Source organism: Pleurodeles waltl, chromosome 2_1, assembly GCF_031143425.1.
Source record: "Pleurodeles waltl isolate 20211129_DDA chromosome 2_1, aPleWal1.hap1.20221129, whole genome shotgun sequence".
Taxonomy (NCBI): Eukaryota; Metazoa; Chordata; class Amphibia; order Caudata; family Salamandridae; genus Pleurodeles; species Pleurodeles waltl.
The window spans coordinates 815,976,533-816,048,621 of record NC_090438.1 but is presented as its reverse complement, the minus strand read 5'-3'; positions in this window follow the sequence as shown (position 1 = coordinate 816,048,621).

Below are 72,089 nucleotides of genomic sequence, written 5' to 3'. Positions count from 1 at the left end.
TATTCCAGGGGTATATTATATTTATGGACTTAACGCCTATTATCATCTTCCAAAGGGATGGTATGGGAGATGTTATTTGGGAATAGTATTTCCAAAGATTTATCAATTGGACGACTTAAAGAATTTTCCAAAGCTGTCTGAATCACATCATGTTCAGAAAAGGGAGACAGCTTCTGGTGTGGTAGGAGATATATTTGGAGCAATGATTCCTTCAGTAGGAGTCATATTGAATTCAATTAAAATACGAAAGTTGTCTACTATTGTTGATAACATGTTGACAAAGTTCTCAGGAGCTATAATCCTGATGGATGCCGAACTTGCTGCAGAAAGAGCTATGACTCTTCAAAATTGGCTTGCTTTAGACATTCTTTTAGCAAAGGATGGCGGCGTTTGCAAAATGCTTAGCGCACGTCACTGTTGTTCTTATTTTCCAGACAACAGTGGGCAAATTAGAAAAATGCTTACAAATTTAACTAACGAGAGTACAGATTTGAAAGAATTGAAATAACCAGGAGTATGGGAGAAGGTTGGAAAAGGATTTGCTTCTGTGGGAAATTGGCTCAGCAACATTTGGAACGGACTATTACTGAAAATAGTAAAAGAAATATTAATAACATTAATTTGTTTATTAGGTATTTGGGGAATATGGAAAGCTATTAAAATATTGAAAACAAGAAACAAAAGGAGAAGAGAAAGAACAAAATAAAATGGTAGAAATATACAGAGAAAAATCAAAGGGAACCAAAAGGAAGAGGGAATTGGCTGAAGTGCCAAATGACTAAAACAGAATTTTAATGGAATAAAATTTGTGGGAAGATTTGATGTGATGACATAATTAGTCATCAGAGGAGGGATTGATGACGCAGAAAAAGAAGGACTAACAAATATTCATATATCATGTAACCAAAATCGTATAAGGTAGTGTGATTTTAGCAAAGGAAAATAATGTACGTGGGAAATTGTGCCCATGGGGTAGTTCGCCATTATTATAAACGGGCTTAATTAATCATGAAGAATTGACAATGTATTAGTCCTTCATAATTGCACTGTATTCTATGATATTCTTGTCGAAACTGTTATATGCTTAGCTTAAATTTAGCAGAGGCTTTGGCCTAGTTGCCTGGTCTCAAATTTTAACTGCGTGGTTTTCACTTGTATTAACAAAGACATACTATTTTATTTTAAGGCTGTATTTTTCCAGTAGAGATGACTAATACACTTATCTCAAGGTTTCGTGCTAGGCTGGTTTCATCCCTTTTAAGCAAGGTCAGTTTCTGCAGGTGCGGACAATAAAAGCACTGATACCAAAATAATTGGCAAACTTTGTTGCAACTTGTGTTCCAAGGCTCCAAGGACACCTTATGCATAAATGAGTACTAGGAGAAAGACACTATTCATTGGTCAAATTGAAACTACCCTATGAACCCTCCAATGGAAGACCCTGAAGAATTTGGAATGTTTCTTACTTAAACCCACCGGACAAAGAGAAGTCAGCCATTTTTCTTTGATGCCATTTTGAAGCCTGATTCAAGAAGCCACCTTAGACGACATCTTGATGCCCTTTTCTCTATTCCAGAGAAAGAGACTTTGAGAATTCTCACCCTAGAGACTTTAACTTTAATTTTGCCCCGTCCTGCCCATGCAGTAACTTCTGCCCCATTCTCCTTGTTGCTGTAAGGAAACTTGCCCTTAACTTTGCCCCCCCTTGAAATCTGCCCCATGCTGGTCGAACCAGTACCTGAAGGACGAAGACTTTTCTTGAATGCTGATTGTATTTGGTAAATATGAAAGGATAATTGTATTATGCATTGTGTTTTCCTTCCTAGGTACTAACTGCTATTTAATAGGGCCCAAGCTAGAAGTTTTTTAAATTTGTGTTGACTAAATTTGTTTTGCATGAAGCCCCACATGCCAATGCTAATTAGAGGTTAGTTGAGATATTCACTTGATGCACCATGCTGAATTGAAATCTTGTTATGCTGACCGATGTATGAAATTAGTCAAATTCAATTGCTTATATTAGTGATTTGCATTGCCATAACCGAGTGCATTATAATCCAGATTTTGCGTAGATGGCGTTTCTTCCACCGCTATGGACAGCTAGTAATGTTCGTATACATATATCATTTGATTTTGAGACTCACTTATATCATGCTAGCTTTGTTAATATAGTGAGGAACCAGAGAAAATGTCACTGATTCTCTCTCAGCGGTGGAGGGACACCCTAAATCCTCAGGGTATATAGTCATACATTACACAAACCAGACGGAGTCACCAACTGTAGGAGAAAAGAGAAGTTTATTACATGGATTATAACTCGAGCTAATACAGAGTCCCAGGACAGTCAAGTGACTATCCTACGGAGGCTGCCCCTTCACTCTGGGGCACCCAACCTTATATACACACAAAACTGCTTAGTCAGAGGACAACTTCACCCCTAGCGTATTCAAGGTCCTCTGCGGCCCTCAGAATATTTCAGGGATACACGTGTGGTGGGAGAAGGTACAGATGCAGCTGGCAGGAGGTGGCAATGACCTGTACGAACCTGTTCTGGCAGTTACTGATTAAGCACAAAACTTCTCTGAACTACGGTTAGAACAAGTAAATTACAGCGATAAGCAGATTGCAGCCCAAGGCTGCGAGCACAAGGTCAATCATCAAAGTTCAGGAGGTTTGTCGAGCACATGGCAACATAATAAAGATAAACAGATGCCTAGCAGCTATGGTGTATGATTAAGTTTATGTACATTTCCTCAATAGGGAAATAAACTCATTAACTTTTAATAAACTGGTGTGGTTATTCATGACTGAAAGGTCATGGTGTGTCAAAATACTGATTGTTATTGATTTCTAATGTGTCGCTTGATCTATTGATTAAGTATTGGGTATTGATTACAATGGTTATTGATTATTGATTTGAGTGATCCGACTATTCTTGGATGAGGAGAGCTCAACTCGGCTAAAAGGTTCACCAACCTCCAGCGTGTCCAAGTACAAGTAATTTATAAAGACTGGACGCGCTATCATGTCTGAACCACGTCCATCATTCAATCACCTATGACAGCAATCGGTTTTCCACTGACTCATTTTCCTTTTTCCATTAGACTCATTTTCCTGTTACTTTGTTCATTTTCATATCTCATTGTTCACTGTGTATCACTCTCTTCTGTATGTATGTAAAGGATGTAAATAAATACATCCTTTAGATTATCGTGTTTCAATTATTAGGATAAACTACAGATTGAGTTCTTTCCTGGGTTACAAGCTTTTGGCCCTACCAGTTCCCTTGTATTGGCTCTTGAATCCGATCTCACTGAGTTGTTCCTGGAGCTGTGTATATTGTCACAAGATGTGTTCTCCCTAAGAAGGGAAATTGTACCCTGATATGCCACTGATCATTTTCTCTTGCTAATATGTCCACACATAATCATGTGTAATGCTTTCTCATCAGCAAAAAAATCTTTCCTCCGCCATCATTCCTAACCATGCTCATTCAGCATCTGCATGGTTCACTGTCGAAATACTTGCCATTTTAACTCTTTAATTTTCATTGCAAGACCATTCAATCTTAAGTCTACTGTTGCCTTTGCAAGTTCTTTCAGTTTCATAAACGGATAACTGCAATGTTTCCTTCATATTTATCACATTGCAGTAATGTTCATCTAAGGATGTAAACACAGTGTTTGTTCGTAAGACGTTTTAATAGCCCAGTGTAAAGGACTGCAGTATGTGTTTAATTTTTTGGCACATCATTACCCATTTAGGCCCAGACTTGCAAACACAGTGCATCAGCTTTACATGGACTTTACTATCCAAAGCAAATTGTGAGTTGCACTGGGTAGTGTCAGAAATTGGTTTTCTGGTTGGTAGAGGTATGCACCCTATGCTAGTAGGAACCACAATCCTAGTCAGGGTAAGTCACAAACACACCCTAAATTAACCTGTGCTCACCCACTGTAGCTGGGCACAGAGCAGTCAGGCTTAATTTAAGATGCAATGTGTTAAGGGCCATATTTATACTTTTTGACGCAAAACTGCGCTAACGCAGTTTTGCGCCCAAAAAATTAGCGCCGGCTAACGCCATTCTGAAGCGCCATGCGGGCGCCGTATTTATTGAATGGCGTTAGCCGGCGTTAGCCGACCGGCGCTGCCTGGTGTGCGTGAAAAAAAACGACGTACACCAGGCAGCGCCGGCGTAGGGAAAAATGGCGTTTGGGCGTCCCAAAATGGGGCAAGTCAGGCTGAGGCAAAAAAATCGTCTTAACCCGATTTGCGCCATTTTTTTTTGGCGCTCAGACGTCATTAGCATGACTCCTGTCTTAGCAAAGACAGGAGTCATGCCCCCTTGCCCAATGGCCATGCCCAGGGGACTTATGTCCCCTGGGCATGGTCATTGGGCATAGTGGCATGTAGGGGGGCACAAATCAGGCCCCCCATGCCACAAAAAAAATTAAACAAAATACTTACCACAACTTACCTTTTCTTCCCTGGGATGGGTCCCTCCATCCTTGGGTGTCCTCCTGGGGTGGGCAAGGGTGGCAGGGGGTGTCCCTGGGGGCAGGGGAGGGCACCTCTGGGCTCATTCTGAGCCCACAGGTCCCTTAACGCCTGCCCTGACCCAGGCGTTAAAAAGAGGCGCAAATGCGGTTTTTTTTGCCCCGCCCACTCCCGGGCTTCATTTTTGCCCGGGAGTATAAATACCACGCACATGCCTGGGAGTCATTTTTTAAGACGGGAACGCCTACCTTGCATCTCATTAACGCAAGGAAGGTGTTCACGCCAAAAAATGACGCTAACTCCATGAACTTTGGCGCTAGACGCGTCTAACGCCAAAGTATAAATATGGAGTTAGTTTTGCGTCGAATTTGCGTTGAAAAAAACGACGCAAATTCGGCGCAAACGGAGTATAAATATGCCCCTAAGTGTTTGTGCAACACGTCAAACAGTAAAACTGCGAAAACACCACACAAAAAGATACCACATATGGTAAAATAGAGCATAAATTAATTAATAAAACAAGACCAAAGTGATAAAAATCCAATAGGTAGAAGTTAAGATATGATTTTGTAAAGAATACACCTATTTGTAGTGCTTAAAAGCATAAAGCACCAACTGGGGCTATCTGGTCGTGGTCTGAAAAGTCAGGCCACCCTAAAAGTTTCACCTTTCACCTTCACTTTTTTTGCTGAATTTGTTTTTGTTGGCCTTAGGACGCTGTGCACTTTACCACTGCTAACCAGTGCTTGTGCTCACTCCCCTAAACATAGTTACACTGATTTACACCTGATTGGCATATTTAATTTACTTATAAGTCCCTTGTACAGTGGTATACCATATACCCAGAGCCTGAAAATTAAATGCTACTTGTGTACCTGCAGCACTTATTGTGCCACCCACTTAAGTAGCTCCTTGAAACATGTCAGAGGTCTGCCATTGCAGCCTGAATTAAGTTATAAGCCGCCAATTCAACTTGCCGATATAACCCTATTGCCAAGCCTTAAACTCCTATTCTCTCTTACTAGCCCTGGCACACAATCAGGCTGCCAGCACCACACAACCTCCTTTGCGCCTTAGTGCAAAAGTGTCTTCGTAAAATCTAGCATAGGTTTTCTACCGGAAGGGGACGACAATGGCACTAGTATACCATGCACAATCTGCCTGTGACTTATGTCATTGCAACTGCAATTATGTGGCCACTGTTTAGGGACTGCGCATACGATGATATGTTTGCAGTGCTGTTCAATTAAGAAGAATGTTTTCATCATAATTTAATTCTAAATGTAAAGTTGACATGAACTTAGTTTCAGAATGATAATTGTCTAGGTACTTATAATTTATTATTTTGATTTTTTGATTTTCTTTTAGGTTTAGCTTTTGTATCAATAGTATCAGTTTTAAAACACCATAAAATCTTGCTTAATAGTGTTTTAAGTGCCCGTACGGTTCATGATTCCAGGCCCTTACGACTGTAGGTAGAGGCCCAACCTGCAGTGAATTACCAGCCGACTCTGTTGAGCTACTTGATGTGAATCCAAGATTATCTTTTACAGTGCATAATTTGAGCCAGTGGCTGGAGGTGTGACCCACTGTCACTCATTTTTGAGAACCATCACTTATGGTTCCTCAACAGACTTTGATTCAGAGTAAGAGACAGAAACACACAATAGAGGGAAAGAAAGAGTAGGGACAAGACAGTAAAACAGTGACAAAGGGAGAAACGAGGGATGGAAAAGGACCTGTAAGAATGAGATAAAAAGACAGGGAGTGTCCAAGGGTGGATCAAAGACGCATGAGGTGGAGTAAGACTATGCAGATTTGGTATTCGGCACCCCAAACTTCCAAATAGCTGGCCACAGAGTTCTAAACAAAAAATAGGGCCTCAGCAATTATTCATTTACAAATAAAACACTGATCATTTGTTCATTTATAATGTCAAGTACTTGGTTTAAAAAAGTGTGGTGACTTTTTTCATATGTCACATACTATGCCTGACAATGAAGACAATGCAACTTGCTTAGAGGGCATTATAAAAAGGACATAGAGAGGGAGCTTGGAAGTCATTTTGATTCAATTGGAAAGAGCCAATTAAGAGCTTGTTTTCTCCCTTGTGGGAGGGAGGGTGCGGGAGATCATGCTTCCGTTCTTACAATGGAAATGAATATCAGCCACATGCATCTTATCCAGCCTGTGCTTCAGCCCTGTCACTTTGTTCAGATTGCTCCAGACAGGTCATCTCATGGGCATTGAATCTGAAATGCATACAAGCTGATTTAATACAGAAAAGTCCTAGGCTCTGACCTTGACCTAATCATCTTGCTTAAAAGCGCTGCAACTTCTAATATACGCTGTTACCAGGATACCTCACACAAATGGGTGAAGGTTCTGGGTTAATAAGGGTCCGATTCACTTAAAAAGAGTACGTTAATTACTTCATTTGAGCCAGTGGTTTCCAGTGGAGACCACCAGTACTCATTTATGGGGACAGTAGCTTATTTTTCCTCATCAGACATTGACCCAGAGCAAGAGAGTGAAAAACAAGGGGAAAGATGGAGGAAGCAAAAGACGAAAAATGTCAGAACTGAAGAAAGCAGGAAACTGCAAGAACATGATAAAAATGCAGGGAGTGTTTGGTAGTGGAGTAAAGAGGCATCAGGTGGAATTAGGACTACAAAGACTTCTCTGAAATGCAGGTTTCCAAGCAGAGCTTTGGGCACCAGCACCTATTCTCTTTCAAATTAAGAACTGAGTAATTCTATGAATATGTAGGCATAATACTACCATTCACATTGATATATTCATTGTTTTTATTCACTATAGCCTCATATATTTCAAGGGAAATTAGTACTCCAGCAGTTTTTTTATTTTAATTCTTCACTTGGAAAATAGGCATAGAAATCCCTTTGTAAAGGGTAATTTCTCTCGTAGATGGCAGGGAGTGACAATGATGTCTGCAGGCTGGAGCACCCAAAATATGAGCACAATGATGTGTGAAACTCTGTACCTAGCTGTCATCAGCCTTTCTGAAGTATTGCTCAGCAAGAGACAAAAGGGAGAAGCCATGTGTACAAGCTTCCCTCTCTTTAACAACAAAATCTGCGTACTTACCCTAATTACCACACCATTTCCCAAATGGCAGTTCTTATGAAGGACTATACCGCAATCCGCTGCTGAAAAGGACACCATAGAATTTTTAAAGGCAGCCCTGCCTCCAGGTTTCCATACTTGAGTATCCAAGGTTACACGTTTCAGCCCAGGAATGCAGACAAACTGTCTAGGGAGGCTGTACCACAACCACCATCTTGTGCCATGTAAAACCAAGGGCAGTCTAAAATAGATCCTATCAGCCTCAGCAAATTCCATTCATATCCACATGGGGTCCTGCTACAATGTACCCTTTACCCAACATGCGCTCAGCTTGCACGCAGGATGACTGCACAAAGGTCTGAGTGTCACATACAAGTACAATGTTACATGATATGAGCCAGTAGAACCACGCTCCTTCTTCTTAATCAGAGGAAAGGGGTGGTTCAGAGCTAGTATAGTTAAAATGGCACATTTCCACCACTGCTTAATGTCAACAACTCAAGGCATTGACTGTAGTCTAATGTCAAGTACAGAATGTGTGTATGCGCTTCTCTGGGTCTCACGATGAGTCTCTGGACCTCCGAGTCAAAGAACAGGACCAGGCGTCAGTGCACACATAGGATTACTGGGTGAGCTTAACCAAAAAAAGTCAGAACACCCTATATCACATGCAGTAGGGTCACTCAGGGCATGGATACACACCTGATCACCATGCAGGGGATAATTCCATCCCAACAAGTTATGTTAAATTTCTGAAGCTAGTATCTCAGAGCTACATGTTGCTCATACTAAAAAAGAGGGAAGGCTAATGATGGATCAGTCTAGTTTAAGTAGCCTCCTGCCTTTGAGAAGACTGGGTTCAATAACCACTGGCATTGTAAGAGCTCCAACAACTGGCTGTGGCAACTGAAAATGATTTACATCTAATTTTCCCATTTCTGGTGTTAGGGATGCATAACCGTGTAAGCACCACTGAGCAGAGGAACCTCGTGAATGCAGAAACAAAGAAATCCAGTGAATTCAAAACGATGGCTTTATATGCAAAAGTGCCCTTAAAATGTACATACTGTAGATGTTCAACAAGCAAAGACGTGGTATGATCTCATCTTGATAAACTTACAAACAGGTACACTGCTGAATTTTGGACAGGTTCCAACCAACGTCATGCCTTCTCTGGAGCTGCCAAGGAGATGGAAATGCTCTAATCCAGTTACGACTTGACCAGCACATTAATGCCTGATGTATAGAGGCATGGCTCAGTGAAACACAGCCCTCCCTTCGGTGTCTTTGGCAGTAATAAGCACACATTGGAAACCTTATCTTGCAATTCCAATTGCTATCACAATATTGTTCCTTTCGAACTTGCTTTTTTACGAGCTCTATGATTTAAACAACTCTGACTGTTTTCATAGGTGATTATGCCTTTAGTTTTTGTGTGTTACTTTCTTGTTCTTATGCTTATTATCACTCAATGTTTACTGACATACTGCTGACATAACCATTGTTTAAAACCACTCTGTGGCACCAACAATCATGGCCACATTTATTCTATTTCCTCTTGTAATGCCTTCAGGAGACAAATGGTGTATAATTCGGTGTTCAGGCAATCGTTATTCAGGCAAAATCGTTGTTTAGACAGTAGTTGTTCAGTACTTCGTTGTAGAGACTTTTTTGTTGTTTAGCAGTAGTGCTTCAGGCAAGAAGTTGTTTAGGACCTAGTTGTTCCATCACACATTCATCCAGTCCACCAGAAAAGATGCATGAGGACCTGAGAGCTTGCCTTCCCTCTGGTGAGACATCCTCAGCAGTAGGCAAGAGGTGGCTTGGTCCAGGAGAGAGGAAACAGAATGACTGGGACATGATCAGGAATGTGCGTGTTAGCTCTAATTTGACCCCCGGTGCACCAGAGATGTAGATGACTGTCACCCTGTTGCCGCTTTCCTCCTTTGATATTTCATATAATCAAGTGCTATGCCTAATTAAGTTCCATAACACATATGGCAATTTCATGCAAAAGCCCAGGGGCAAAGGGGTTGTATTTGTCAGCCGACGTCCCTTTTTTTTATGCAATAATATATTTTCCTAAATGTACTTGCTAGCAAAGGCTTGGTGTTGGGGCAAAGCTCAGTTGTAACTCTTGATAAACTTATCTAGCCATTCAGGGACCACTGAATATGAAAGATACAATATGAAAGAGTGACATAACTTAAAGTCGACCCATTTACCGAAGTCAATTAATTGGGAGTCAGTCCACATGGAAGACGTTAGGGAAATCTAGAAACACAGTTAAGAGCCACCAAATTGACTTGGTTGCAGGTTATGTTGAGGCCTTTACTCTCTCCCCTACGTAAAATGTACTTTCAATATCATTTTCATTCCGAAATTCAGAAACCTAGAGCTGGAGTCGCAACTAATGCAAATGGCAAACCTCAGATGTTGATGGCTAATTATGTAGTCTAATAACTGCGATACCCAAGCCCAATATGGCTATTTTTTGTATTAAAAAAAAGGTATTTACAAAAGGAAATTGAACAGCGGCGTAGCAAGGGCGTCATCTGCCCTAGTGCAAGTATGTGTAATCTACCTATCTTCTAGCTGATTTGATAGTGAAGGGCATTTGTGACTGGGGTTCAGAGGGCCTCTCACACTCATCGGCCTCGGCGCCATTGCCTCACAATAAAAATGATAGTTAAGTCCCTGAACTGAACTGAATTGTTGAGAGTTTGAGCTCTCGGGAGGATTGCTTATCTCTCTAATCAGAATTTATGCAGGGGCAATTCGGAAATTAATTCATGAGTATGTGTCATAATATTTCTGTAGTGCTACTTCACATATTTATAAATGTAATTCGGGCTCTTGAATTTAAGGTATTTTATTTTTACCATTTTCGTATGTATTTATCCATATTTATTTTTTGGACATTTATTGATATGTATCCACATTTATTTTGTTTTGAAAATAAATGGAGTTGTAAAACGGTACATTTACACATTCATTTAACTGATGAGCATACACTCCTACTTTGATGCCTGTCGCATTTTAGCAAATTAAGCAAACAAATAAAACACTATACCCACAGGTAAACATTACTATTATAATTAATATACACGTTAACATATGCTTATAGTTAAGGAAATCTCATCTTGTTTTTAACTCCCCATGCTGCCGATCTGTCCAGCTGTTAGCCTGGAATTCATGAAAAATAACATGGCGAGTCACTCATAAGGAGCACGATTTTCAGTGTTTTTCCACCTTTATAAAATAATTACAGACAGGAAACATATTGTTTCTGCCTGTATTTATCTGTAAAAATCAGTGAAAATTGAAAACTGGGTTCACAAGGGTGCGCACGAATGTGTCGACTGACGCCTCGTGTGTTGTGTTTTCCATCATGATTACCTAGAACTCCACACATGTAGTTCTACCTATTAAGTGTAATTGTGGAAGTAAGAAGGAAAAGTGACTGGAAAATATTTATTTACTACAAAGTGGGAGAAAGAAAGGGAAAATAGAAGGCATATAGGGAGAGATGTGGAAATACAAATAGTAAAACACATCTATAAACGGATAGGTCAGTAGCAATTCAGTAAAGTTTCATACACATCTGCACGTATAGTATGAAGAAACCAATCACATCACACAGGACCCTTCATAGGATCTGCAAGATAATAACACTAAAATCAACGAAGGCATAAACTAACACTACTTTCACAATGGAAAAGAAGACTTATAAACATGAAAATGTAACAACTGACCATATGAACCCATATAACAGTAAACCTATCAGATGTAGACACCTATGGATGGAGTAAAATGATAAAAAAGGAAATTAATGATAAACACACACACATATGTGCGCAAACTGACATGCACACAAACACACAACACAAGACATACACAGCAAATACCCACTTCAGACAGAGTGGGCTACAGATAGTGACAAAATCCGTTACCTTTCAACACACTTGTCACTGCAAAAGGTGGGGAATCATCAATTATGACTCAACCACACACATCGCAAGGTGAAATCAACCAAGGACACACAGCCTGGCCACATACTGAAGTAAGCCACACCACACCAGTTTTACTCATTGTTGGTGAATGTGTTAGTCCTCCTGCCCTCATTTTGAGGAACCATTTCCTGGGGAGGAGACAGATGATACATAAGCAAAGGAGCACCGTCTTTGGTATGTCTCACAAGATGGTACTGAGAATAAGCTGTTTCCATCCAGATGTGATCCTATACATGGTTGTAGACTGGGAGCAATAACCCACTCTGCCTACCGCCTGTTCCTGTGCCATCACTGCCTTTGTCAAAATAGTGCCTGCACTCCGTTTCTTACCACTGGCTCTTTCTAGAGAACCAGCAGGGATATGGTTGGCATCTCACATGCAAGTCAGCCTTGTTTCTGGCACTAAGTGCTGTGAAGCATCACCTAGCTAGTGCACCATTATGTCTCCATCTCACAGTCTCTGATGGACAGGCAAAGGATGGCACTGCAATTCTATGCTATTGTCCACTTCCCTTGGGTGTTCGCTGTAATCAATACTATCCATGTGGTACTTTGGCCACCATGCCACAGTGAATAGTGTTTCCGCAACGGACACCGCTAGCACTCCATCAGTCAGGAGCTCGACTGCACTGCCAGCACCTCCTTACCTCATGCGCACTTTGCCTCCCCTGAGTGCAAATTTGATAGTAACATTTTCCATCAGTTGGCTAGTGCTTGCCAGCTGGCTACTGGGGGTTTTAATAAAATGCATCTAATAGGCAAACCTATCTCTCAATAGGACTGCATGTGTTCCTCAAAAATGGCATCACAATGGTAACCACTTATAGCTTTACCTTATCCCAATACACCGATGATAGTAAGATTGGTTAAACATTCTCATGTTTCCTACTGTAACTCAAATATCACATGTATTTGTTGCAGATACTCCTGCATGCAGCCTTTCTTTCCATTTTCTCTTTCAATTCCGAGGTTCAGCCAAGTAGCCTCAAAAGGAATACAGTAGGGCACACATGCACTAGGAGCATGCAAGGGTGTATCAGTACTCTCAGAAGTAGTGTGCTAGATTACAGTAGCCTGTTGCATGCAGCAAAACACTGCCACTTAATGAAACATACACTGCAGCGCCATCCTGATCTTTAAATGGTCCTCACTGACCAGACATGATGATTCACATGCATATGACGGATTGGTGGTCTCATGTTTCAGTTAAGTTCTAGTTGTTTGCTGCCTGACAGTGGTTGGACAGTGTTGAGTAAATGATGAAAGGTGGACTATGCCACTATCCACACAGACCATCCTGAAACATCACTGCTATAACAGCCAAACTTGCTTTTATAAAATTACTATGCTTCTGCACACATTACTCATTTATTCAGGCACATTTCTATGTTTTCATCCATCCATCTATTTGACAATTTCGATTCTGTCCATATGACACTCACGCATACTTGCAATCTTTTCTCAAATTATGACACCCCACATCTTGAGTGCATAGAAAAAGACCTAGAACATGCATACTTCTACTCCCACATGCCATAGTTTACATTGTTCACACTTACATTTTTCTCAGTGTGCTATTTCACTAGAAAGTGATGTGTGATACCACTAGGGTGCAACTATTAACCCCAGGCATGATGCCCCCATCAAACTCTCTCTTTTTACTAGGGGCGTGCATAACTTGCATAAGTTCCTCTAGCATAATTATGCATAATTACTATAAAATTAAGTGTAACTAGTCTTAATTCAGGAAGCCTAATTCAGCATTCAGAGCTATTTTCTTAGTGCAAAATGCAACCTTGTGTCGGAAATGAGCCACGGGATGCATTTTGTTCTAACAAAATAGTGCTAAATTCAATAGGGCATGAATAGCAGCAGCCAGAAGATGGTTGTAGTCTCTAAGATTGTAGTTCCTGTTTTCCTGAGGTAGGATTTTTGCCCCAAATTGCTCTTAATTACTCAAGCAGATGTAATAGTGTAAGTTAAGTAGTTTTGCACAACACGACTAATGCAAAATTACACTGATTACTCCAGCGTAGTTAAAATTACTCCCAGACCTACTTTTACCAATTATTCTCCCCATCTACTAAGTAGTGGGGGTGATTTCCTTACCAACTGCAACAAACAGGAAATTCCAAAGCTGCCAGCTTTGCTCCATCTGTCTACCTAAACAGCATCCATCTCCATTCCGCTGCTGAATTCGTCCAGAAAGAACCCAAAATTGCTGATTAGTATTGTGAGAAGTGCCCCAACTCTTCCAATTTTGCCAAACAGGCTACAATCGTTGGGGACTGGGTCATGAAAATTTCTATCAGTACTAAGCGGAGCCTGACACCCACATGAGCAACACTGCATGCCTGACAATTTGTGAGGAAATAGGCCAGGTGGTGCACAACAGTCAAAGGAACTACCTGAAAAGCCAAGCAGTGTGTGCCAGTGCTGGATGGTCTCATGGCAGTGCCCAATCATGTCCCAGGACATTCTGAGAAGGTATCCCTAGCCCCTCATTCAGCATTTGGGGATCACACCACTGTAGAGTAGGACCCTGACAAAGGCCTAGCCAGAACTCCATGTTCAAGTGGATGCGCATTAGCAGCAGAGCGGCGAGTAATCATTTTGTAACTTAAATGTAATGTCTATGTAGATGTCATATAATCCTTGTGTTGTGCAAGTACATGCGAAGTTGGCCATGTAGTTATCAAGCTCAGATTTGATATTTCATGGGGAACAAATATTTTATATACTTTGTTGTCACAATTAGTGTGCTTTGTAGGTCTCCATATATGTGTGTAAACAGGTTATAGGCTTAGAGAGGACCGATGTAAAACAAGTGTATTCTGTTCTTTTATCTATCAATGCCATCTATTCTTGCCAAGAATATCCTGCCATGTACAAGCCTTTTTTATGAATGCATAACATTTAGGCACATCTATATTTCCCGTACATGATGTATAAAATAGCTGTTTCATGATATTGCAAGATGTAATCACACATACCTAAGGTACCTTTTTACTTTTTGTGTTCCCAGACTTAGAGGGACTTTGTGTGCAACTATGAAGGTATTTGTGACAGGCATGGCATGAGTAAGTTGAACCATTTCCTCCCAAATCTACATCTGTGCCCTACATGGCAATTGTCAGTGTAGTTAAATATGAGTAGTTGGTGAAGTAGAATTATGAAAAAGCAGCTTATTTCTTCAGTCTTGTGGACCTACCACTAATGCCCACAATTCACAGTGGCCCAGGGTAATTTCCCTTACTGCAATTTCCATTTCTGGGGGTCCCGATAATTTTAGAGATTGAGAAAAAACAGGAAATAGACGTTTTGGGGGATTACCATGAGGCAGTCTGACTTATCGTGCTGATTCCTGCATGTTTTGATACGGTAATCCACATGGCGGCTTCCCCTGCTTTCAACAGGTGAAGTCTCTGGGTGGAATACCACTCACCAGGGGTGTTTCAGGTAAAAGTCTAATTTTGATGAACCCAGTAAATGAAGTTACCAGGCCCATCAGAATTATTCTGCCATTCGTAATGAAGGGCTAAATGGTGTGTGTCATACATCCTGCTGTACATAGTACAATAAATTAGTCAGGGTTACCTAAAAAGACTTGTTCAGAGTTCCATGTAGTCAAATTAAAATGTTGATCAGTGATTGATGTGATCCTTTCTCATTCTCCTTCTTCCTTTGCAGTGGGCAGCCAAGAAGCAAGCAGGGGCATTAAGACCTATAGAAAAGAGAAAAAGGACCTTAGTTGCTGGGAAGGTACAACAACATCCCACCACTGAGGAGAGGAGGAAGACAATGAGTGTAGCAGCAGCTGGTGGGAGAGTGTGCCCCTCCAGAGGCAGACATGTTGCCTCACAATAGCCTCCATATGGACGCTTTGGGCCCCCAGGAGGTAGTCAATATGGACAATTCTTGCAAGTAGGACACTCTCAAAAACAACCATCCTGTCCAGGATGACATCATGTGTCCTAAGAGGCTAGCTCCTCAACCCTCCTCGACCAACAAAGAATTCCCCCATCCTCAGGGAAAGCAACAGCCAAGGGTGTGATTTACCCCAGTCCCCCTCGAAACCTCATGGGTGGTCCCCCCTCGATCCCTAATATATACGTGTTTGGAGGAAACCCACAAGCCAACAACAGCCTGGAGACTGATTACTAAGTCATCAAACAGGTTCTTGTTGTGGAGTTTGCGATGATGGAGCAGGATTTCAAGGACTTATATAATGATGTCCTGGTTAATAACCACAGTGCAACAAACTACTTCTTGTCCTCCTGGACTACTACCCTCTTCACACAATTCCTTCCCACCCGTCCTCATTGTCAGACTCAGTTCATGGACATCAATCCACAAAAATGGCAGGGGTAGTGGATGTGACATCATCCAAAAAGTCAGCAGCTAATTAATGTCCTCTCAGGAAGTGACATCACATGACCTTTTGACCCTGATAATGTAAGAATAAGTGTTGACATATTACCTTTTAAATTATGGCATTAAGGTTATGAAACACCAAACACAACAAAATACCACCAGTAAATGAAGAAGAAAACATTAAATGCAAGATTAATAAAATAATGCAAAAGGTTTCGAAAGCAGTTACAAATCTACTTTTGGATCACACATATATATTAATTAATGTACTGCTATGCTATACTATGAGTGCAGTCATTGTAAGCCAGGAGCGCTGCCATGTTATGTCAGGTTTGCAGCAGTCATCTAAGCAGATGCTTTCAGCATAGACACATCACCACATGCAAATTCACAGGCCCACATACCAAAACACAGCTCAGTATACCCAGGCTCAGCCAAACCTAAACACATCACCCAGTGCACAGACAATGGGCCTGATTTCAAGTTTGGCAGCGGGTTTACTCCATCACAAACATGACAGATATCCCATCTGCAGAGTTGTAATATGGCAGACGGAAAATCCATCTGTTTGTTATGGAGTTACCCCCGCTGACAAATTATAAATCAGGACCATAGTATTCAGTTCTTCCACACAGCCTTAAATGAAATGCTCAACCATTATTTCGAGGATCCAACAGACACCAAGGTCCAGATTTACAAAAAAACAAGCAACACAGCACAGCAACTGAACCTACTGCACTGTACTGCATGAAAGAGAGGAAGTAGGACAGCCCCATATGTGCTAAGTTATGGTGCTGTTTTCCTCTCTCCCTGTGATGACACACTTTAAGCTGCCATGTGCCAATAGCACCCTTGCTTAGTGGTGCAAGGGTGTGTGCATTACGTAAGAAATAGTTTTGTATTGGGTGGGACCCCCATTATAAAACTATTCTTTGACTCTTTTCCTGCTTTGTTTGTCTGCTGTGCAATGCAGCACATGTGCAAAATAGGAAAAAAGAGGAGGCATAACATTTTGACACAAGTCCCTCTCTATAAATGTTTGTAGATGGGAATTTGCATCAAAACCCATGGTTTTTTTGCATGAGAATGTCCATGCACAACTTGACGTAAAGTGATGCAAAGCAGCACACAGAACAACTTTGTGTTACTTTGGTAAACTACCTGTCACAAATCCTAATCCTCCATCAAATGGCAAACCCCAGCATAACACTGTGATGGGCTTGCTTTACAAAAGTAGCACAAACCTTTCCCCAAGTGTAAGTAAATCTGGGGCCAAATATGTATCTCCTGGCCAGCAACAGAATTGAGCTGACCATAAGATGGCTCACCATAAGTCAATGAAATGCAGGTTTAACCTGTGAGCCACCCCTAGGTTTTGGTTTTCTTATTTCCTCACCTGCAGGAGAAGTCCTGAAAAGGCATATGGAGAGTTCAGCAGATGCAGTTTGCACTCCTGAAATTAAATGGAGCCTTTGTAATAAGTTTACAGGTAAGCAACATTTTAATTCATTTGACAGTGAATTGCGTGCGCTTCAAAATGTTATCTATTCACAAAATAAAAACATTCTAAAGTGGGAAACAAATTCTAAACAATTTAAACTTCCCAGTTCTGCTGGAACAACAGAAAGTAAACAGAGCTCATGCAGCCCCCTTTTTAGGTCAAGCTTAAGCGCTTGACCTTAAGTATATGTTGGTATACATCTGTGGCTTAAAGCCACCCCCCTGCTTCCTATTTGCTTAGTTTCTTTGAAAAATCCTTCATTGCTAGTGGTCAGTCCTGCTTCTTTGTCCCTCCTTTTCTCGTTCATCCATAGGAGGGAGCAGTGACCAGCTACTATATCAATACGCTTTGGTTGTTTCAGCTGTTCCGAAGGGAACTATTTTTTTCTTCACGTCAATGTTCGCCTATGTTCAGCTTAGGTGCCATAGCTGCTTGATTCATTGTTTTCTGAAAGGCGCCATGTGAAGGCTCTTCTTCGCACAGCTGCTCCCCCTGCCTTTGGAATGCCAGTATGATTCAAATAAATCATGGCGCGCATTTGATTTTAACAGCACCTCGGCCTCTCCTTTCTCTTCTGTTTCTCTCCTTCGTGGCTCATGGCAACCATGGCGCTTTGAATCAGCTCGCACTCCCTGCTGTCCCCTTTCATTTGAATGGTCAATAAAAGAGAAGAGTACCAGCCCTTCTCTCCAGCAAACAGGAATGCTCGAATAGTGAGCACCTTCATGTCCCGGAAATGATGCAGTACTTTTAACGGGAGAGTACCAGAACGTCCCTGCAGCAAATAGGTACTCTCCGATAATGAGTACCTGCACGTCTCAGCAATGGTTCAGTACTTCTAACAGTCGAGTATCTGCCCTTTTCTGCAGGAAAGAGGTACTCTTGGATACTGAGCACTTGCACGTCTGGGAATTATGCAGTACTTTTCATAGGAGAGTACTACCACGTTCCTACAACAAATGGGCACTCTTGGATAATAAGTACCTGCCCATTTACAATTTTTTTCCAAGCTCTGTATGTATTACATTCATCACTCTATAACCACACAAGAGGAAATCAGAGTGCTACGCAGCCTTTGTCAGGCGCATTAAGTGCTTTGCAAATGCTGCAATATAATAAAGCGTTCACACGATCTGGACAACCTTCAGTGTCTAATCTGACAAAAGTGGGCGTCCTGCAGATATCTCTGGTCTGTGTGTGTGTGTGTGTGTGTGTGCAAATGGGTCTATGCCAAACGGTTTGGGAGTTTCTGGCTTTCTTCTTTCCTTTCTCTCGCTGCTTCTCTCTCTTTCCCCCGCTCTCGGGGTGTCCCTCCTGTCCCCGCCCACCCTCCTGTCCCTGGTGACAGATTAGCCCCGGGCTGTCCGCGTCTGGAACGATTTGCCCTCTGCGCTTCTGTGTCTCTCCTTTGCACTCATGCTCATGGCGGCTATAGCGCTTTGAATCGGCTCGCACTGCCTGCTGTCTCCTTCCATTTACAGGGTCAATACAATGAGTGCGCTTTATGTTGTAGTTTGCAAAAGTCAGTAACAGTGAGTGGGCAATCCCTTTGCACCTTCTTTTGCCAGAGTGTGAAACTTAAGTGTGCACCAAGACCCGTTTAATCCACCATTATTCTCACACGAGCAACAAAAAAGGGGCAAAACGGATTTGCTCCGTTTACTTTTTCTGGTGAACCTTATTCCCAAATTCCCCTGCTTCCGAATTAATAAGAATATCCCATATTTCAGACATAGGGAGAGGCCAGCACCGGGAAGCTGAGCGTTTTGTAATCATAATGCACACCGTCAGAGTTATACGATCGACCGTCACTTCCGGTACAGGGCCCAACATCTGGTGTTTAATTTGTGTGGTGTTTGTGCAAACTCTCGCAAAGTTATCTTACATCAGCCAGGCCATGCTCCATTTCTGGGCATCAGTGTCTCCCCTGTTTACTTTCATCATTTGCGCCGCTGTCTTCCCCATACCTTTCGGCCCACTAACCCGTCCTTCTTATTCCCTTCATCTTAAAGGCAAAGATACAATAATTGTTTTATTACAAATCATTTATAATTGGTCGAAAGCTTGCCCTGTGTGCCTTATAATTTGCCGTCCACGTTAAGCGTGTTCCCATGGGCTTGTTAAGCAGAGGTGGCTGGTAAAACACAGAGGTACAGGCAGAGGCTGTTGCCCGCCTGCCAGACCGTGCCTACCAAATACGGTGAGGTTGGTTACTACCCAGCGCTTGCTGCTGCAGGCAGTAGGAGCCAGAAGTTCTCAGTCACCACCTTTGGGTCCTGATAAGGAGAAGTTCTGCAAATTTCGCCAGAAGTAGGTGACCTTGTTCTATTCTGTTATTGTCCTTTCCATACTCATATCTCGATAAGGTGATGACTTTAGTGCATCTTAGCAAAGGAATAAAAGGTGCACGTCTTTAATGCCTACAGCACCCATCTATTTCTTCCTCCTTACTGATAATGTAATGTATATTACTGTTGTGTATACCCTTGAATAGCATATTATTAACTTGTTCACGATTGTACTCAGCTGGCTGAGGTCTCCTGTCTTGACCCAAAGGCTTGATGATATTAGATTGCCTGAAGTGTAGGTTTGTTCATATTTGCATTATATGTTTTGTGGAATGTTACATTTGAAGAAACAATAATTTGCAGGCAGGGTTGACCAATTTATGTGCCAAGAAAAGTCCAGTTAGGAATTTACAACGCCAATAGCTCTAACTCAAACAAATACAAGACCCACCGCATTGCAAATGTTTGTTCCTTCTGTTCTTGCCACTGCCTTTGTGATCTCTGAGGCAAGGTGGTCCATCTGCTGTATTAAGAGTCAGGCACATCATCATGTTTCAGATGACAGTGCCCCCGCTGGCTCCACTATTAGAAACTATACACTGATGACCAAACTGAATTAGGCCACCATTGAAGGAGCATCAGATAGCAAACCTTGTTTAGAAGGGTTGGCCAAATGTATGTTTTTCAGTTCATGGCTACTAGGGAATCTCTGGAGGTTTCACTCCAAAAATTTAAAATGACCCACACACCCGTGACACAATCTCCCAGGATTTGAAGATCACTTATTTTTAGTTGGGAGAATAACTTTCAATTTCTGTTAGACCTTTTCAGACATTTACTTTCCAAGGACTTTGATCAGATATTTGGTCTTGTATTTTGACCTTTCATTTAAGCATTATTTTTGTTGTATCCCCTTTATCTGACTTTGCCTCTGCATCCTGATTTTTATCTTTCTTTGCCCACCCTCCTGCACGTTTAGCTTGCCTGCCTGGAATAAGGAACTATTTTCTGCCAATGTGACAACTTTTACCGAAGCCTTGGCATCTGCCCCTGTAACATGCGTCTTGCCGGTCTCACTCATCTTCTTGAAATACGTATTTTCCTTTAAATATCCCTTCTTGTGTATTTTGCCAATGCGTGCAAACTGTGTGGCCTTGGCTGTCGAAGGGTGTGCATGTGATGACCACAGGGTGCTTAGCACATGACCAGGTTGGTTTCACACAAACCATTCCCCTAGTACATGCTCTCATATACAGACATTGTAGTGTGCTAAAGGTGTTTCTTTTACTAGTGGCTGTAAAAAAGGTACTAACACAATTTTCAGTAGTGTCATGGGACAACACACATGAAAGGGTGGGATATGTGAGGATAGGGCAGTGAAGGGGGAATGGATTGTTTGTGGGAATGAGAGCTGGTGGACATGTCTAAAAGAGGGTTGCCCGTGTTCCTGACTACACAACGATGCTACAGTGGTTTCAGGTTGTACACTGAGGGCAGATGAGTTGGTGGGTTGGTATGGCTCTGCAGGTGTTGTCTGAAATGTATGGCTTGGACCTGCAGCTTTTAATGGGTCTCCAAGAGCAAGGGCCTGTATGAGCTGCATGATCTCATGTGATGCATTGCATCGTCTTCACCTGATACCTGCAGCTGATTACAGTAGAACTATAAGACGTCCAGGAGCTTTTTCTCAATGTCCTCCATTTGGTGAATCTCAAACCACACAGAGTTCTTGTTGGAAGGACTCCTTCTCACAGAGGCTGGTTCATGCGACTGCCATCCTGCTTTGCATGCATGGCAGGTGTAGTGCTAGAATCTCATTGCCAGAATATCATCTGACATAAATACTGTGCTTTAAAAATAATCTACCAAAATGTCATCCCTTTGGAGTTAATAATAGAAAATCTACACCTCAATCATGCTAATAAATTCACTAATACAGTCATATTTTGAGTCATACCAGTTCCCAACACCTATGTAACGACTGGGGGCCTACATTCATAATACTAGACATAACGTTCTGCGCAGAGGTGCTGAACTAGGCGAGATATAAACCAGACATAAGCACAATTCTTACCACACAGATTTACCTTTGTAAACAGGGCCCAATGTCTTGCATATCTTCAATTCAATTGCAATTCCTCTATTCTGCTTCTTTTTCCTTACTTCTGTCTGCTCGTTCCTCAGCCTTGCTTGCATCTCTGCCTTGGCTTCCTCTCGATCTTTGCATTCCCTTGGGCTTCTTTTCCAGTGTGCCTCATTGCATCCATGATTGCGTGCATGTCCCCGACTCAACACATTCCTCGGTCCTTTTCTCCTTCTATAGGCCCAGCTAAAATCTCCGAACTGCATCCTAGATCTTAATTGCTTCTGTGAACCCTCCGATGTCGACCCTTATTTTTTTTCTGTCTCTCCGTTCTCAAAACGGAAATGTTTTCCATCTCTCTATTCATTGTGCCACAAACATGCATTCCTTTTCGCCTTTGCCTTTAACAACTCCTATACTCATCTGCTTGTCTTTGTTGTTCACTATGGTCTTTGGCTTTAGTTTCAATGTGGTACCCTCCCTCTATATATAAACATTCGCCAAAACGTGAGCGAAAAAGCAACGCAGGGCAAATTATTTGCTTTTTTATGTGTTACCGACAAATGAAAACGTGACTTAGAATCAAATATGTTTTAAAGGGATACCTCAATGCTCTAATGGATTAAAAGTGAACTGAAACTTTTTAGGTCAGGAGTTGATTGAAGAACTCCGTCGGAACCTTTTTTTATCCTTTATTATTTATTCAATTGTCAGAAATGTTGACACATTTAAGGTATATGTCTGACAAATGCCCTACAAAAATACCAATGTATGTGTCATATTAAAAATTCAACACTGTTATAGATACTGGCGGGTGAATGCGCGATGACAGCACCACATGAAAATAATAGGTCTTATGATGCTTTATAAAATGAACTATGGTAAAAAGAGACCATAATAAACCAGAAAGAACATGAAAAAAGTGATTCCCATGGTAACATCCTCTATTTGTTACAATCTATTAGCCTTCCAGTGCATCTAAGAGCATGCAATTTTGTACTTCTCTTTTCCAAGAATGCCAAAGTGCATTATTTTCAAAAATGATTTCTAGCCAGCAATTTGTTTCCATAAGCTGCTTTTGGAAGAAGTTAATAAAAGATAACTGCATCTCAGATGCGATGTCTCTTGTTCCCTTTCATATAAGACGCTTTACTGAAGTTCCTGTGTTACCCTAAATATTTGTTCTAAGATGTAAGTCCTTTTCGAAGTTGGTGCACCAGCTTAATGTGAACTCTAGCCACATATTTCATAACGTCTCAAACTCATGCTCCTGTTTGGGGGTTGTAACTTATACCCGAGATCAACCAGACCAGTCCTCTGCATCATGAGATACGTGTACCCCTACCATGAGTGCCCAATTGTATTGCTGTCTAGATCCCTAATGCTGACTTTTTTGTCATGGGCGAACACAGACATAGTTACTTTCTCATGGATTGTGGTCTTGTTGGACTGGGAGGGGTGCCCACTGCGCTACTCTCATGGTAGTGGCAGGCTACTACCTTTACCAGAAGTTGAACAGCACAAGTGCGGTGGTGGCAGCATAGTGTCAGTAGTAGTGAACAGAATCTTTTTACACGGTGTCACTGGAGTGAGGCCTATAGGTTGACTCACCTTTTTAAAAGTTCCACTGCTGCATGTTTAACTCACTTGTGGCCTACATCAGGGTTAGTGTGGAAGTGCATGCATGATGAATACATGTGCAGAGTGTATTACATCTCTCAAGGAACATTCATCCTTCTCCACCCAAAGAATAGAAATGGCCAAAGACTCCGTTAAATAACTTTTTTAAACTGTTTAATTGCTCTCAAACTTGCCCGAGAACATAAACCCTAATACCAGTCAGTCCTTCTATAAAACATTAGCTACTTTTTTCCAGTCCAAGGTCAAGGATGTTCATGGTGAATCAAGTAGAGACCTCTAATCGATCAGAGGAAACCACCTCACTAACTAGCCTAGAGTTGTTAACTAGGTTTTCTCCATTAACCCCAGAATACGTACTTCGACTAATTAAATCCACAAAATCCAGGTCTCCTGAAGATCTCTGCCCTCTAAAAATCCTTAAACAAACACCTGTAATTATTTCAGAGCACCTGTCAAATATTTTGAATTATATGCTTTACTCTAGGTACTTTCCAAAAGTCTGGAAAAAAAGTCTCTGTCCTACCTCTATTAAATACAAAACAATCTCCCTCCTAATAAGATAATAATACCTTTAACAGCCAGATCAATCAAATAGCCTCTTCTGTCTTTTACACATTTAAAATAAGCAGGACAATTCTTCCTTTTATTGCATCCGATTTCCAAAAACCATTTGTTACAGCACTAATCCTATCCAAATTACACTACTGCAAAGCGCTGTGCATTAATATGCAACAAAACCTTTTGTCCAAACCACAAGACACTAATAAATGGTGTAGCTCAGCGTCCTTTTGGTCTTCCCAAATACCAATCAGCATTCTTTGCCGTTAAAGAACTTCAGTGGCTACCCATTAAGAAAAGGAGTCTTTAAGGCCCTGTACATTTCCTTTAAGGCATTACATAATATCGGCCCAAAGTATCTAATTCAAAAATTCTCTTGGTACATTACTAACAGATCATTATGTTCCTTGTCAGCAAAGAATGTCATTGTTTAAAAAAAACTTTTGGGGAGCAAAAAGCTTTGTGGTTGAAACAGGCAAACTGTGGAACGCTCTTCTCATCATTTGAAGTTTTCATCCAATGTCTTAAACGTTAAGAAGCCCCTCAAAACATGTTTTTAATGATTAGTCGCTCTCCCCCTTTCTTTCTGCACACTAAACCCACTCTAAGCTACCTTTCTTCTCAAGGCAGTGCCAAGACACCCTAGGGTATACAAGTGTTTTATAACATATAATAACGTAACATAACATAACATGATAACGTATGCTCACCCAGGGATATAATACACATAGGGTGAAGTGGTACAGTGTGCACATGGTAAATATGTGTCCTCTGGCAGTGTGTTGAAAGTGACACACTACAGAGGGACTGTAGTGAAGAACAGTGTGCACAGGCTGAGTGCATCTGTTACATGTGGATATGCGGGTGGTAGCATAATGCATGAGGACAGCAGTGCTGGACAGTGAATGTATCGTTAATGGACACTGAGCGCAGAAGTGCCTGCACTGGTACATTACATGGAGGACCTTGGGTTCTATTTTGAGGAGCCCAGGCCTGTTTGGTGAAAACATGAGGATAAAAAAATTGGACATTGCTGCATTCCTGTAATCTGGTTGGGACAAGCATTGGATGGGGGCGAGATAGGCTCTCCCTGTGCATTTCAAAGGGCTCTTTGATTCAGTGATGGCTCACCGAGAAGGGGTTTTGGCACATCTCAAGAAGAAGGAGATGAGGATGATAAGAGAATCATAAAGGTTAGGGATGAGGGCTCAGGATTAAACTTTGATGCACATATCACTGTGGCTGACATCCAGGTATGAACTCTTGTCACTCCCATGAATTTTGTTGTAGGTTAATTATCTGCTTGCTGTGGCAAACATACTTCAGGAGGAAGAAGAAATGGAAGAGATGCCCAATTCAAAGAAGCAGAACCCCAACATAAAACTTCAAAGGTCCAGACCGTAAATCACATTTTGTTTCTGATAAAGAACTATAAGTAGGGGAGTCTAAGACCACATACTTTGTTGTCTACCAAGCAGCTAGCCAGGCTGCATTAGGAGTGGAAACTCTGCATGACTTCTGCCTGTGACCAGGACTAGGGGCACAGCCTACTAGCATCCCTCCTAGGTGAGGAGAAATCTCTCAGGGAAACCAAGATCACCTGCCATGAAGTCTGGAGACCTGCCTGTTCCCCAAGACTGGTGCGCGGAACGTGTTGGAGGAAGCGTGATCCAAAGGAGAGCCCAGATGAGTGAGGACGGGTGTGAGGGCCAATTCTAAATCGATTTGGCCATTCCTTGTGTGCCACATTGTGAAGTTTGGTGACCACTATGCCGGGAGGGGCCACCCCTGCACTAAAGACAAGTGCTGTGTTGATCAGGCCACCCCCCATGTGCAACGTGGCAAAAGTTTGGCGCCAAGGAACTGTACCGTATCAGTCAGGCCGTTGCCTGTGTGTAGGGAAATTTCTGGGCCCCGTATGGCAGGACAGGCCACAGAAGAGGCAACCTGAAGTCAGAGTGACACAATAGTGAGGTTCATTGGAGCAATCCCGTATGCCAGGAGGGGCCACTCAGAGCGCTGAGGACAGAGGTGCGGGTCCTTTTCTATGACCCAAAAACTGCTGCTAAGACCAAGATAAGAGAGGTTTTGTATCCAAGGAGGCTCAAGGACAGAGAAGACGCTGTCAGAGCCACACTGGAGCAAGGAGACTGCCCCATCTCTAAACAAGGAAGAGAAAGCACTTACCGTGTGTGGCTGGAGCCAGAGCAACTCTGATCATCGGGACTCTGGTATGCACAGCTCAGAAGAGAGATACAGCACATATCAGGAGATGTTCATGTGAATGCATAAAGCCCAGCTTTGCCGATCCAGGCCAGGACTGCACTGTACCGCTGCCAGTGTTAGTACCACTGGAGCAGATAAGCTGAGAACTGGGCCTACCAGGCTCTGAGGAAAATACCGGCTTTGGTTTTAGCAACCCTACTTGACTCTAAGTGACTACACCTTACTAACTGAGTCAGACAGCAGGATACCCCATGAACAGGGCCTAACAGTTTAGATTCCCTGGATGCTGCTGCATGTGAATGAAGAATAACAGCACACCCGTTACATAGCAATTGGGTAGGCGGAGAGTGGCCTGACAACTAATAGTGTGCCTACCTCAAGGGGGAACTGTTCTATTGCTTTTTTAATGTTATTACCTTTGCCTGTGTAGAATTAGAATTAAAATACTTCTTTTATATAACATAAGTATTTGCCTGGGCATTGATAAATCATTGATTTATTGTGTACGCTGCTTGCACATTGAGTTATGAGTTGTGTTCACTGATCTGTATCTACACTTCCCTCTGAGGGAGCCTTGACTGCTTGTACTACGCTACCCAATTCAGAGTCAGCTGCAGAAGAGAGAGTTTGACTCAGTTGGTAGCATCCATGGTAGAGTGGGCCCAGGACATCAGGTGCTCACTCGGGCCATATGGGGTAAAAGTCCTCAACCACCTCAGTTGGGCCTAGTAACTCCTGCATGCCCTGTGGCCCCCTAAATTAGGTTCTGACAGGGAGTTATTCATATACGAGTAAGACATAACTCACTGGGATATGTCGCAATCATTGACCTACATTTGAGGGATATGCAACAATGAGGGATAAGGTAAAAAGTGCATCTACTTAAGCTACTTGAGTTGCCTTCAAAATTCCATAGATCAATCTAAAATTTTCCACTCGCTCCTCCTGCCATGCTCCTCTATTTACATTAAGAACATCTGAAGGTTTCACTGAAATCTCTCTCGGGCCCACTGTATTCCCATGCAGAGTGCTCAGCAGTTTCCCACTCCTCATGCAGGGCTGCCCTTTCCATGTACATACCATCTGGCAGTTTCCCTGGTCTTCTGGCTAGGTTGTTCTTTTCACATTCAAAGCATCCTATTGACATTCGGTGCTCTTGCTGATGAGCACTTAACTAGGGTAAATATGGAAGCCTTTGTGTTCTCCTCAGTCACTGAAACAATTGAGGAGGCAGGGACAGACATGCTTGTTTCTGCATACCCAGGCCTTTGTACAAGCAGTTAGGCCACCCAGCAGTGGCTGCCGCATAACTGACTGGGAGGGGCGGGAGGGACAGAGATGAGGTGAAAATAATATATTTTTTTTAAAACGCACTTACCTCACAGCCTCTGTTTCTGCCACCTCGCTCGTCGCTCCTCTTGGGGTGCCCCAGCATTCACTGCTGGGACTCCAGCACAGGCTCCCCACGCTATCCTGGCACTGCTTTCATGCTAAACTCAGCATGAAAGCAGCGCCAGGATTGGTCTGAGTGGCTCGGACTGCCACACAGACACAACCCTGGGGCCTGTGCAGTTTCTCCAGCCCGGATGTTAAACACAGCCATCCGCACTTAGTGCACAACACTCTTTATCCACCCTCCCACCTCCTGTGGCACAGCCTCACTCCTCCCTGCACTGCTGGCTGAGCCAGCAGCAGAAAAATAAGACGACTATTTTATTTTTCTGCTGCCGGCTGAGCCAGTCGGGTGACGCTCCTTTGCCATATTGAAAGAGCCACCTTTGAAGCCACCTGTATGAGAAAAGAGATGCCCAGTGGGATAAGGCCGGAAGGTCTTGAGAGGTGTGGACATACGTTATCACCATGCTGGAAAATCATATGTACACTTACCTTCTTCAGTAGCAGACAATTGCAATAATGTGGCAAGGGGTAAAAGACGAAACAATAGATTCACAACTTCAGTAACAAATTACCAAAATGAAAAAAAATTAGGGCATTTTCATCGAGACTTCTTGTAGGAAAATTCACATGATTGTTATTTCTGGTAACTCTTTCATCGAAACCAAAATAATAATGAGAAGAATCTGTCAATTGTATGAGTCATAACACTTCTTAATTAAGTTTGGAACTGTTTCTGATCTGAGGTGGTGCTGATTTGTGGTACCCAGATTGCATGTGGAGCACATTTCTGCACTTGGTAATGCAACTAAAGAGTTGAATCTTTGCTAACGTTATCTATTCTGGAAATCAGACTACCTGCTGGCTAATTTCGGACAGATTCACAGAGTGGATGTGTTTTAGGTCTAGTTTGACATGACAGCTTTCTCTCTCACCTCATGCTATTGGCTCTCTGCTGTATCGTTCCACTTTCTTGAAATGCACCACGGGCTGTTATACATCTCAAAAGTAAACTTAATCATGACATTCTTTATCTCATATATAGCCATTTATCTGTAACCACATGATTCCCTTTGTTAGGTCCCCATCGTGAGGTAGAGCTCCCAAAAGTATGGTGCTACGGTGTTCCAATCCAGTCTTAATTCACAAATGGGTCTTAGGCATGGCAAAGAAAGCTAGATTGAAAAGAACTCTTGCTCAGGTTGTGGGTGATGATTTCCAAGGCCACAAGTGCCTAAAGGCTCTTTGACCACTGTGTAATGTCTGGCGCAAGTGGTTTCTTCCAGTTAGCTGTAATTTACAGCTCAGTGCAAGTCGCATTTGTGATATCACAATCCATGTTCAAAATGGGGCATATTTACAAGAAAGTGGTGCATTAGCTCTGATGCGTCACTTTTCTTGCATCGCCCTGTGCCCCCTTACGTCACCCTGGTAGCACTTATTTATTGTACAGTGCACCATGGCGCACGTTAGCGTAATAATTTATTATGCTATTATGCCGCTTTGCTGGATTACAGCCATAAATTATGACGCTAGTCCAGCAAGCACAGGGGGACCCATAGATCATTATGGGAGTGTCACACTGATGCCTGCCCTGAGCAAGCATTAAAAATGATTGAAAAAATGACACAGTGGAATCTCGTAAATTTCACTGCACCGTTTTTTGGGCCCCCCCTTTGTGTGAACACCCCCTTGCATACCTTAGACCTGGCACAGGTATAATGTGGCGCAAGGGGTTACAAAGTGGCGCAATGGATGCATTGCACCACTTTGTAAATATGGTGCACGGTGGGGGCCTCCTTACCGTACAAAAAAAGTGATGCAAGGGTGGGGCAAAGAGGCGCAAGGGGCTTGTAAATATGCTCCAGTGTGTGGCCTTCGCATTGCGTCGGATGGAGGCCTAGAATCACAAGTAGAATTCCTAAGGAACTGGGAACATAGCACTCAAATCAAATCAAATCTAAATAAGCTTTATTCGATGTTTACACACAAATCATAAAAGCATACACATTAAGAGCTTAAAAAGAGATTTGAGTGGTTATCATCTGAAACAACCACAATGCATTAAAAGGAGAAACAACCTTAAAACCAATATATTGGATCTATATTGTCTTTCTATGTTTTATCAAAGCCCAGAAGTATTTAGACATGACATTACAAAAAAAGACAGAAGGCAAGGTTTGTGAGACCAAATATGAAGCTGACATTGTACGAAGTCAAAAGACCTCAGCAACGGTAAAATCATGAGCTTCAACTGCAGGTTATAGTATTTTACAGAATAAAACAATATGGAATGTGCTTTGACTGGACACATTGTCACACGGGCATCTTTCTAAGGTTGGGGACCAATCATTCATCCTAGGAAAACTCTTCAAGTGATGGAATATGTGCTGAGCGTTATTCCCCGCTTCTAGATAGGGTTGCATGTCATAAGTTATTAACCTCAATTGGTTTCTAAGTACACTGGGCTTTGGGAGATTCGTCAAGGAGAAACAGGCACTCGTTTTTAAGGTCTTGCTTACCACAGATCCCATGGTTTCAGGCTGATTTAAATATTCATGATGGCCCAGATTACCACTTGAGGGCCTGATTTATACTTTATTAGCGCTGCTTTTGCATCGTCTTTTGATGCAAAAAGCGGCACAAATTTACAAAATTCAATTATATTTTGTACGTTTGCACCTCTTTTGCGTAAAAAATTATGCAAATGCGGCGCTGAAAAAGCATAAATCAGGCCCTAAGTTTTTAATATAGTTTATCCACGGAACATTTAATGCAAAAGTTGATCTGAGACAGTCCCTGATTATCTCACAGTTGAGCCAAATATGCTCAGTAATCCAGATCTTATTCTACAATAGAATTGGCTGAATTTTTGCTATGTCAGTTATAAATGATACTCCTAGCTCAGCAAGGCACACATATACGGGGCCACTAGGGGGAAGAAAAAGAAGATATCTTAAAAAAAGCATTTTCTATCAGTCGCAAAGCTTGACAATTGGCATACCCCCATAGACCTGCCTCATACAACTCTGTGGACAGACACCTAGACCCAGATTTGAGAGGGCCTAGCTCCATTCTAATGACACATTTGCATGATTTTTTTATGCTAAGGGGCATTAGATGGCCAAAAACGCTGCTCCATATTTAAAAAAGTGGCACAATGCATGCATTGTGTCACTTTGTAACCCTTTTGCACCACATTATGCCTTCGTCAGGCATAATGTATGCAAAGGGGGTGTTCCCCGGTTTGGGGGGTGGGGGAAATGGTGCAAAGAAATCTTTTAGATTTCTTTGCATCATTTTCTGCGGCACTTTTAATGCCTACTCAGAGCAGGTGTTAAAAAGAAGTTCCAATTGGTTACAATGGGCCTCTGGGTTCTTAGCAGGATTAGCATCCGCATTTTTGAGGCTATACCACAAAGCAACAAACTAGTGTAAACAATTCTGACTCTAGTTCCCTAACTACTGCCATGGTGTGTTGTATTTTAAATATGGCGCACAGGTGGTGTGGTAAGGGGGGGCGCTAAGAGGTGCAAGAAAAGTGGTTTTGCACTAGGTGCACCATCACTTCTCATAAATATGCCCTTTAGCCTTGTAAATAGTTAGCAATTCCACAGGGGGCTTCTTTACGAGTTTCTCAGCAAAGTTACACTGAGCCGTGGTCGATTTCTGATAGTGCAACTTCCTAGTGGTTATGGCCTTTGTCCATGGGCTTACCTGATGAAACGCAATACCCAGATACGAAAAGGTTTCGGTGTTACAGATCCTAGTACCACTTATCGTGAAATCTCAGAAGCTTGGAATTCTTTTCCCACATTTCATGGCAAAAGTCTTACTTCTGTTGACTATTAACCCTGTTTCCTCCATATAGAATACAAAATGTGTTAACAGCTGCTGCAACCCATGGGTGTGCGAGCCATAAGCACGGCATCATTAGCATAGAGAAGGGCAGGGACCGGTCAATGTCTTTTTTGGGGCAGATTTGTACAGTGTTCTACTTGCACCCTTCCCAAGATGTTTATACATAGTGTAAAAAGGAAGGGTGCAACAACACAGCCCTGCCTCACCCTCTTCTTCATGCTGAACGATCAGGTACACTCATCCTTAACTCCATAATGCACCCTTGGGGAAGTTGCCTAAGAAACTGTACTATGGGGGGGATCCACACCAAGGTGTATCATGATTGACTGCAGGTTATTATGAACAATACAATCAAATGTGGATGATAGGTCAACGAAAATCAAAAATAAGTTTCCCTTTTAGACCAAGTAGTATTTCTCTATTACCATCTTTAAATTGAGTCCCTGCTCAATAGTCCCCACTCCAGATCAAAAACCGTACTGTGTATCATACAGGATGTTCATATCTTGTGTCCAGGCCTGCAGTCTATCTAATAGTGAAATCAGGTAGCAGGCTGGGCTGTGTTGGTCCCCGTTTTTGTAAATAGGGACAATGAGAGACTCTGACCATGATGCTAAAAAACCTACTTGACAACAGGCCCCTAAGACATGAGTCAATCATGTTCCCCGCAGAGAAATATTGGCTTTAAAAATGTCTACAGGGATGCAATCAGGTTCTAGGGCCTTCCCCTCTTTACTTGCTTTTAAAGCCTTAACAACTTCCTCTAAAGTAACTGATAGACTAATGCGAACGTGAGCGAGAACAGCAGGACTACTGGCTGATGCCTTGTGATCACATCTACCTGACCCCTCAGGAGAAGTGGAATAAATACTTTAAAAAAATAGGATATCCAATCTAACTCACTGATCGCAATTTCCAAATGGGACCTGTCTACATCTCTCAAGTAGGTGGAATTAATTACACACCAAAATACAGTATTATCCTTATTGTGACTGGCTTCTTGCAGGGACTCACAGAATTCCTTCACTAGGACATTTCTCCGCTGATGCAGAGCTAGCTTCTAGTTCTTCCTAGTAGCCCGGATTTTGTGGTTACAAGGAGGAGAATTATGCGAGGCATCTTTTAGACTTCTATGTGCTTTGGAACAGGGCTCGTAGAATCACCCCTCATTCTTGTATGTTGGACACCTCCTGAAGAACCAATAAGTCATCCTCAACCCCGCTCGCAATGGTCAGTGGCTTTCTCAGGGTTAGTAGCATTATCTAGGCGGCCCTCAAATGCCTCCTTGTGCCCCTTAATTAGTTGTTTTAAAAATTAATTAGTATCAATTTGGGAGCATCACAGGAAGTATCCGTTAATACTCGCAATTTCAATATTGTCTATTGTATGAAAGTTTGAATTCGACTTCTGAGTCGTCGTGTCTTTACTTACAAGGTCAAGATTAATACTCTGTAGATAGAGATCACTGAAAACGTTGCTATCGGTAGTGAATTTGCAACCCTTGAAGAGGGACGGTTGGTAATCAATACGTAGTCTATAATCAAATTCTCTTCTCTGCCATTATAAGTACACCTTACAAAAGGCCAGATCTTAATTGAATAAAAGGTAATTTAATTTATTTCCGTGGTAGTTATGTGAAAAGTGTGTTTGGTCAGAGTTCTCACAATTAGTTAGACCGCAAATCTTTTTTGATGTTTTTTTGCACTATTCAATGCTAAAGTCCCCTCCCCACAGTATGATGAAATCCTTTCTTGTACGTTTTCAATGGATTCAAGATCTTAGTCTAGTTGACGCAAAACAATCATTATTTCCTCCTTTGGAACATTGTTATAGAAGTTGACCACTGCTAACAAACAAGTGGGTGAAATATCAATAGTGACAATCTGACAAAAGTCTTAGACACAGCCATGGTTATGTTAGATAGAGGCAAATAATTTGAAATATTGGTACCTATGCCCCTCTTCGGTCTCCCAGTGCTAGATGGCATGGCGGGTATATGAAATGTTCTATAACCATTAAGGTGGATTAGATTTACCACCAAAGTCTCCTGAAGACACAGGGGCATATTTGCAAGCCCCTTGCGCCACCTTGCGCCGTCCTAGTGTCATTTTTATTTACACTAAATCAGTGTTAAGTATGTCTTTCACCCGCACCATATTTACAAAGAGGCACAATGCATGCATTACGCCCCTTTGTAAACTCTTGCACCACATTATGCCTGCTTCAGACATAATGTATGCAAGAGGGGCATTCCGACACAGGGAGGCCCGAAAAAATGGCGCAGTGAGATTTAGGTTTCACTGCACAATTTTTCCATAATTTTTAATACCTGCTCAGAGCAGGCGTTCGAAGGACGCACACATATGAACCTTTGGGCCTCCCTGTGCTTTGCTGCACTAGCGTCAACATTTTTGACGCTAATTCAGCAAAGCGCCACAATAGCGTCAAAAATGTTGATTGTAAATCTGCCTCAAAGTATTTTGAGTTAGTCACAACTTCAACCCATTCTGCCATTTTGCTCTTGTTCTGCAGGCCAGCAACATTCCAATATAACACTCCGATAATGGCGCAATCAGAAATGACATTAAAACCAGTTAGACTTCAAGAAGTATTATGCGTCGGTCGAAGTATTATGCGTTGGTCAGTTGGAAACAACAGGCCCATGCTCTAAAGATCTAGTTGCTAACCTGGATTCCATTATGAGTCAATCAACACCATCCAAATGCGCAAAACGGGCAAAACGGTTATTAGTAGAAATGAGATGGGGCTCACTAAATCCCTTATTGGAAGTCAGAGTCTGTGAGTTCCCTAGTTCCTACATTCCTGTTTGAGGGCGACAGTGCTCAGTGCCTAAGCTGGAAATATCTGTGTCACTCCCCTGCCCCATACACTTGTTTACACTGTTGAAACAAATCAATCTTCTGAATTTAAAGCAGGTCCTTCAGCATTATACAGTCTGCCCATCACTAGCCCATGAAATGTTGCTTATCAAGGGCTGGGCTGAGGTTTGGGTTACCATGTAAAGGAATGTACGGGGATGGCAAAGAGGTGAGTCCTTCAATTTCTCTAAGTGTGTCCATTGCCTCCACGACTGGCCTGAATATATCTGAAACATATGCCACAGCTGGTCTTGCTCACTGGTACCCATAACACTTCTCAGGAGGTCTTTCAAATATTTTTCATTACAGGAATGTCCAGTATTTTTCCATTTCCCAGAGGGACCACTTGAAGGCTACTCTTATTGAGCTGCTATGCAGTGCTTTTCAGTGTGAGGAAGGTCCATTCCCCATCCCACTAATTTCCTCAGACTTCAGCCTACACTGCGTAAGCCTGTATCCATAGTTTGCAGTTTTGCCATATAAAGAAATCACAAGCAGTTTCCATGTATTCTAGCTCTTGCGCAAGGATTGTCAAAGGAAGCCTGGAAGAAGTACATCATTCTTAGTAGGATGCTCATTTTCCAAGATTCTATTCTGCCCATCCAAAAGATAAATAGGTGGCCCCATTTGTCCAGCTAATTTTAAATTTCTTTAATAAGGTTGGGATAACAGCCCTTTAGATTAGAATTGTGCTCATGTGAATGCCTATGTACTGTACACTACCCATCACCAACTTAAAGGAGGAAAGAGACTTGAGTCTGCTTTTGATTTGTTGGTTAATCTGAACACCTATCGTTTCCAACTTAGTAAAGTTAACCTTGAAGTTGAACAGCTTATCAAAATGCTGAATGACCTGAATTACTGCGGGCATCAATGTTTCAAGGTTCACTAGCATCAGAAGAACATAATCAGAAAATAGGTGTATCTTACATGGGCCACAACTGGAATTCATGCTGCTAACCTCAAGGGTCTGTCTGGTTAGCTCTGCTTGGGGCAAATAGTAACTAGTAAGGAGGAAAACAGACATCCCTGGCACAAGCCACAGTGGAGGCAAAAGCTCTGTTTTATCCCCCTTGACTACGACTCACGCTCTAGGTGCCAAATATCCAGACAAGATTCAGATAAACGTATGCATCTAGGGGGGCATTCCCATCTTCCCCAGTACTTGCTGCAGAAATGCCCAATCTATTTGATCAAACACCTTTTCGCTGTCACCCATGAGGGATTAGCATTGGAATGGATCACTTGTTTTTCAATAAGATGCATGACTTGTCATATGTTATTGAACGTCTTCCTTTTCTAATGAACCGCAATAGGTAGATGCACATTTAGGGGGTCATTCTGACTCCCGCCGGGCGCGGTCACCGCGCGCCCGGCGGGAGCCGCCAAAATACCGTACCGCGGTCGGAAGACCGCGGCGGGTATTTTGAGTTTTCCCCTGGGCTGGCGGGCGGCCTTCAAAAGGCCGCCCGCCAGCCCAGGGGAAAACGACCTTCCCACCATGAAGCCGGCTCGTAATCGAGCCGGCGGAGTGGGAAGGTGCGACGGGTGCTACTGCAGCCGTCGCGTATTTCACTGTCTGCTATGCAGACAGTGAAATACAAGCGGGGCCCTCTTACGGGGGCCCCGCGACACCCCCTACCGCCATCCTGTTCCTGGCGGGCGAACCGCCAGGAACAGGATGGCGGTAGGGGGTGTCAGAATCCCCAAGGCGGCGCAGCATGCTGCGCCGCCTTGGAGGATTCTGACGGGCAGCGGAAAACCGGCGGGAGACCGCCGGTTTTCCTGCACTGACCGCGGCCAAAGCGCCGCGGTCAGAATGCCCTAAGGGGCACCGCCAGGCTGTTGGCGGTGCTCCCGTGGTCGGTGGCGGCCGCCAGGGTCAGAATGACCCCCTTAGTATTCTGGTGGAAGTCCTGGAGTCTAGCTGCAAGTAATTGTCACCATAATTGGTTTTTACACAGCATTTTAGTTTAATAGTGCTCTTTCTGAGCATTCTGTCAGTAATAAATCTAATTGGTTCTTCAACTTCATCACTTCCCTCAGTAACGTGAGATTTTTCCTTTCCCTATATTGTCATTCTTTGCCTGTTAGGGCACATTTATGAGTTTGGCGGTAACCTCACCACCAAGGAAACAGCATGGTTCTCCCTGACCGCCAAATCGGCAGTCCACTTGCCCAATTACTGTTAAGTGGGCACATTTACGAAAGACTGCAGCGGCACCGCCATCACCGCCATAAAACTCATACCACTATGGCGGCGGTCACGTTAATGCGTATGTCTAGGGCAGACTGCCAGTCCCACTGCCGGTCCAATCATGATGCACCTTGCCACCAACGTGATTGTGTTGGCCAAACCTCCACACCTGAGCTGGTGGAAAAAGAGTGCTAAAATTCAGAAAGTCACTTCCACTGACCTGCACACGCCCTCTGCTGTCATCGAGACAATCGTAAACATCCTGCCGCTGTTGGTGCTGGTTGATGATCCCCAAAACCCACATAGTCATGAATACAACCGAGGGTAAGTCCTCATTTCACTCATTTCCATTTCCATTTTCGTTCCAGTTAAGAGGTGCATAGAGAGGTGCAATATAAGGTTTAAGGGGGCCCTGGGACCTAACTATCTTGTGGGTCCCTGTCTGGAACAGCTAATAATGTTTGCTCCCAAGTCACCCCTCTGATGCCCTCTTTAGCCAGCTCACAAACTCTGCACAGGGCACGCTGCTTCAAAATTTAAATGTGTGTTCCAAAAATTGACAGAAATAATGTTGTGTTTCAACAATAAAGTGAAACCATAGCAGGTCCACACTAACATCACACCATTTAGTCACTGTGACACCTTTCAACTTCTCTCAGGCTAGGTCCAGCATTGATAGACAAGAAACTTAAATAGGGATGTTGCATGAAACTGAAACACACATTCTATGCTGCATTACTGCAATAGACTCTCACACATCAGGCACATCAAACAATCCCATTTGATTAATGCTATCCTCAACACCATACCTAAGAAGTAATGCAAGCCCACCATGGAAACACCCTCTGCAGAACAGGGTCAGCTCAATCAGGGGTCCCCCTGAAAGTCTGAGTTCCTGGGGCATAGTCCATTTTGCCCATGCCCCAAAACATCTCTATGCACAGGACCCCTGACTTAAAGTATACCATCGACAACCAAAAGCATCACCAAGTGCCGTGCATATGTGTCGAAGTGCAAGGTACTTGAACAAACACAGCAGTAACTGCATTCCTCGCATACATCTAAAATAGGTGTAAGTTACACAGAAAACAATGAAGACATGTCACAAAAAGAAGACAAAAAGTCATGTCAATGAACCATCCTCCAGGTGTGAATACATAAATGACTAACCTGCACACAGTCAACAAATATCCAACGGATTTCACAGGGAGAAGTGCATGACAAATGAAGTTCACAATGACAAGAGTAGCTGAAACTTTACCATTTAAAATACCTCACAAAACAATATCTGGCACAATTTGGAGACACCCACATTTACATCCATACAACAGTGCCCCGTAACCTATGTAAGTCATGTATTGGTCACAAAACTAAAATATGCAAACCTAGTCACATTGATCAACATTAAGTGTAAGAATAAAACATCTGCAGTCCTACATCCCAATGTCACAAAGCACAGAAATTAGGTAGGGCAACTGCTCAGCAGCATGATGAGTGCGTGCCCAGAAAAGCCTATAATCAATGCATACCATTACAATCTGTGCACATCCATAACAAATTACGCCAGAAAAATATGTGAAGTACAACCTGCCATAATGTGTAGACACAATTACATTGTGTCACAATCAAACTGATGTAACATTTGTAAGTTCCTAAAAGTCGCAATGGAAAAGTAACACAAGGACTGGTATGTTCCATCAATAAACTGAATTTTATTTTGAACAAGAAAAAAAATGCTTGTAATGCAAAGGCCAATGGCCAGTCCCACCACAACTGTAATGTCCACAGTGCTGTGCCTCCAAACTTGCCTCACCAGACATTGCCAGGGTAGCCTCCTCACAAAGGGGCCTCCATTGGGCAGGGCAGGCACCTCAAAGATCTCATTTGGGAGGGGGACTTTTGGGTTGGGAGGGGTGGACTTGGTATGGAAAGTGCCTGGCTGGGAAGAGAAAGGGGTGGATCTATGTTTAGGAGGGTGTTCTGGGTAGTGGAAGTGGTGGACGAACGTGTGGTAGGGGTACCCTGGGCCATGGAAGGAGTGGATGGGTGGATACAAGGTGTGGGTTTAGAGATGGGAGAGGTGGTCTTGGGTGTAGGAGGGGAAGGAAGCTTTTAGGGAGTAGGGGTTTGAGGTTTTGGAGGGTTCTGGGCCAGGGGAAAGGAAGGGTCCTCAAGAGGGAACTTAGGAGTGGGTATGGGTGTCCTGGAGTGAGATGGAATGATTGGGTCTGATGTGCTTGGGTCTGTTGTGGATGCAGGTACATGTATGTCTGGTGAATGTGCTGCAAGTATGGGTGTGTCTACTAAACGTGGTGTGTGTTGGGTGCTTGCTTGTATGCATCTGTTTTTCTTTTTTGTGTATGAAGTGAATGTGGTACCGCTGGTGGTTGCTGCTGATGAAGTGGTGAGCGTGTGTGCTATGGATGTTAATGTGATGGTGACTGAAGGTGTGGTTCTTGTGATGTGTGAATAGATGTGATGGAGGTGCATGTGGATGTGGTGTTGTCTGTACTGGCTGTGAATGTGGTGGTGGGGGTATGTTGTGTGCATGTGTGCGTAGTGTCATCTGTGCTGTGCATGGGTGTGATGGAGGAGTGGTGTGAGTAAGTGTATGTGGTGTTGTCAGTGGTGGGTGTGGTGGTAATGCAAGTGATAGAGTCTGTGGTGGTGGTAGTGTGTGTAGTAACTGTATGTGTGGGTGCGTGCCTGTTTTTTTTTCTTACGCTTTTGCCTATGTGAGAATGTGCTACTTGGGTCTGTATGGGCGTGTTTTTGTTAATGTGTGCATGTGCTTTGTAGAGGTGGGGAAACAGGGTATTGGTAAGGGGAGGGGTAAAGGAAGGGACAATAGGTTGGGAGGATGGGAGGGTGCACAGAGGGAGGAGGCTAGAAAAGATCTCTGTAGGCCAGCCATTGCACAATGAATGCCTTCCAGGTAGGCCGCAATCTGCTGCAGATGGCTGCCTTGCTTCTGGATGGCAATCACAATGGCATGGCAATCTGACCCACAGAGATAGGCCTCAGGAGGTCAATCACCTCCTCACTCTGCGCAGCCGGGGCGCCAGCAACAGGGGCTGAGGTACCTAGAGCAAAAGAGATGGCTCCCCATGGAGGAGAGAAAGCCGGTCAACTGGGTGGGGAGCCACAGGGAGGGTGCTGATACCCTGAGGGGGCAGACATGAATGAAGATGATAGAGATCATGTGGGGTCTGCCATCACCAGGGAGTGTTCACTGAAGAAGAACTCAGAAGATGAAGATCTCAAGCTAGTGTCCTCTGTGGCACTCCCTGCACCCTCTCGGCCACTGGGTCCCTCGGCATCCTGAGACATGTAGCTAGAACCACTGTGACCAGATGCTTCCCCAATAATGTGACACTATCTCCTTCACTTGCCCTAGATGAACCTGAAATGACACAATAAAAATGATTGATTGCATTTGCATAAAAAACCTGACCATCAGATTTAATCACAAAGGATTGCAGAAGGGCACAGACTGCTGAGGCTGAATGGCTCACTACGTGACCTCAAACATTAGCAGGAGCATGTGCATTCATGCTGGTTTAGCAGAAAATAGTTGGTCACCGTGATGTCATAACCCCCCCAAAACCTATGCTGCTAGGATTCCACATATTTGTGGAGCCATTGATGGCATGCATATTGCCTTAGTACCACACATAACAGGGAACAGGTTTACATAAACAGGAAAAACTTCCATTCTATCAACATCCAAGTTAAATGCCTGTCAGAGTTGTGCATTTCCAAAATCTATGCCCATTTCCTAGGATCTGCTCATGATTCCTTTGTCATGCAGAGCAGCACCGCACCCAAGCTGATATCATAACTCCAACCACAGAGGTCCTAACTTGTTGATAAACATGATCCGAGCTAACTTTGTGGGGGTGATTCAGGGGGTGTAAACAGGAACTGTGTAACGTATTGTTGCATCTCTGACTGTCTTCCTTCTAGGAGACTATCTCAAATAGTTATGGTTCTTGGCCCCGCTGAGGTATTCTACAATGCCAGACGAAGTCTGCTTCAATGAGGTCCATGAAAGGACAAAGCGTCCAATGGAGTGGGCTTTTCGTCTCCTGAAGGCTAGATTCTGCTGTCTGGACAAAACTGGAGAAGACCTCCTCTACTAACTCGGGAAGGTATGTCAGATCACTGTGGCCTGCTACATACTCTTGCGTCAGAACATACCTTAAATCACAGAGGACGGACCCCCTGAAGTGATACCGGGTGAGGATCCTGGAATGACAAATGATGATAGTGATGAGGAGGAAGTTGCTGACTTGTGGGAAGATCTCATCAGCAACTTCTTCTCATGAGTGTAAGTATTTTGATAACATGTCATGACTCCTGTAACAACAACTCTTGATGTGATGATGAGAGGACCATGTTATGTAAAAATATCATGGAGGGAAAGCTCTGGTTAGTCCAGGTGAAGGCGTTTGTTGAACAAGGTTATGAAGCATGGTGATTATGTTTGTGTTGCTTTGTTGTGCTTTGATATTTTATCATGGACTGTGTACTCCAGGAGTTGACTATCTGAATTGTCTCACCTGTATGGGTTGAAGCAAATTTTCATTTCTTATCTGTTTTGGGTACCTTCACTATAACATCATCTTTTGAACATTTCAGAGTTGTGACATTTGTAAGTATATGGTGCTGTTTGGATGTGCAATGGGGACAATGGTTAGTCCTTGGAATGACAGACACAGACTTTGGGTTTACAAATCCCGCACCAGGTAAGCTTGCAGAGTGATAGGGTGGAAGTAATGAATAACTCATTGAACTTCTTTCTTGTTATGTGGTTGTCCTAAGGCATATGTGTGCCATCATGTGTTACAACAAAATTTTGTGATGGAGGCAAAACATGCTATTCTCCCTCTAGATTGGCTAAATCTTCATTGTGTGTGATGTGTATGTAGCTGTTGATGTGTCTCCTCAATGTAGGACAAGGAGCTTGTAGCATAACATAGATATTTGCTGTTGACATTCCACCAGATACTGGGAATATGGCTTGGAATGATCCTGTGTTCAGACAATGTAGTCCTGCCATGTGTAGGTCTATTGGTGTTATTGATGAAGGATTACCCTTGTGGACTGCGTGAGATGGTTCCAGCTGGTGATATAGACCAATTAAAGTTTGCCTACTCACAGTGAAATTGTCAGATGTATCCACTTCTTCCATGTTGTGCATGTTTGCAAAATAAATTGTGAGCACTTTTCAAAATTATGGGTGTCATGCTTGATTTGCTAAGTTTCTGACATGAAGACTGGCTAATGGTGCTGTAATTTACTTAAGCTGGTAAATGAAAATACACTTGTATGTATGTGTGGGTGAGAGAAAATTGCTGTCCCGATCTAAACATTGTACACATCCAACATATGCATATTTACACAAGTAGATCTTTGTGTCATTGTCAGGTTCATGTTGAATTACATGCATACATTGCGAGATGTACAAAGGCAGGCAATGAGTTCAATACTGGTGGATTCATTTTAGTAGACAGGGATAAAAGAAACATTGGGTATTTCAAACATGAAAAATTGAAAAGTGAATCATGGTGAATGAAGCCATAGTTGCTGTTGCCATATTATTTGAAGTCCAAAGCCCTACATTCTGTTGCTGTCAGAAAGGTAGATGTGTCCAGAAATAGTCCACAGGGAGAATGTGTAATACACACTGTAGGAAATTAGGATCCAGGTTTTATCCTCATTCAGAGCTCCAGGAGTGTTGTCATTCCTGAAGGCTTGGCAAGCTATGGGCTGGGGTTCTGCCAGATAGACCTGTTGTGTAATAGAGAACAATGCCATTGTTGGAAGTGTGTTTTCTGCATCCTAACCTATTGTGATACAGTAAGTAGGCACTTAGGAGCGAAAAAATAGATAGAGGTAACTATTGTGATATATTTCGGTGGTCGTAAAGTTGTCTACAAGACATTTGTAGACGTAAAATACATATCCTTAAATTATACAGCTCATTAAATGTCCTGAGGTATTTACTTATTGGATTGAGAAATAAACATGGCATCTCCCCAACTATCTAGCCACACAGTGGAGAGTTAACAAGCATACATAACCATTCCAAAGGCCTAGTTATGTACAATACAGGCAACCATACAACTTAGTTGAATATTTCACTTTAGTCATCGTGTGACCGGTACAAAGACAGTGCAATTTCTAGACAGCTGAGTTGACTTCATTCCCTGTAAAACTTTGGCATGCACACTGCGGGCAGCAGTTCAGGCTGCATATATCATAATAGGGCATGTGAAAGACCACCAACTCGACGGTGTACTTGGAACCACTGCCGCGGCAAACTGGTGATCGGACGGCCATACTCGATATTGAGCTCTTAGTTCCTCTTCTACCTTAGTTTTGGCAAGAGACCATTTGTGGAACTGGTGCACTCTTATCAATATCACCTTTGCCCAAAGCACTACTTTAAAGGCATCCCAAGTAACAGGTGACATTGTTTAAGGCTAGTTAAGTTTAAAGAATTCCTGAGTGTGATCTTTTATCTCCTTCTTATATAGTCTGTATCCTCCACTCATTTTTAGGTCTGCCTGTTTCCTCCTAGACGAACTCTCATATTGTGCGTGCATGGTCTGAAATGGCTATGAGGCCTATCTCAATTGTGACAACATAGGTTAGTAGTGTGCTCCAGAACAAATTGAGTCTAGAATAGAATCTGTAGCTTGTGAGAAGGAGGAGTACTCCTTCTCCAATCGATGTGTCTCATGCCATGTGTCTGCCAGTCCTAGCTCTGTGATGTGTTACATGAGGGACCGATGTATACATGCTCCCAGGTATTTGTCTACAGGGTGACTATCAAGCTCTAAATTATGGAGGAAAAGTCCCCCACCCACAGTACTTTTCTGCATGGTTTGTCTCTAATCATATCTAGATTTTGAAGCATCAGATGTATGTTTTTCATGAGAGGTGGGATTCTTGAATACACACTACATCCAGTTGTCTCTCAATATCTCTCTTTACACCTTGTGTCTTTTAATCGTGGAATTTAGATTCCACATGTTACATGAAAGGAGTTTGACCAATAGTTAACTTCAAATGAATGTTGATTTTTCGGCCTGGGGTCCTGGTTAGCACCGTATGGGCTTTTTGATGTCATTTTTTCCCATTGCCTCATCAACAATATTACAAACGTGAAATCAAGAAACAACCATTTTCTTGCAGGAATATAACAATGGCTGTGTGGGAGAAAACACCTCTGCAGTCCACTATTTCCTTCCTTCTTACATATTTCAAGACAAATTGCAGCAGTTAAGATCTTACTAAATCTGGATTTGCACCAGAGTCATACTGCTGGGAGGATCTCCTCTCCTACTGAAATCTCAATTTAGGGATGCTTTGAATCTGCCTCCTTTTTTGCAGTTGTGGATCTCCCACCTTCCATTCCTCTTGGCTCACCTTTATTGTCTCTTTAACTAGACATCACGTGGTCTTCCATTAGCAGACATGAGCATTTCCTCCCTTTTTCTACCAATCTGATGTGGAGGGCTTGCCATTAAAAAATGAACATCAAGGCAAATGGCATCTCATACCTGTGCCTGATCTGCTTGTATCTGAGCTTTGCTGTGACACAGATAAAGCTTTCCTCCAATCAGAATAGCCTGAGGGATGTCCTGTAAAAGATGCATCATTCAGTCCTCGAAGTCTATGGCTGCCTGCTATTGCATGGCACTGAGGATTTCATCCTTATTCTTGGATGAGCTCAGTATTGCATTTATGTCACTTGATCTTTACCCAGGATCAAGGTGAGGAGGACCTACTCTGTGAACTTCTAATTTCTTAGGGGACCTTCCTTTCCCCCCACCTATTTGGACAGTTTTTCACATACTGCCTCCAAAGCGTACTCTTTCGATTGATTTGATTGATTCACAGGCATTATGGCCCTCATTATGACATTGGTGGTAAATCCCACTTACCGCTGCGGTGACAGCTCCCAACATACCGCTGCGGTGACGAATATCAGTTCGCCATATTATGACACACACACACCAATCTGACCGAATACAGCCACATACACAAATCCACCAGCCCATAGGTCAGTGAAAAAGTGGTAGTCCCAACACCCATACCGTTACCCCAACAAAACAACACCCATCACATTATGGCCCATGAATCACCATGGCGGCTTTTCAACAGCAGTAAGCCATTGGCGGTACATAGCACCGCGCTCAGAATGGACACCCACATACAAAACAACACCACATCGGCCAATACTAAAAACAGACACTTGAAATTCATACGCACACCACACCCACACACCCACAGCACTATAAAACACCCACCCACATTACCCACAACCCTTTAGGAATACAAATTATTGCCACCAGACTGACACCAAGACCACTGCGACAACTAGACACACATACCACTTACACCCATACATCCCTCACGCACCCCACAACACACACCCCACCACATTACTCAACACACTCTCACCAACACACACAACACAAGAACCATGTCCCCACAAAGGCACCCTGTTTCACTGATGAGGAGTTAAGGGTCATGGTGGAGGAAATTGTCAGGGTAGAGTCACAGCTCTTTGGAGCACAGGTCCAGCAAATATCAATTGCAAGGAACAACATCCAAGAGCAAGGGATGACATCAGGAAGAGGTGGAATGACCTACGGGGGAAGGTACGTTCCAAAGCAGTAAGGCACCAGCTCCCCATACAGAGGACTGGCTGTGGAACCCCACCTCCTCCCCCACAGCTCACAGCATGGGAGGAGCAAATCTTGGGAATACTGCATCCTGAGGGACTCGCTGGAGTAGCCGGAGGACTGGAAACTGGTAAGTCAATATTTACTACTAATCAGCCCCATACCTGCATGCTATGTCACACCCTCACTCCCATCACTCCACCACGTCCCACATACTGCACCTACACATATGACTAACCCCAATGCCAAGCCCTGCATGCTATACCAATGCATGGACAGCCCTCCCAGCCCTGCATGGACGCCCATCACAAAAGCATGCACAGCACAGGGAAACTAACAATCACACAATACATCAACGTACACAAGCAAAAGGTGGCAGGGCAACAACAATGATGGAGGGGAAGATAGGGATGTACAATATGTCACAGACATGAAGCATAATACATCATTTACATCCCCACAGGCGCACCAGCCAATGTCAGCGGAGAGGAGCTGCCACGACTATCCAGTCTCCCAACAGATGCCCCCAATTATGACAGTAACTCTGGACTTCAGGATCTGACCAACAACCTGGCCCTTCAGGGACCACTGGACAGCCGGTCACCCCAGCCCACTCACAGTCCACCACAGAACCTCCCCATCAGTATCCAACACCACAGCACCCACCCAGTGTACCAACACCTCTGTCCCCCAGGACATGTCAATCAGCAGTGTGCCCACCTGTACAGGGACCACAGTTCACACTTCATACCCAAGACAGTCAGGGACCTGGGGTCAGTGGCAGTGGACTCACTATTCAGGGAACAGAGGCACAGGCCATAAGGTACACTGGGAGGCCTGCTGTGCACCAGGGGGAGGACAGAACCAGGGAACCGACTTTCCAGGAGGCACTCTCTGAGATCCTGGGAGCCTACCAACATTCCCAGGACACGATGGGCCAGATCCTTGACAACGTGCAGGAGAACAGGCGGCTGCAGGAGGGACAGTATCAGGGGATCAGGGAGGACTTGCAGGCCATTAACACCACCCTGATTTTCATAGCAGGGGTGCTGGCAGACATGGCCAACATAATGAGGGAGGCAACAGCACAGCAGCGGGCCCCTACCACTAGCCAGTCCATTGACCAGCCCTCCACTTCCTCTGCAGCTAGTGGGCAGGAGGCCCCACCACAAGACCCACAGGCCACCAGCACCCCTCCCCTTGCAGAAGGTAAACTACCCGCGAATGTTCCCTGCGAACCAGACAGAAGTCAGAGACACTTGCCAAGACCATCGCCAGGAACTGAGACTCCTGATTATCCCCCTTGTGCCCCACAGAGTCACCTTGTCCACTTTGAACTGCCTTTGCTCCCCTTCCTATGGTCACTGTCGTAGTTTGGATTCTTGCTCTAGGCAAGACTGCTGGTTTAAGGATGACAGCTGTTGTCCCAACCCTTCCGGCTCACTAGCAGCATCTCACCAAAAACCCAAACAGTAAAAGGTGATTTGTGGCAGCCTTTACGCATGGACTCGAGAGTATGACATCTCAGGGAGTGTCATGGTTAAACAGAGATTACCCCTTTCTCACATGTACATCCTGTCTCATCCAAATACAGGCAATAACGAAGATGCAGTAAAGTTTCAATGGTTTTTATTTAACACAACTACAATCTGTGATAATTTGCATGGGCTGCAATGATTAGGATAATGAATAGTGCAAGAAACAGAATTGTAAAGACAAGAGTAATTATTACAAAGACCCCTAACATCTTGCAATAACATGAAAAAACATAAGGGGGGTCATTATGACCTCGGCGGTCTTTGAAACAGACCGCCGAGGCCGCGGGAGACAGAATACCGCCATTGCTGGCGGTATTCCTGTCTCCCTATTATGACATTTCCGCTGGGCCAGCGGAAATGTCACATCAACATTGCTGCCGGCTCGTAATAGAGCTGGCGGCAATGCTGATGTGCAGCGGGTGCAGTAGCACCCGTCGCGCATTTCACTGCCTGAAATTCGGGCAGTGAAATGCGCGACGGGGCTATGCCTGGGGGCCCCTGCACTGCTCATGCCAAGTGCATGGGCAGTGCACGGGCCCCCAGGAGCACCCCAAGTCCCCTGGGGATTATGACTGCCAGGCGGAAACCTGGCGGGAAAGTGGAGGGGCTGGCGGTATGGCCGTGGCTTTTCCGCCACGGTCATAATTGCTGGCGGAACACCGCCAGCCTGTTGGCGGTGTTACCGTCAACTTACCGCCGGCCGCCAGGGTCGTAATGACCCCCAAGGTGTGTAATATGTCCTAATACCCTATCATAATAGGCCTAACCTCCTACCTAAAGGAGAGCTGGATATGTTAAACCTAATCTGCCAATGCCATGTCCATGAGAGGACCCCCCAACCCTTGTTACATTGGAATGAGGTCTCTATCTCAGACTCCGTAGAGACACGAAGTCTGGGTCAGCGTCAAGATGACGTGCAGCATCGATATCAGCAATGGTGGCGATGCCCTCTGGTCGGAATCCCTCTGATTATCTGTCTAATGTGTGATGTATTTATACAGATCTACTTGGACCTCTGACATAGGTGTGTTCCCAAACAATAGATAACAGGCATGCTTGGGGTGGCAATTAATATAAACAAATTCCCTCGAAAGCATAGAGAGGGAAAGTCCCTAAGTGTGAACACCTACTGTTTGTTTATCTTTGTCACTTAATCTTGACGCCTTAACGTGGTGGCACTGATAATGCAAAGCATAACAAGTGGCCTAACTATAAACAAGGCAGCCATTTTAGAGGAATTAAATAATTAAATGGGCTAAGACAGATCGAGCTAAGTAGGTTAAAAGTCACTAGGTGACGGGGGCACGAGTCTGCAAGCCGAAGGCTAAGCTAACTCCTGTCATCCCATTAAAACAAACTAGGATTCACTACACCACTTGGTACTGGACCTGTGCTACAAACAGACTGGAACAATAGCCTGGACTCTCCTCCATCATCACCCCATTCCATTGCAATTTCCCCTCAATTTCTTAGCACTACAATAAACACCCTTGAACATAACTTGACTACTAGTGTTTTATGTTTTGAAAATGTACATTTATGGAAACCATCATATCTAGTGCAAATGATCTTAACACTGTGAGAGCATAGAATTAATGACCTGTAGCTGTCTGTAGTCATCACATCAGTGCACAGTTGTTATATCTCCAACATCTGTAAAATGACAATCCATAGGTGACAGTAAGTTGAGGTGCAAAGGAAGTTAATGCCATCATGCTACAGCCACAGAATACACCAATAGTCATAGGAATGGTCAGATGCTCTGTCATTGGAAGTATTGACGGATAACTGATGTTCTGTTGTCCTCATCCTCATCCTCAGCCTCTTTCATCCTAACTGTCCTCAGGGTCTACTGCTGCCACAGCGGCATCTCCAGTCTCCTCCTCCTGCAGAAAAGGTACATGGTGTCTAAGGGCCAGGTTGTGCAACATGCAGCATGCCACTACTATCTGGCAGACCTTCTCTGGTGAGTAGTACAGGGATCCACCTGTCAGATGGAGGCACCTGAACCTGGCCTTCAGGATCCCAAAGGTCCTCTCGGTGATCCGTCTGAATCTTCCACGTGCGTCATTATAATGTTCCTCAGCCCCTGTCCTAGCATTCCTCACAGGGGTCAGCAGCCACGATAGGTTTGAGTAGCCAGAGTCACCTGCAAGTATTGAGGGACCACATTTAGACTAACACAGTCCTATGGGGGAACACCTCAAGGCATACACTAACACACAGTTTGGGGACCAAGGCTCACCTATCAGCCACACCCTGTGCCTCTGTAGTTGGGCCATCACATTTAGGATGCTGCTATTCCTCAGAACAAAGGCATCATGCACCGACCCAGAATACTTAGCATTGACGTGGGGGATGTACTGGCCCGACAATCTGCACATTCAGTGAGTGGAAACTCTTACGGTTCTTGAACACCTGTTTATTCTGGCAATGGGGGAAAAATGCAATATGTGTCCCGTCAGTCACCCCATAATATTGGGGGTATGTCCCATTGTGTAGAATCCGGCCTTCGCATTGGCTAAATCTTCCACCTGGGGGAAAGAAATGAAGCTGCACATGTGTTTTACCAGGGCAGACAAGACTCTTGCCAGCACGATTGAGAACACTGGCTGTGACATTCCTGCTGCCAAGCCCACTGTCACTTGAACGAATCAGTTGCCAAAAATGGAGCACTGATAGCACTTGCACAAGAGGGGGGATCCAAGCCGGATGACGGATAGATGAGATCAGGTCTAGCTCAAATTGGGCACACAGCTCTGTGATTGTTGCCCTGGCCAGCCTATACGTGAGTATAATGTGCCTGTCCTCCAGTGTAGCCAAGTCCACAAGGGGTCTGTACACAGGAGTATGTCTCTACCTCCTATTCATCCACAGCAGTAGGTATCTAAGGGACACAAGATTGAGTAGGTTGTCACAATTGGAACAATGGAACAAAAACTTCAGTGTACATGGTTCATTTATGTAATGGGACAGTGTTAATGGCGAGGTATGTGCCAGTCTAATCTGTGATGCAGTTAATGTCGATAGGACAGGGCCTGAGGTGCCTGAGGCTAAAGAGATGCCCACCCTCCTGGGTGAGCGGGCACGGGAAACACGCTGAGGGGCTGCTGGGAGGGCAGTGCTGGTACAGGGTGGTGGCTGTAGTTGGGGTGGGCACATAGTTGTCTGCCACCACTAGGTAGCTTCCATCAGAGGAGGTATCACTGTTCGAACTGTCGCCTCCTGTCTCAACCGTGGTGCTCCCTTCACCCTCCGTCGGTGGATTCGGCCTCCTGGGCCATGTAGGATGCAGCTCCCTCCTTCGCCGGTGCCTCAGCTCCTCCACCAGGTGATGCTAATGCACAGAAGGACAGGGTGTCAAAACAAAAAGGGGGGGAAGAGACAAAGAATACACTTGGTCAATGGTTGCTCCAGCACCACCATTGGCGTACACGACACACAACACACAGGGAACAGCCCTACGCATTAGGCAATGCACTACCAGTCACAATGCTAGTCACCAGGCCATGGACAGTACTACCTACCACCAATAACAGCATACCTGTGACCCACAGACTGCTGCCCAGTAGTGGATGCCTACTAGCTTGGTTGGAGGTGGTTCACATAATACCCTATCCAACATGGGGCCTAACCTGCGATGTCCAGCCTTGCCTCGGGGCACCCACAGGCCCACATCCCCCACCCGGAGACCACCCCACCAGGCGAAAGTTGTATATTGGGAAACTGTACTCACCCCCTTGTGGCAGCTGTGATGCCCCCAAGCGCCCATCCAGCTCCGGATAGGCCACCGCCAGTATGCGGGACATCAGGGGGGGTCAGGGTTCAACGGGCACCCCTTCCTCATTGGGAGGCCATCCCCAGCTGAGCCTCCGCCGTCTTCCTTGCCCAGCGTGTCAGGTCCTCCCACCGTTTGCGACAGTGGGTGCTCTGCCTGCCATAGACCCCCAGGGTCCGTACGTCCTTAGCGAGAGCACATCATATACCCTTTTTCTGATTGGCGCTGACCTGCAGAAATATACATGTAACAAAAGGTATCAGTCAGACTGTCTGGCCTGTTACATGTCCCACCATAGCCCTCCCATCCCCTTACGCACAGACATTGTCCACCATACATGCAGCACGCTGCCCAGGGCTCTTTCACCAACCCACCTCCTACACAAGGACCTCACACACAGCACTCCATGTATTAATGCCCCATGCATCGTGATCACAGTGTACTCACCTGTTGGTCTGGAGGCCCATACAGCAATCGGTACTGGGGTAGGACCCCATCCACCAGTCTCTCCAACTCCGCAGTGGTGAAGGCAGGGGCCTTTTCCTCAGTGACACGAGCCATGGTCGGTTCCAGACACAGGCTACAGCAGCACTTGCAGTGCAGATCCTCTCCTGTTGAAGGTCAGGTAGCAAGTGGGTGAACAGGTAGAAAATGGCTGTCACGTCCGCAGCGGTGCATGCCGTCACCGCCAGCATACATCACCATTGGCCACTGTTGGAAAATGGCTTATTGGTAAGGGCAGGTAGGTACCTACACTTAGCAATAGGCCACTAACCTCCACTAAGGTCCAGTTAAGTCTCAGTAAATTAAACCCAGCTCAACCCTTGGTAGCTTGGCAACGAGCGTCAAGGCTTAACTTAGGAGACAGAGTGTAAAGCATTCAAATATCACAAAACAGTAATTAAATAAAACACAGGAAACAGTTTAAAAATCCAAAACCAATTTACAAAAATAGATTATATTTTTATCTTTAAAATGACACAAAAACGAATAAAATCGGATAAGGGGAACCGGAGATTTGAATTTTTAAAGAATTATTGTTTTTTTAGCGCCTAGAAAAAAAAAGTGCCAATCGGGTCATCTGGTTGCACCTCGACCGGGGCAAAGTCAAAGTTTAAGGCCGACCGCGATGGAGCCCTGCTCGGCTACAGGCCGCGGGAGGCCTCGGTTGAAAGTTTACCTTCACACTTTGGGGGTCATTCTGACCTCGGCGGTAAAAGTCGCTTACCGCCGGCCAGAAGGCCGCCATAACACCGCCGCGGTAAACCGCCACGGTCATTCTGACCCGCAACTGGCAAACCGCCAAAAACCCGACATCCACAAAAATCCACCACACCAAAGGTCAACGGGAAACTGGCGATGACCAAACCTCCACCGTCACGCCAACAGAAATACGCCCATGCCATTCCGACCCACAAATCCCCGCAGCGGTCTTTCAACCGCGGTATTCCATTGGCGGTACACACCGCTGCGGTCAAAATACACACACCTTTACAAAACACATCCACATTGGATAATTCAAAATACACACACCTGAGACACATACACACACCACTCCCACACACCCAATCCAGTATAAAACACACACCCACATCACCCACAAACCCCTACGACCACAATTGCGAGTGAAGGACAGAGAGAGAGAGCACAACATAGAGTACACCATCACACAGAGGCAAATCACAACATCACCCACACACTTTCCACGCACAAAACACCATACACCACCACACTCACCACACTCTACAACACATACACCACCCCTCACCTCATCCACACCACCCTATGGTACCCCAAAGACACCCCAGGTTCTCTGACGCAGAACTCAGGGTCATGGTGGAGGAAATAGTTTGTGTAGAGCCCCAGCTCTTCGGGGCACAGGTGCAGCACACCACCATTGCCAGGAAGATGGAGCTATGGCAAAGAATAGTGGACAAGGTCAACGCTGTGGGACAGCATCCATGCAATCGGGACGACATCAGGAAGCGGTGGAACGACCTACGGGGGAAGGTGCGTTCCATGGTATCAAGGCACAACATTGCAGTGCAGAAGACTGGCGGCGGACCCCCACCTACTCCCCCAGAATTCACAGCATGGGAGGAGGAAGTCTTGCACATCCTGCATCCTGAGGGCCTCGCAGGAGTAGGCGGAGGAATGGACTCTGGTAAGTCAAATCTTCACTACTTCATTCCCCCCACCCCACCTGCATGCCAAATCATACCCCCACCCTCACCCCCACCCCATCACACCAACTCCTTGCTAATGGCTCACCATCACAACCCACCCATCCCAAAACCTAGCCCTGCATGCCTCCCCAAAGCATGGACACCCATCCCCAAAGCATGCCCACTGCACACACCCATCACCCCCACAAGCCACTGTCACAAAAGCCCCCACCAGGGAATGCCAGCACTGGGGGACACGGCCACCCACCCATTACATGAAATGCCACACACAGAAGCAATAACCATACTCTTATACCCCTGCAGGACCCGAACGCCACCACACCGCCACAGAGGGTCCAGAGATGTCCATCCCACCCCCAGAAGAGGCCCCCAGTGATGACAGCAGCTCTGTCTCCCTGGACCCTGATGACCAGCCCGGCCCATCGGGGACCTCGGGACAGTCGGTTCCCCACAGACAGCCACAGGCTACACCAGACCTAACCCCCTCTGGGAACACCAGCATAGCTCCCACCCAGCGGGCCCATGCCTCTGTCTCCAGGACACGTCAATCAGCGGTGTGTCCACCACTACAGGGCACCCAGGTTGACCCACCACCCCAACAACAACAGGGACCTGGGGGCAGTGGTAGTGGGCACACCGTCCAGGGGACAGAGGCCCAGGGAAACAGGGGAACTGGGAGGGCTGCTGTGCGACAGGGGGGGGACAGGCCCAGGGAACCGACTCTCCAAGAGGCCCTCTCCTCCATCATGGGAGCATACCACCACTCCCAGGAGACAATGTCTACTGTACTGGCCAGGTTCCAGGAGATCCAGGTCATGCAGGAGCAACAGTACATGGGGTTCAGAGAGGAACTGAGGAACATTAGTTCCGCAATGGGGACCATCGTCGTAGCCCTAACCCAGATAGTCACCACATTGCGGGACCATGTGGCACCACAAAGGGCCCCTGTCACTAGCCTGGACCAGGAACAGCCTACCATCTCCGCCAGCGCTAGTGGACAGGAGGCCCCCACACAACGACAGGCCACCAGAACCCCACCTCCTGCAGAAGAAGAACCACCCCGCAAGCGGAACCTGAGATCTCACAAGAAGACAGAGTAGGATTGCAAGACCCCCGCCAGCAAACGATACCCCCTGATGTCATCCACTGTCCCACATTGTCACCCTGTCCAACCTTGAACTGCCCCTGCTCCATCCTTCCACAGGCATATGGACAATGCACCTGTGCGACTGAGAACTGGACTCTGCCATGGACATTACTCCACCATCACCCATCCCCGTTTTACAATCATGTTCCATAAATTTAGCACTTGAATTAAATCACTTTTTGCACTAAAAAAATCTGGAGTCTGCTTGTAATTTGAACAAATGTATTAGACATAACGGTGCCAAAATGTTCAGTTACATTGTGATGACAACATACCACTGTCACACAGCTGTAGTCCATGGGCAAACAAAGCAGAGGTCACGCAGTGGGGCCCACAGCTCTGAAAACGGAAGGGAAAGTCACAACTCAGTTAACAGGAACTGGGGTGGAACTCAGACAGTAGAGAGGCAGGAGACTTTAAGTAAATGTAAAATGGCGTGGTTGATTCGTACCTGTGTGCTACTGAAAATACTGTTGTATCACTGTGTCCCTGTTGTCGTCCTCCTCCTCTTCACTCTCCACAGGCTCCACAGCTGCTACAACACCACCATCTGGACCATCCTCCTGCAGGAAAGGCACCTGGCGTCACAAAGCCAGGTTGTGAAGCATACAGCAGGCCACAATGATATGGCACACCTTCTTTGGTGAGTACATTAGGGATCCCCCTGTCATATGCAGGCACCTAAACCTGGCCTTCAGGAGGCCGAAGATTCTTTCTATAATCCTCCTAGTTCGCCCATGGGCCTCATTGTAGCGTTCCTCTGCCCTTGTCCTGGGATTCCTCACTGGGGTAAGTAGCCACGACAGGTTGGGGTAACCAGAGTCACCTATTAGCCACACACGGTGTCTCTGTAGCTGTTCCATCACATAAGGGATGCTGCTATTTCGCATGATGTACGCGTCATGCACTGACCCAGGGAACTTGGCATTTACATGGGAGATGTACTGGTCAGCCAGACAGACCACCTGGACATTCATAGAATGATAACTTTTTCTGTTCCTGTACACCTGCTCACTGCCACTGGGGGGAACCAAGGCCACATGGGTCCCATCAATGGCACCAATGATGTTGGGGATATGTCCAAGGGCATAGAAATCACCCTTCACTGTAGCCAAATCGGCCACCTCAGGGAAAACAATGTAGCTCCGCATGTGTTTCAGCAGGGCAGACAACACTCTGGACAAAACCTTAGAAAACATAGGCTGAGACATCCCTGATGATATGGCCACTGTTGTTTGGAATGATCCACTTGCCAAAAAATGGAGTACTGACAGAACCTGCACCAGAGGGGGAATCCCTGTGGGTTGGCGAATGGGGGACATCAGGTCTGGCTCCAGCTGGGCACACAGTTCCTGTATAGTGGCTCGGTCAAGTCTGTATGTAAGTATGACATGTCTTTCTTCCATTGTCGACAGGTCCACCAGCGGTCTGTACACGGGAGGATTCCACCATCTCCTCGCAAGTCCCAGCGGACGGTGCCTAGGAAGGACAACATGGAGCACAGAGTCAAGCAACCCACAGGTACGTAACCACAGCTTGCACAGTACACGATTCGCTATGCATTGAATTGCTTGTATGAGTGGCAATGCAAGGCCTAGGCCTGTGTGACGCCGTAGAAATTTAGCCATGTGGGCCCTTGAAATGGCGGCTGCCTGACCTGTGAAGTGTGACAATGGGATGTGAGGGCAATGCGCTGGCGCAAAGCAGCATTGGTTAACATAGAACCCTATGGGTCTCAGGAGCCAATGACGATGTGCGCCGGCGGTCGCGGTACGCACCGCCGCGGGCGTGACCGCCATTTTCTAACTGCTTAATCACTCGAGACCTGATCATCCACAGGAGAGGACCTATACTGCAAGTGCTGCTGTGAACTCGGTCTGGAAGAGACAATGGCTGCTGCGACTGGGGAAAGGGCCCCTGCCTTCACATCTGAGGAATTGGATAAACTCGCTGATGGGGTCCTCCCCCAGTATGCGCTACTCTACGGTCCTCCAGACCAACAGGTAAGTACACTGGGAGCAGGTAGTATGGGCTATGCCTGTGTTGAGTGGGGTGGATGTAAGATGGTGGGGAGGGGAGCGTATGAGGATAGCAATGCACGACAGATGAGAGCATGTGCCACATGGCAAGGTTGGGGAGGGGGGGCCACTCACATTGACCATGCAGAAAAGTGATGATATTTCTTTTTCCACCCTGTCCATGTCACATAGGTCAACGCCCATCAGAAGATCGACATTTGGCGTGCCATCGCCAAGGACGTCCGGGCCCTGGGGGTCCACAACAGACGGGGCACCCACTGCCGCAAGAGGTGGGAGGACATCCGCCGCGGGAGCAGAAAGACCGCCGAGGCTCTGCTGGGGATGGCCTCCCAACATAGGAGGGGTGCCAGTCGTCAATTGACCCCCCTGATGTCCCAGATCCTGGCGGTGGCCTTCCCAGATTTGGATGGGTGCGTGAGGACATCACAGCAGACACAAGGGGGTGAGTATCAGCACATTCTGCTATATTAGCGCACAGTGGAGGCGTCTGGGTGGGGGAGGAGGGCTGTGGCTATCTCTAGGCCAGGGCGGTTTCTGTAGGCTAGGCCCCTCCGTTAGACATGGCCCTGTGCCCCCGCCCCCCACCTCTGTAGGGTGCTAAGTACAGCTATCCATGGCCCGGGCTCACCTATGTGTGCATTTGTCGTCCATAGACTTGTAGGCCAAGTCACAATAATTGAGTAGTGTACCCCGAGTGCGCGGCGTAGTGCAGGGGGCTTCTGTGTCTGTCCTCTCCGCCAACGGTGCCGCCAATGCATGCACTCAACATGTCTTTCTTTCTTCTCTCCCCCCATTTTTTTGGTTTTCCTGCTCATGTGTGCATTAGCATCATCAGGCGGAGGAGAAGTGGCATCGGCGCACGAGGGAGCTGCATCTCACATGGGCCCGGAGGGCCCTGCAACCGACTCGGACTTAACCAGCGAGAGGGGCTCCACAACGGGGACCCATGGAGACGTCAGCGACACCGACACGTCCTCGGAAGGGAGCTCCCTTGTGGTGGCGGCACCATCCGTGCCCACTGCAAAAACAGGTACAGCCGCCACCCAGCGCACCAGCTCCGCCCTCCCAGCAGCCCCTCAGCTTTCGCCCCGTGCCCGCTGGGCCAGGAAGCCGGCCATCTCCTTCGCCCCTGGCACCTCAGGTCCTGCCCCAGTTACCCCTGCTGCCCTCAGTGAGGAGGTCATTGACCTCCTCCGGACGCTCATTGTTGGGCAGTCTACCCTTTGGAATGCCATCCAGGGGGTGGAAAGGGAGGTGCATCGGAGCAATGCATACCTGAAGGGCATTCATTCGGGTCAGGCTGCCCATCAGCGAACGTTCAACGCTCTGGCCTCAGCACTGACGGAAGCAATTGTCCCTGTGTCTAGCATCCCCCCTCCAACTTCCTCAACCCAGTCCCACTCCCCTGTTCCTCTGCCTATCCCAGAAACACCTACAGACCAGCCTGCACACACATCAACACCCAAGGGCAGCTCATCCAGACATAAGCACCACAGATCACACAAGCATTCACTCAAGCAACATCCACATGCAGACACAGCAACACCCACTGCCTCCACTGTGTCCCCCTCCTCCTTGTCTCCCTCCTCCCTCCCTGTGACGTCTCCACTCACACCTGCATTCACACCACCATCAGCCAGTACGTCCATCACCACCACACCCACCAGAACAGTCTGCACACGTGCAGTCACCACCCCCACTACCATTTACACGTCCCCTGTGTCCTCTCCCAGTGTGTCTGTCACCCCCTCTTCCAAACCACACAAACGCAGGCAGCCACCCACCCAACAGCCATCCACCTCACGACAGCCTCCGTCACAAGCACCTGCACCCAAAGACAGCACACTTGACTCTCCTACAACCACATCCTCTTCCTCCACTCCCATACCCACTACAACTACCCGTCCCTGTCTTTCTAAATTGATTTTCCTTTCCAACCTTGACCTCTTTCCAACAACTGACCCACCCCCTCCATCTCGTAAGAGTCCAACCAGCACCTCAGCCACCACAAGCCCTGCACCTACTAGGACCATAGTTCAGGGCTATTGGAGTCCACCAGCTCCTAGGGCAGGAACATCGGCCAGCAGCAAGGGGACAGCCAGCCCACCCCCTGGGAAAAGAAGCAAAAAAGTGAAGGGCCGGCGCCACAGGCCTGAGACGGCTGCCCCCAAGGACACCAGCCTTGCACCGTCACCTGGCCCATCCACCAAGGGAGGCAAGGGCCCCAGAGATTCTTCCAAGGAGGGCAAGGGCCCCAGAGATACTTCCAAGGAGGGCAAGGGCCCCAGAGATACTTCCAAGGGAGGCAAGGGCCCCAGAGATTCGTCCAAGGAGGGCAAGGGCCCCAGAGATACTTCCAAGGGAGGCAAGGGCCCCAGAGATTCGTCCAAGGAGGGCAAGGGCAGCAGGGCGAAGAAGTCCGGCAGCAGGCGAGCTGCCCAGGAGGGCCCCACCAGCCCCATTTGGGGTGTGACGGAAGACACCCACGGGCCCAGGAGTCCAGCACAGGAGGGCCCGCAAGCGATAGGTCGGATGGCGACTGAGCGGGAATGATTGCCCACATCTGGTTCCCTAGGAACACAAGACAAGCACCGCTGAACAGGGCCCTGCCATGAGAAGCACCGCTGAACAGGGCCCCGCCGTGAGAAGAACCGCTGAACAGGGCCCCGCCGTGAGAAGAACTGCTGAACAGGGCCCCGCCGTGAGAAGAACCGCTGAACAGGGCCCCGCCGTGAGAAGCACCGCTGAACAGGGCCCTGCCGTGAGAAGCACCGCTGAACAGGGCCCCGCCGTGAGAAGCACCGCTGAACAGGGCCCCGCCGTGAGAAGAACCGCTGAACAGGGCCCCGCCGTGAGAAGAACCGCTGGGCCCAGCCGTCTCTGCACCGCTCCGCTGGGCCCCGCCGTCTCTGCACCGCTCCGCTGGGCCCTTCCTCTCAAGCACCGCTCCGCTGGGCCCTTCATCTCAAGCACCGCTCCACTGGGCCCCGCCGTCTCTGCACCGCTCCGCTGGGCCCTTCCTTTCAAGCACCGCTCCGCTGGGCCCTTCATCTCAAGCACCGCTCCGCTGGGCCCCACCGTCTCTGCACCGCTTCGCTGGGCCCTTCATCTCAAGCACCGCTCCGCTGGGCCCTTCATCTCAAGCACCGCTCCGCTGGGCCCCGCCGTCTCTGCACCGCTCCGCTGGGCCCTGCCGTCTCTGCACCGCTCCGCTGGGCCCTTCATCTCAAGCACTGCTCCGCTGGGCCCTTCATCTCAAGCACCGCTCCACTGGGCCCTGCCGTCTCTGCACCGCTCCGCTGGGCCCTTCCTCTCAAGCACCGCTCTGCTGGGCCCTTCATCTCAAGCACCGCTCCCCTGGGCCCTTCATCTCAAGCACCGCTCCGCTGGGCCCTTCCTCTCAAGCACCGCTCCGCTGGGCCCTTCATCTCAAGCACCGCTCCGCTGGGCCCTTCATCTCAAGCACTGCTCCGCTGGGCCCCGCCGTCTCTGCACCGCTCCGCTGGGCCCTTCCTCTCAAGCATCGCTCCACTGGGCCCTTCCTGTCAAGCACCGCTCCGCTGGGCCCTTCATCTCAAGCACCGCTCCTCTGGGCCCTTCCTCTCAAGCACCGCTCCGCTGAGCCCTTCATCTCAAGCACCGCTCCGCTGGGCCCCGCCGTCTCTGCACCGCTCCGCTGGGCCCTTCCTCTCAAGCACCGCTCCGCTGGGGCCTTCATCTCAAGCACCGCTGGCCCATTGGCAGGGCCGGATCTGTGTCGGGCAGGGCTTCACGCAGCACTCTGGGCACCATGCCTCCTCCATAACCAGTGGAGTCTGTAATCCAACAGATGGACTGTGGCTTTGCACTCCCCAGGATGGTACAGTAGGCAATCCACCCACTGAAAAGACTTGTGAGACTGTGGCTTTGCACTCCCCAGGATGGTACAGTGGGCAATCCACCCACTGTAGAGACTTGTGATACTGTGGCTCTGCACTCCCCAGGATGGTACAGTGGGCATGGAGGCCCCTCGTGGATCTGGCGTCATGGACTCATGTGGCTGAGGTGCCCCCCCTTCCCTTCCCCCTGAGGTGCCTGTGGTTTTATTATCTGATGCCCCAGCAGTGTTCTCTCCAATGGAATCGGGTCTCGTGTGTGGGCTTTGCCCATGTGTTTATGCACATTGGCCCACGGACAATGGCATGTAGCCAATATGTGCCGGACTTTTGGACTATGTTCATATTCTTCATGTTGTGATTTATTTGTTTTAATAATCTAATATTTCACTTAAGTTCAAATATGCTTTAATATACTTCTATTTTAATGATCATTTTATTTTGTCTTTGAATTATTCCGGGGGGTTTGGGGTGTGTAAATCTGACTTGTTGCTCTGCATTGGTGTGTGGGGATTTGGGGGGGGGAGTGTCGCGTATGTGTGTGCCCGTAACCTTTTCTCCTCCTCCCTCCCCTGTGTCGTAGGTGCAGTACTCACCGTTGTCTCCTGCGGCGGCGTTCGTGCTCCTGGTAGAGGAGCAGGTAGACAATCGCTGGTAGGATGTTTAATTCGGGTTCCATGCTGTCCAGATTCCTCGTGGAGTGTATAGAGGTGAGCATTTTCCCGTTCGTGATCTGTTTCCACCGTGTTTTTATCGGCTGGGCTCCCGCCCCGGAAAAGGTGGCGGATTGGTGGGTTGTGATAGGGTGGGCGGTACATTGTCTGCCGCCTGTCTGTTGGCGGTGACCGCCACGCTGTTTGTTTGCCCCGCCGTGGCGGTCGGAGTGTTAAAGTGGCGGGCTGTGTTTTCGGTTCCCGCCAGGGTCAGAATTCCATTTTTATGACCGCCTGCCTGTTGGCGGGTTGGCCGCCGCTTCAATACCGACCGCCAGGGTTGGAATGACCCCCTTAGTCTCTTTTTCGAAGATTTTCTTCAGCGGGACGAACCTGCCAGTCCAATCCGACCTCCTGGAGCCCTTCTCCGGATACGTGTCGCGGGAATCCTCGTGAAGATTTTTACCTTCGGACTTAGTCGTTTTTTTGAGGTGAAAATCCTTCGACCGGGCTAAACCTGGATCTTGATCCGACGTCCCTGGAGCCCTCCTCGGCTATGCTGGCTGGGAGGTCCCGGTCAACTTTTTACCTTCGGACTTAGGGGGTCATTCTGACCCTGGCGGGCGGTGGCCGCCAGGGCCACCGACCACGGGAGCACCACCAACAGGCTGGCGGTGCTCCCACGAGCATTCTGACCGCGGCGGTTCAGCCGCGGTCAGAAGCGGCAAGTCGGCGGGCTCCTGCCGACTTACCGCTGCTCGGGGGAATCCTTCATGGCGGCGGAGCGCGCTCCGCCGCCATGAGGATTCTGACAGCCCCTACCGCCATCCTGTTCATGGCGGGAAACCCGCCATGAACAGGATGGCGGTAGGGGGTGCCGCGGGGCCCCTGGGGGCCCCTGCCGTGCCCATGCCCATGGCATGGGCACGGCAGGGGCCCCCGTAAGACGGCCCCGCAAAGTATTTCAGTGTCTGCCTTGCAGACACTGAAATACGCGACGGGTGCAACTGCACCCGTCGCACCCCTGCAACTACGCCGGCTCAATTCTGAGCCGGCGTCCTCGTTGCAGGGGCATTTCCTCTGGGCCGGCGGGCGCTCTTTCGGAGAGCGCCCGCCGGCCCAGAGGAAATGTTTAAATGGCCGCCGCGGTCTTTTGACCGCGGTGCGGTCATTTCACGGCGATACCTTGGCGGACGGCCTCCGCCGTCCGCCAAGGTTAAAATCACCCCCTTAGTCTCTTTTTCTGAGATTTTCTTTTCCGGGACGAACCAGCAAATCAGGCTGGGTCGCGGTTAAGGCAAGCCGGCTAGAGTTGCTGCGGCGGGTCGGTCCCCCAATGGAGCTTTTTTTCAAAAGTTCTCCAAAGTTCTTCAAACTTCTGGGGCTTCTCCCAGATGTCCTTTTAAGGTTCTTTTGAGGTCCACAACTCACCCCAAGGGTCCAGAAGTTCTGAGATGGTCCTTGGGGGGGTGCGGACTACAGCTCCCAGAATGCACCTGGCGCAAACTACTTTTTGGCCACTGGACAGTGGTCAGCTGGTCGCTTTTTCAGGAGTTGGTGCAGGGGACTCTGGTTAGCAATTTTTCACCTGTAGCAAACAGGGAGTCCCTCCTTGAACCAGTTGAAGCTAGGCAAAGTCCTTCTTGTGGTGAAGCCCAGCTGTGCAGCTGGTGCAGTCCTTCTGAGTGCAGGTTCCAGGTGCAGGCCAGGGGTCCAGTAGGTCAGTCCTTCTTCTTCTGTAGTTCTTCCTTGTTGGATGTGGTAGGGAACTGAGGTGTGGGTGCAAGTCTGCCAGTTTTATCCTTGCTCCTGGGTGAAAAGCAGGGGGGTCCTGGTTCTCCATTCAGGTGCAGGGTCCTTCCCCCTGTGATGACCACTTCCTGGGAAGTGTGGCAAAAATCAATCCCAGGAGGCAACATTCTTCAAAAATCCATCATGGCTGAATCAGATTTTTGGAGGTTAGATCTGGCTGAGCCCACCCACTGGTGTGGCTAAAAATCATAAACACACCCCTCTCCTGCCCTCTCCTAATCTAATCAAGGGGGCACCTAGTTGTCTGGGGTTGCTGGATGTGGAGGTTTTGCTGGTTGCTCCAAATGTCCTTCTCTGCCTTTGAAGACCAGTTTGGCAGCCCTCCCCCTTCCTGCCTCACCACCTGCTGAGGGGAGATTCCCTCACACAGGCACATTCCTTTGTATGAAGCCAGGCCACTTCACACCTCATCAAGGCAGCTTGGCCAGGCTGCTAGAGGCTGGCCAATCAGAGCACAGCAGCAAAAACAATGCAGGGCTGAAATTGGCAACCTTTCAGGTAAAGTTTAAAACTCTTTACCTGAACAAGTTATATTAAATCCAACAACTGGAAGTTGTGAGGTTTATTGTAACAATTAATTTGATACCAAACTCTTGGTATCCATCATTTAAGGGAAATTTAAAAATTAAAATAAAGTCTCCCCATTCTAGCCTATGAAGGCCATTCACTACAATCAGGGAAAAATGAATTTGGCTGTTTTTACCTCACCAGGGCTTATAAAACTATTTTTATAAGGTCCCTGCTTATAGTTACATGGCACCCAGCCCTAGGGTCACACAGGGTACACCTTAGGGGTGACTTATATGTAAAAATAAGGTAGTTTAAGACTTTGGAACTACTTTTAATTCCAAAGTCAAATTTGCATATAACTTTAATTTAAAAGCAGCCAGCAAGGCAGGCCTGCCTTTAAAATGGCACTGGGCACCTCAGTAGTGCACCTATGGGTGCACTACCTATGCTGTGGTCCCTAAACCTACATGCCCTACCATATACTAGGGACTTATAGGTAGGTTAACTTAGCCAATTATAATTAGCCTAATTTGCATATTGATTTTACACAGAGCACAGGCCCTGGGACTGGTTAGCAGTGCCCAGGGCATCATCAGAGTCAGGAAAACCCCAGCAAAAAGTGGAAAATGGGTGCAAAAAGTTAGGGGGCCTCTGCAAACAGCCCTGTTTTATCACAGCCACTGTAACCCATAGGGCCCAATGAGATCCAATGAGGAGTTGCATATCGGTTTTCAACTGCCTCCCGCAACGGGGCACAACGTCAGCGGAATTACCTCATTTCCACATGTCCCTCCATACAGGACAGGCGGTCGCCATTTCAGGGGTGGGCAGGCCATGGCACCTAACTGCGTCATAGTACACATAGGCACCATTTGGGCCTATACAGCAATATTGTGTTACAGTCACAACATGCAATGCAGTGTAGTGTTTGGAAATATGGAATACTGACCAGGTACTCACCGTTTGCCCCCTAGATTGCAACCGCTGCAGATGGATAGGAGATGGAGACATCCCCGTGTACAGGCCCCTGGTGGACTTGGCTACAATTGAGGACAGGCACATTATCCTCACCTGGACTGGACAGGGCCACAATCACAGAGCTGTGTGCCCAATTGGAACCTGACCTGATATCTGCTATCCGTCAGCCCACCGGGATCCCCCCTCTTTGCAAGTCCTATCAGGGCTCCGTTTCCTGGCAAGTGTCTCCTTCCAAGTGACAATGGGCTTGGCAGCAGGAATGTCTCAGCCAATGTTCTGACCAGAGTATTGTCTCCCCTGATTAAACACATGCGCAGCTACATCATTTTCCCCGAGGTGGAGGATTTGGCCACAGTGAAAGCTGATTTCTATGCTATGAGACATATCCCCAACATTATTGGGGCGATTGATGGTACACATATTGCATTTGTGGTCCCCCCGGAGAAAGGAACAGGTGTTCAGACATTGAAAGAGCTTTCACTCCATGAATGTGCAGATAGTGTGCCTGGGGGACTAATACAACTCCCATGTCAATGCAAAGTATCCTGGGTCTGTGCATAATGCATTTATCCTGAGAAATAGCAGCATCCCATATGTGATGGCTCAACTCCAGAGGCACGGGTGTGGCTAATACGTGAGCCCTGGTTCCCACCCACGGGTTCTTGGTTTATGGGTATGGTGTGGGCCCTGAGGGTTAGTGTGTGTCGAACGGTTGTACCTCGATATGTGCAGGTGACTCTGGTTACCACAACCTCTCATGGCTACTGAACCCTGTGAGGAATGCCAGGACAAGGGCAAAGGAACGTTAATGAGGCACATGGGCGAACAAGGAAAATAATAGAAAGGACATTTGGCTTCCTAAAGGCCAGGTTTCGTTGCCTGCATCTAACAGGTGGATCCCTGTTCTACTCACCCAAGAAGGTGTGCCAGATAATCGTGGCATGCTGTATGTTGCACAACCTTGCCTTAGGTCGCAGGTGCCTTTTCTATAGGAGGATAAGGCTGGAAATGGGCGTGTGCAGCAGTGGACCCTGTGGACAGTGAAGATGAGGAGGCAGAGTATGAGGATGAGGACAACAGAAGTGCTATTATAGGACAGTACTTCCAGTGACACATAGGTAAGACACTGTAATTACACTTTACATCGAAAGTTTTGTATTTGACATTGTCACTGGCAGGCTGATTTTCCAACTTCTATGGCCACTTACTGTACCCTTTGGCATCTCTATTTTCAGATATTTGTGACCCACTATCGCTCCTGGTGTGTTGACTGCAGCCAACTACAGGTCATTCCTATGTATATAATACTGTAGAGTTATATTGCAGTGTTTAAAGCTTATTAAACAAATACATGGTTAAATGATTGGACATACTCCATACTTGTATTTATTCAAAGGGTGTTTATTTAAGTGCTAATGATTAGAGGGGGATGTGCAATGGGCTGCGGTGATGATGGAGGAAAGTCCACGATAGAGTCTAGTCTATTTGTATCACGGGTGCATTGTCCAAGGGGGCATAGGAAGGGGCGCAATGGCAGTTCAAGGTGGACAGGGTGACAGAGTGGGACACAAGGGTGACAATCAGGAGAGTCTTATTTCTTGGCGGGGGTCTTGGCAATGTTCTCTGGCTTCTGCCTGGATCGCAGGGACCATTTGCGGGGTGGTTTTCCTTCAGCAGGGGGTGGGGTGCTGGTGGCCTGTTGTTCCTGTGGCAGGGCCTCCTGTCCACTAATGGCAAAGGAGATGGATAGCTGTTCATCGGTTTGGCTAGTGTCAGGGGCCCGGTGGTGTGCCACTGCCTCCCTCATGTTGTTGGCCATGTCTGCCAGCAACCCTGTAATGGTGACCAGGGTGGTGTGGATGTCCTTCAAGTCCTGCCTGATCCCCAGGTATTGTCCCTCCTGCAGCCGCTGGGTCTCCTGCAACTTGTCCAGTATCAGGCCAATCGTCTCCTGGGAATGGTGGTATGCTCCCAGGATGTTGGTGAGTGCCTCCTGGAGAGTCGGTTCCCTGGGCCTGTCCTCCCCCTGTCGCACAGCAGTCCTCCCAGCTTCCCTGTTGTCCTGTGCCTCTGTCCCCTGAACCGTTCTCCCTGATCGGCCTGTGTTTGTGGAGTGGCCTGGGGTCCCTGTAGTGGTGGACACACTGCTGATTTACGTGTCCTAGGGACAGAGGTATGGGCCCTCTGGGTGGGTACTATGGTGGCGCTTCCTGAGGGGGGAGGCTCTGTGGTGGTATGGGACAGTGCCTGGGTTACCGACTGTCCAGAGATCCCTGATGGGCCAGGTTGGTCATCCAGATCCAGGCATCCAGAGCTGCTGTCATCACTGTGGGCCTCTTCTGGGGGGAACTGGATGTTGCTGGCACCTCCTCTCCGGTGACGGGTGGGGGACCTGTGGGGATGTAAATGCAGTGTTATTGTTTCTGTGTATGTCATCTTGTGCATGGGTGTGTTGCCCTGTATAGTTGTTATTGCCCTGGCATTTTTGCCTTGTGTGAGTAGTGATTTTGTGGGCTAGGTGATTCTCTCTAATGTGCATGCTTTAGTGATGGGTGTCCATGCAGGTCTGTGAGGGGTGTCCATGCATTGTTGTTGTTGCAGGGCTTGGTATTGGGATGAGTGGGTTGTGATGGTGGGGTGTGTGTGTGAGGTGGTGGAGTGATGGGAGTGAGGGTAAGGGTGGGGGTTTGTGATGGCATGAAGGTAGGGGGGTAATAGTAATAGATATTTGACTTACCAGAGTCCAGTCCACCTCCTACTCCTGCCAGGCCCTCAGGATGCATGATTACCAAGACTTGCTCCTCCCATGTTGTTAGTTGTGGAGGCGGAGGTGGGGGGCCACCGCCAGTCCTCTGTACAGCTTGTTGGTGTCTTGCTTCTGTGGAACGTACCTTCCCCCGTAAGACGTTCCACCTCTTCCCTTGTTCTGGGGTGCTGTCCAACAGCTTTGACCCTGTCCACGATTCTCCGCCATAGCTCCATCTTCCTTGCAATGGACGTCTGCTGCACCTGTGATCTGAATAGCTGTGGCTCTACCTGGATGATTTCCTCCACCATGACCCTTAGCTCTTCCTTAGAGAACCTGGGGTGTTGTTGCGGTGCCATGGGTGTAGTGTGAGTGATGTGGGTGAGGATGTGTGGGGTGCTGTGTTGGAGTGTGTGATGTGGGGTGCGTGGATGGTGCATAGGTGATGGTGGTGTGTGTCTGTGGTCTTGTCTGTGGTTTTGCTATCTCTCTTGTGGCACTTGTTTGTAATGGTAAAGGGTTGTGGGTAATGTGGGTGTGTGTTTTATAGTGGTGTATGTATGGGTGTCAGGTGTGTGTTATTCAAATTGCCCAATCTAGTGTTGTTTTGTATGTGTGTGTATATTTTGAGCGCAGCGGTATTTAGCGCCAATAGTTTACTGCCATTGAATGTCCGCCGCAGTGATTCATGGGTCATAATATTGTGGGTGTAGTTCTGTTGGCGTAATGTGTGGGTTTTGCTACCGCCAGTTTATCACTGACCTTTCGGCTGGCGGGCTTGTGTGTGTGGCTGTATAGTGACGGATTGCTATGTGTGGCTCATAATATGGGTAGCGGCGATCTGTTGGCAGTCCGCATGGCGGTAAGTGGGATTTACCGCCAATGTCATAATGAGGGCCTATGCTTGGAGCAGGACCAGGAACTGCCTTCTGTATCGTCAGACCATGGGCCCACCGCAGCCGAACTCATAACGGCAATGCAGAGCTCTTGACTTGCCCTAGAGTGGAAGATGGACACAATGGTTATCAAGATCAACCATCTGCACCTGGACCTATGCAAGGTCACAGATCACAGAACAGCATTGGAGGACGATGTGGGTGCTTTGAAAAGCAAGGTCCAATCACTCAGAGCCATGGTTGAGGGACTGAAATGCAGTGCCACACATGCAGAAGAGCAACTGGAGGAGGTGCAACAATTTATGACTGGTGGGTTTCCCATAGTGGGCAGAGGGTCCTTCTGCCAAACTCTTTCAAGAGGAATGGATGACGAAAACCCTCCGACACCCAAGACTATCTAATTTCTTCAGCACCGAATGGGCTCAAAGGGCACTGGCCATGGCCCTGCTCCCAGGGGCCTCGCCTCGTGCCATAATAGCTTACCTGCTTAACCATTGAGACTACAATGCTATTCTATTACACATGCGCACTCGTAGCCCCCCAGATACGAAGACAAACAAATCTTCAATTATCCCTATTACATCCTTAAAGTCCAAAACCTGCAGAAAAACTTTCTTTCGGTAAAATGACAACTGAAGGAACACAACATTAAATACAGCTTTTTGTTCCTTGCCAAATTGCTCATATATGATGAGTGCCAGGTGGACTTGTACGAGTCTCCGTGGGAGGTGCTGGACTGGCTGGACACCCTGGGTCGAGGGGGTCCTGCATATGCACCTGGGAGCCGAGGAACCTGTGTGTGGCTGGAATGATGCCCTGCCCACAACAAGAGGACACCCTAGGGAGACCTGGGCCAAATGATAGCCCCTGGTGGAGACTGGATACTTGTCTGCCCGGATGGCACCCTGAGACCAGAGATCCCTGGCTAGATGGGTGGCACTGCCTTTTCTCAGATATGAATGGTGCCCAACACTTTGAGCAACAATGCGGAGACAAGTAGTTTGGGCTGGACCTGGGAGGTCCTATTCGCGCACAGGCTGGCCGTGCCCATGCTGGTTTACCCTCACTCACTACAATTGTTCTGCATGTTTCTCTGCCCTGGCAATTCGGTGTGATGATTCCAAAACCTGCTGAACCGAGATCACCTGGGATACCTGGTAGGAGTTGCAGCTAGCACTCAAGAGACATACCTGAAATGTTGAATTACTATATATATGGTTCAATACTTCAGTAATTGTGTCTTATTCCATAGCTCCTGTAGGCAGTCGGGCAGTCGGGTATGCATAGAACCTCACTTTATCACTAACTGCTATACAATAAGTGGGAGGTGGCTCGCTCGTTTGCTTTGCTCTGCAGTGAGGGGTGGCAGGGGACCAGTCCATCTGTGGCGTGCTGAGCACCCTCTTTGGTCTCACGGTGCGTGGGGGACACAGTTCCTCTACCAGTTTCACATTTAGAATATAAACTAGTTGAAGAGGAGAGGAAAGGTGGGTGGGACTTGGGGCAGTGACTGGTCCCTTTCTGACTGTGGGTTGCGCTGAAGGGAGTTCTGCACATTCTGCCTGGATGTGGGATGATTAAGCAGGTCCAAAGGTGTGTTTTTAGCTCATCATTGTTTTAGTTTTTCTTGTTTTATGGGGCATGCTCTGATTGTTCGTACCTTTTGCTTTATACTTTCAACACTACTGTGGCCTAATGGGAGGCCCTGGACTTGGCTGCACACGGTCATGCCAGAGACGGGACATGAGTACAAGTTCCTCACGTGGAACATTTGTGATCTGAACAGACCAAAGAAATGCCACAGGGAGAAAGCCAGTCTCAATCGCTATTGAGTATCCATTACATTCTTGCAAGACACTCACTTGTGGGGGACTGTATTCCGGCACTGCAGTGTAAGTCTATGCTACCTCATAGTCTTGATTTGCAAGGGGAGCCCTTATATCGGTGGCTCGGTGGTCCCTTTTCAAAAGCTACAAGTGTATGTAGACCCAGCTGGGTGGTTCGTTATCCTCCATGGAACCTTAGAAGCCCACGAGTTTTGTCTAGCCAACACCTAGGATCTGAATATAGATGATGGGGCCTTTTTTAGGGACGTACTATCGATGGCTCCGAAATTCCTACCTGCTGAGCTGATTGTGGCTGAAGATTGAAAATGTTTATTGGTTGGCTTGTTGGACCGTTGCCATCCACAAATGGGCACTAAACCAAAACTGACTGATGCCCTGAAACAGATGATGCAGGGGGCAGGACTCGTAGAGGTCCGGAGGACACAGCTTTTGTGCAGTCAGGCATACTCTTGCTACACACCAGAAGAAAATTCATACAGTAGACTGGAATATGTCCACACACAGGCAGAGGCAACTCCACACATGGCAAGCTCAACTTATATGGCCAGATACATTTTCAACAACTCACCCCTCCTTCTAACACACTCTTTGATTAGGCAGCTACTCCGGGTCCCGCTATGGCACATGGGGATCTAAGCCTTCACATACCCAGTCCACAGTGAAACAATAGCAGAGGCACTAACTGACTATTTTGAGTGTAACAGGGAGGGTACCCGGCATAAAGTGCAGAATGGGATACCAAGAAGGTGGTGATCAGAGGCGTCAACATGGCTACGAGCGACTATGGGTATTCGTCAGACACTAGAACGGAAAATTATGTCAGAGGAAGAAACAGTAATGTCCCTGGAGAGGGAACTGCCACACAACCAGACAAAATGCTCTGAGTTGGGTGATGCTAAAAAACAGCTTTAATCCTCGTGTGAACACCGAGAAAAACATGTGTGTCGCACACATAGACATACACTCCACATGGAGGGGACAGAGTGTGAGCTCTATTTTCTAGGATAATTAAACAGGAGAGCTACTCTGAACCCATACTGTTAGTTGAAGGTCAGTCAGGAAGAGAAGTTCATGCCAAACAGGCCATCAAATTGATACTGGCTGTGCATCTATGGCAACTATAAACATCTCCTGGCGGGTCCACATTACATTTAGTTGACACTTACTTGAACTTGCTGCCACTGACATGGTTTGAGGACTCTGAACAGGAGGACTTGGAGGGCTCTGTTGACCAAGCAAGAAATACTACAAGCCATAGATTCCCTTAAGAAGGCAAAGGCCCCAGGGTGGTGAGGAGGGAGAGGGTGTTGCCCGCCGAGCTATACAGAAGCCATGGCTGACAAATTGCTATTGGTGTACCTAGAGGCCTTGGCATAGGGTATACACCCATCATCCATCAGAGAGGCCTTGGTAAACCAGGGAAGGACCCAGTGGATGCCACTTCCTATAGCCCTCTGTCAATACTAAACATAGGGCTAAAATACTCAGACATATTGTGGTGAGGTGCCTCTACCGATATCTTCTGAAGATGGTCCACCTGGATCAGTTGAGATTTATCCCCTGCAGAAACACCCTCTGCAACCTGCGACGATTAACATATGTGCTTCACATATGTTATGCTTCTATCATGATCAATATGCTCTTGCCTCTTTAGATATGGAAAAGGCATTTAACTATGCTGGGACCACATGGGGGTGGGCCCTAAATACATAGCTTGGGTCACGTTACTGTACAGGGAGTCGCTGGCGAGCGTCCAAATTGGGTGTATTGTGCAGAAGGGGATTCGTTTACAGTGAGGCACCTAACAGGGTTGCTCCTTGTCCCCCTACTTTTCACCCTGGTGATGGAATCAGTGGTGTGTAGACTGCGACAGGTGTTACAGGGCTGAGGGGTCCAGGTGATCTGACAGCGCATGTAGTATCACTATATGTAAATGACGCTATGGTTTACTTGTGACAGATGGCCATGTCTACCCAGATTATTTTACTTGTGATGAGGGAATTCAAAGAGCTCTTGGCATTAGCACATAAAATGCAACTTAACAATTTGCAATTGCATAAAATTCACATAATTAATAAAATATAATATTTACCACTCAGAACAAATAACTTAAATATAACTTACTGTTTTGTAGCTGTAGATCCTCCTCCATATCACTATACTCTGAATGTAAAATCCACCAAAATGGAAAAATAAATTCCAAAAAGCCTGAAGAATACAAACAAAACTATTCCAATAGAGAGTCATCAAAGCAATTCAAAGTCTTTACAAACCATAAATAAATCTGAAAACCTGTTAAAAAAAATAGCCACTTTTTGAAATCTAAAAGAAAACGGAAAAAGATTGGTTTACCAGAAACCAAAACTGATTTTCTTTTTAAAAAAACACAAACTCCAAACACCAATAGGAGACCTTGGTAATTGAAAACCTATAAAATAAAATATAATACCCACCCACAAAAATGGATAACTTCAAATGTAGCTAATACATTACATTTAATCAGCACAAAGCTATTAATATAACATCATATGATGATACATTACTAGTAAACTCTACATAAACCTAGCCCAAAGATCTAATGAATAAAGCTACGAGATGTGTCACTAAACTGACCAAAAACAAGACTATGGGCCTGATTACAAGTTTGTCGGTCAGACCGCCAGACTTCCATGTTGGTGGTCCCAAAAAGACCGCCATGCCAGCGGTCTCCCAGCCTGCCCTATTACAAGTTACACAGACAGGACCACCGACTGCTAAGCAAAAAAGGTAGACCGCCAGTGGCCTT